We start from the raw sequence: 72,089 nt of genomic DNA, 5'->3' as shown, positions 1-72,089 counted from the left end.
TGACATATTCTAGGTAAGATTAGACCTTTTTCACAGGACATTTAAATTTCCATATCTGAGTGCACAGGCCAAGCTAATGAATGAATGAATGAGCCGTGACATTTAAATGTTTCTGAGTTTTCTGTGTCAAACCTATGCTGCCCTTAAGTAGAGTTGAAAAATAACTAAAGCTGATGCCACGTCACAATCCATTATACAGCTATCCGTATCATCATGTCATCCATATGGAATAATTGACTGGCCAGCATTACTGCTGTTTGTAATTATATATAATAATATAATTTTGATTTTACTTATTTTCATGTCTGGGAGCACTGTGAGAACCATGTTTTTTTTATTTCAGCACAATTCAGTCTGTGCTGCTAAGGGACAAGTTGGAGCAGTCGAGGGTGGGCCAACACCTTGCATCATGTCTACTGGAATACCTCACCAACCACCCACAGTACGTCAGGGCATGGAACTGTGTCTGACATGGTGGTCTGCAGCACGGAGACCCCACAAGGAACGGTCCAGGCTCCATTGCGTTTCACCTTCAACGCTAGGGACTTCAGAGACAGACACTGCAGACACAATTTTTGCCCTCATAACTGAGAAGAATGACGCAGACTACAGAGAACTTATTCAGGACTGGTGCCAGCGGAACTGCCTCCAGATCAACGCTTGAAAAACAAAGGAGCTGGTGGTGGATTTCCGCAGGTGTGGAAACAACACTGATGAACATCGAGGGAATGTATATGGAGATAGTACACTCTAATAAGTACCTGGGTATTCACCTTAACAGCAGACAAGACTGGACAGACAACTTCACTACACTGTTCATGTGTGCTGCAGAAAGGAAGAGACTTGATAAAATCATCAGGAAGGTCAGCTCCATCCTAGGGAGCCCCCCTGACCCAGTACAGATGATAGGAGGGACAAGGATGATAGCCAAGCTATACTCTCTGCTGGACAATGACTCCCACCCCCTGCATGAAATTCTGACAGCAGTGGACAGCTCCTTCAGTGGCAGGCTGCCCAGAGTGTGAAGTGTCTTTCCTTCCTGCTGCTGTGAGAATGCACAACCAGCATGTACTACACCACAATCAGAATCTCAATAAGTTATGTGCAGTAACTCCACCTTTATAACTGTATGTGCAACAACTCCACCACAATAACTATGTGTACAATAAATATGTGCAATAACTTCAACAGGTAATGTGCAATACAGTAACCTTTACATCACTTCACTTTACATCTTGTGTTTTTCCTTTGTGTATTTTTTCTTCCTTGGAAAGGAATTTAGGTGAATCTAGCTGCACATTTTAAGAATATACTTAATATCTACTGTAAGGTATTTGCATCTTTGTATGTTTATTCAACTCCTTTGCACCTTATCAATGTCCTTGTGCTGCTGTAACAATGCAAATGTCCCCATGTGGGACAAATTAAGGAAATTCTTATTCTTAAATTCTTATTTTCATTCGCTGTTTACAGTAGGGATGGGGAGCTGCTGACCTCAACTGAGGATATAGTATTATCAAGAAGGGGGACCACAGGGTGTGTTCCAGTTATAGAGGGATCACACTCCTCAACCTCCCTGGGAAAGTCTACACAAGGGCACTGGAAAGTCAGATTCAAGATGTTGTGATCTCTGACCATGCGCTCTGGAGAACAACAGAGAGGCCTACATGTACACCATAAAGCCTGAGTTAGAGTGACTGTCGGTTGGAGACCCCCACCCATGACGTACACCTAGTGTACACACCTATAAATCTGAATTCAAACTCAGAACAGGCACAGACATTGGCTGTGGTCCAGCCATCTCCACAGGGGTCCGAGGCGATGTCACTCAGGTAATAAAAGTTCACTGCAACCCTCAGTCGCTGCTTTTTCCCGTGCGTGCTGTGACAGTGAGAGCTGCTCCAGGCTCTCCAGGTGCCCAAATCGCCAAAAGGGAGCAACAATCAAACATTTGATTATCATCATTTTAGGTCCCGGGTCACAGTTCTGCAACTCGCAGGCCGAGAAACAGACTGCTGTATTTTTTCTGTAACTTTCCCTTTTTCTTCTTCCGACATGGATTGCTGGGCAATCAGCTGATCGTACGTTAACGAGCCGCGACTTTGTTAAGGATGAAACAAAGTTTGTTAATTTCTTCACCGGTGATTTTCCCCACTGCCGCCGAGGGATCAATACTCCGCATCACCTGAGACAACGGATTGCAAGCATCCCGCTGAGGATGACGCTGCGATCGTTTAAGCGGATTATTAACTTTCAAAGGAAGGATCGGAGCAATGCAAAGTAAGAGGCTTATGTCTGGGCAGAGATAGTGTAAAGTAGGGTTGTTTACACATGATTTTCGGTAACTTATGTGCAAGTGCTGCATTTGTTGATTTTGGTTACTGATCTCCACTTCCTACGTTCAGCGAGACCGCGCGTCACCAGTTAAAGGACCAATAGCTGAGCAGATAAGCTCCAGGTTACTGACTCCGTTATTGTGTGGTGATACACGAGACTCCAAGGAATTAGAGTGGATTCTTTTTATTGGGTTGTGTTTTCTGTTCTTTTCATTCCTATCTTTCTTCCTCACACTTTTCTTTCTGAACAGTGAGGCGAAAATCCGAGCACGCGATCACGAACCGTAACAAAGGGGTATGTGGTGCCTAAAGGCTTTCGCCCATTGTTCTCTTCTGTGGGCATGTAAGCCACATCACGTGGGTTATCACCACCTCGGCTCTGAATAACACGCCTGGCGTATTCTTCTGTTGTAAGGTTTTGTTGAGTCATCACTCCAGTGTTCATTTGCTGCTTTGTGTGCTGAGTCACCGTTTGTGTGGTTGTTCACCATTTTGTGTGCTGGTTCTCACTTATGTGGTCATTCGCCATTTTGGTTGTGGTTTCCCCACTTACGGGGCCGTTCACCATTTTGGTTGTAGTTTTCCCACTCACGTGGCCATTCGCCATCTTGTTTTGTAGTCTCCACACTCATTTGATAAGCCACCATCTTGTTTTGTAGTCTCCCCACTCACGTGATCAGCCGCCATCTTGTTTTGTAGTCTTCCCACTCACGTGATCAGCCGCCATCTTGTTTTGTAGTCTCCCCACTCATGTGATCGGCCGCCATCTTGTTTTGTACCGCCATCTTGGCTTCAAGGGACATGCCCCCTCGTCATCCCTCTGCCATCTCCATTGTCATACCGCTATCTCTCTCTCTCTCTCTCACATACATACACATACACACACTCCTGTATATATGCACACCTATGTATAAATATACTCTTGCTGCTGTACCTGTGTTATCCCTAGTTAATAGTTAATGTGTGTTGATAAAACTTTTATTATAGTTTTATAATAGTGTTTATTATTATAGTATTTATTATAGTATATTAGTGTTTATTACAAAGTGATACTTATCTCTGGATGATTGTTGCTGGTTAATAAATCCTGTTATAGTTTAACCTGTTGTTGTCTGTGGTTATTGTGAATGTACTTGTAATGTAACAGCTGGATTCATGACACTCACAGTGCTCGGAATCATCCTTCCTAATTTTAAGAGACTGTTATTTCCTATTTGTTAATTTGGCTATTGATCCCTGTTGACAGGGTGGTGCCACGGTTTTTATGTGTATAAAGGATACACTGATTTTTGCTTTAATGATTATCCCCCATAATCATTGACTCTTTCACCAATAACCAAATTGCTCCTACTAGTGCACAACAAAGATGAACAATATGGTTTTCGTCCGGGCAGTGGAACACTAGACCAGCTCCTCAGCCTCATGAGGGTGCTGGAGGGGTCATGGGAGTTTGTCCAACCAGTCCACATGTGTTTTGTGGACTTGGAAGAGGTTTACAAACATTTCCCTTGGGGTATTCTATGGGGGGTTGGCCTGTTTGGTCATTCAATCTCTGTATTGCCTGAGTGAGATCTTGGTTCGTGTTGCTGGCAATAAGTCAAACTCGTTCCCAGTTAGGGTTGGCCAGACTTCTATTCATAAACTTTATGGATAGAATTTGTAGCCACAGCCAAGCAGTGGAGAGTGTCAGGGTCAGTGACCTTAGGATTCTGTCTCTGCTTTTTGCAGATAATGTGATCCTATTGGTCTCGCACTGGGATGGTTTGCAGCAGCTGTGAAGTGGCTGAGATCAGCACCCGTACGTCCAAGGCCATGATTCTCAGCTGGAAAAAGGTGGATTGCCCAGTCCAGATCAGAGGAGAGTTGCCGCCCCAATTGGAGGATTTCAAGTATCTCAGGGTCTTACTCATGAGCAAGGGAAAAATGAGATTGACAGGCGGATCAGGACAGCGTCTGCTGTGATGCGGATGTACAGATATGTTATGGCTAAGAGAGAGTCTACCTACACCTGAAGGAGAAAGCTCACTCCTTTGAGGACAACAATGTTCACATCTTGGACAGAGAGGATAGATGGTTTGAAAGAGGAGTAAAAGAAGCCATCTATGTGAAATTAGAAAAACCATCTCTCAACAGAGGAGGAGGTCTGCGACACCACCTATCTCCAATTTACAATGCTGCCCTTTCATCTCTTCCCAGGAGATTCAACAACTTAGCCTCTAAGAACAACTGCCATTCACAAAGGACCCCATGTGACTCTAACGACTGTCGTTATAACACAATAGAGCAGTAACGAAGTTGAAACCAACTTCACCATCCCCAACGACTGTCTCTCAACGACCGTCGTTTGGCATAATGGGACACTAAACGAGCCTATGACACCACTGGTCATGTGAATGCCTCCACAGAGGTTAAATACCTGGATCTCCACACCAGCTAGTTGGACTAGTCCCAGCCTAGTCAAGCGAGCATGAACTGATGAAGCCGCTTGGATGAGAGGTGAAACGTCTTCAAAGACAAATAACTAAGTCCAGTTGCTTTCGATTGAATTTCCTTGAGATAACCATGACCTGGATGAATGAGAATATTCACAGGCATAAGAGAGAGCTGAGGTGAAACTTTTCACCAATCAATCTACCCACACCTATTGTCACGAGCTGGTGTCCCCCTAGACAAGCTGATGGAAGGAGCCTGGGAGAAGACAGTCTGGACTTCCCTGCTGAGACTGTTGCCCCCATGACCCTGACCCAGAGAGACCCTGACCCTGACCACATTAATGACTGAAGAATATTTATATTGTAATTACAGAGATGAAAAAAACATACTACGGGAAACCAGAATTCGTGTCCCAAAAGTACAGCATGGACGCACTGCTGGCCCGTGTTGTAAAACACTTTGAGTGGTCAGTCAAACTAGAAGAGCACCTTGTAAGTACAGTCCATTTATAGTGTATTTATCACATGGCAGTGACAGAGTAGTATTAACAGAAGCACCAGAGTGAATAAAAGTTGCAATGTAAACTCGACACTGTTACCGTAGATTCCTCTACTGTTCTCTTTAAAAATATGCCCGTATTCCTGAAGTAAGGTTTGATAGCATTGTGCCTGCATAGAGACCAAAACCTACACTTGTGCTATTTCTGCAACATGTATGGAACTCCTTCTAATCTATCTGTACCCCTCACCCCTTCATTCTCACATTTTTTTCTGTTTTTTCTCTCTTTCTCTCTTGTTGGATCCTTTTTCTTCTTTATTCCCTTTCTCCTCTTCACAAACACACACACACAGACACACATCTCAGTCCATCTTAGTCTAACTCCCTCTATCGTGATAATATGAAGAATGCATCTCATCAGGTTACTGATGTCCTTTCATATGCTGCCAGCAGGGAACAGAAAAGGGTTTTCAGAAGGTATTTTCAGGTCCTGACAGGTATACATGTAAGCATAATAGTAAAAATATTCAGCTTATCAAATTTCATTGTGGTTTTACTTATTATTATTTATTAAGATATATAATATATATTATAGATATAAACATGTTTCTGTGTTCTTTTTTAAGTGGAACATAAAACCCTACAATGACAATTAAGACATTCATTCATTCACTCTTTCAAATAACAATGAGTGAAACCATTTGCATCAGGTACTATAAACATGGCTAATGAAAGGTTAGCACTTCCACAGGAAACTAAGGAGTTCAGTGTTTTAATGGCAGCAAGAGGGGGCGATATATTAAAGGGTTAATGGCTGAGAGCAGAGTAAAATTGTTAACCTGAAATGGATAACAATATAGCTCACGTTTTGGGGAGAGTGGGACTCCATAGAAAGTGAGTGAAAAAACACATGCTCTTGGGAAATTGCTGACATAGCTTACTAAATCATAACATTTTGTCATTAACTATAAATACTCAGTGCAGTCACTCAGCATTGCTAGAGGAATGCAGCACTGAGCCCACTTCTGTGGCTCACACACTAAGCCCCAGAAGTTTCCATGGAAAAGGATTTGGAGGAGGCCAGCCGCTGGCTGCTGTGTTTGTGTGTTTCAGTGTGCAAAGGAGGGGGAACCTCAAACACACACACTGGAGACCTGTTCATCATGGTCCAACAGTAACATTTTTTGCCACTTTGCCACATTATTAAAGCACAAATTAAAAGTGCTTGTACTTAAAGTAAGAATTTCAAAATGAAATTTGATTTTTAAAAAAAGTTCTTTTCTTACTCAATTTACAAGAAATAGACGTTAATTTTTTTCTGACATGACAAAAAAAAGAAATTCAGTATTTTCATTGACTCACTTCATTTTTCTTGATAAAAAATCAGGTTGGGTAGGTTTCGTTTTTTTGTCAGTTCAGTCTCGTGTAAGACAACAAATCAGCACATGTATTCATTTCAAATTAAAAGCCCTATAGCATTTCACAACAAGGCTCTTATTCTGAAACGTCTGCAGGAATGTGTTGTGGAAAACGTATTGGCTTGCAAGGTTCCCAAAAGAGACAAAAAAGCAGGTTGGAAAGAAGCAACCAACACAAAGCAAAATACTCATCATAGAAAAAAAGGCCCCAGCAAGAGTTCTTGGTGGATGACGGAACGAGCTGGTGTGGACGAGGAGGAAAACCGGGGTTTAAATGCAGCAGCAAATTAAGAGAATGACTGAGTGCAGGTGTGCTGAGCAGCTAGGGAGCATGAGCAGAAAACTGTGGTCATATCCAGGACAACTCAAAGACAGACAAATGCACATACACACAGGGACAGAGGGAGAGAGAGAGAGAAAAAAAAAAGAGGGAAAGGACAATGGACAATGGGAGAAACTGAAGGATGGCATAGGACCATGACAAAAACCCTTAGAAGGGGAACCTCCGGGCAACCTGCCCAGCTAGTGAGGAAGGGTCTGGTGATGCTCTTTAATCAGGTGTGAATGCAGAATGAGCAAATGTGAAATCCAGGAACATTTTTCAGATCCATAACCCTCTCAATCTACCATGTACTGTAGAACAGGGTTCCAGTGGCACAAACAAGCAGATGACTGATGAAGTCTGGGTGGTCATTAATGACCTGGGTGGGTGGAGAGGAGAGATCACTGGTAAAAACAGGCAGGGAGACATGGAAAATGGGATGTACACACACCTGGTAACATTAACTTTAAAGCAACTGGATTAATGATACTCACAATCTCAAAAGGGACAATGAATCTTGTCAATAGTGTCTTTCACTTTAATGGGATTCTTATTGGATAATAAAACATTATGACCTAGCTCATAGGTGAGAGCCCAGCTCCAATGGAGTTCTGCAATGCATTTGTTCTAGTTACCCGTTCATAGTAGGGCATTATTGGTCTCATTCCAGACCTTCCAGCATCTCTTGAGAAGGTGCTGAAGAGACGGAGCAGCAATCTCCATTTCCTTGTCTAGAAACAAAGGTGGCTGGCAATTTAGGGAGCACACAAATGGAGACAGATCAATTTGCATAAGAAATGAGTGAATATTCAACCCAGACCAGATAGGAGCTCCATGTGGTGGGTTTACTGCCAGCCACACCACACAGAGCAGCCTTCAGGTCTTGGTCTTCTCAGTCTGGCCATTGGTCTGAGTGTGGAATCTAGAGGAGAGACCGGCCATGATCCCCAATACCTGGCAGAAGGACTTTTATACCTGGGGAAAAAAACAGAGAGTTCTCATCAGAAAAAACATCATCAGGTATGCCATTGAGACGGAAAATGTGCTGAACTGGAATATCCTTTGTCTCACAAGCAGAAGAGAGTTTAGGCAGGGCAATGAAGTGAACAGACTTGAGTTGGACTTGCTGCTGGTATGACAATAAAGTTCCTTGAATCCTTGAATCCTTGAATTCAGCAGGCTTGAGGTGAGTTCAGCCATTTGGTGAACTAAAAAAAAGGCTTCTACTCTTTCCAAACAAAGAGCTGGTCAGTCCCCTTCAACCAGTGCCTCAACTCCTTGGGAGCCAACTTCATAGCCAACAGCTCTCTATTGCCCATATCTTAGTTTTGAATGGTGAGTGATACGTACAGCACTTCCCCCACCCCGGTGTTGGAGACATCCGCCTTCACCACGAACTATTTGGATGATCAGAAGAACTCTACCCAACCTGCAGGACATTTACATCAAACGATGCAGGTCGAGAGCTGAGAAGATCCTCAGGCAGCCCCATCACCCCGGACACTCACTCCTCTCCCTGTTGCCATCAGGCTGTCGGTTCTGCTGCCTGAGAACCAGCACTGAGAGGATGAGGAAAAGCTTCTTCCCCCAGGCCATCCGTCTGCTCAACAGAGAGCGTTAATCAAGACAATCCTACTCCCACCTGCACTAGATGTAAATACTGTACATATAAATACTGCACATTTTCACATTTTTAATTTTTATTATTTTTATAAGCTTTCTATTTAATAATATTTAATTTTACTCATTCTATTTTACTTATCTATGTTTTGGTAGCAGGGACAAAAAGAATTTCACTGCACATTGTACCGTGTATGACTGTGTGTGACAAATAAACCTATCTTGTATCAGTTTGGTCTAGACCTGCTCTAATTGGAAAGTGTCATGAGATAACTTTTGTTGTGAATTGGCACTATATAAATAAACTGAACTGAATTGAATTGAATCTTGTAGGCTGTAGTCTCTAATGAAGTGACAGCAGAAATTGTCAAAACCTTGAAACCACTGAAGTTGTTTTCTGGTGGTGGGTGCCACCTCCTGGACCTTGCCAGGGTTTGCCTTCACCTTCCCCCCTTCAGTGATGAATGATGAATGACACAGAGTGTGCATGAAATTCACACTTCTCAGCCTTGACAAACAAAAGACATAACAAGATATTTGGAATGCCCTAGGAGGGTATTCAAGGCAGTCTTCCATTCATCGCTCAAAGTAATTTTAAGTCAATATAGGGTCTTATCTTTCTTAGTACTAAGAAGAGAAGAACATGGGCAAATAATACATGCAGCCAGTGAGCCTTTTCAGTATTTTTCCATAGCCTCTCTCAGGGCAGGATAAATTGTAGAGACGGCTGGCAGGAAATAAGGCCACAGGAAGGAAGCATGTTGTTGGTTTGACATTCAATAGAAGTGGTTTTTTAAACTGTTATAGTTTTCTTCAACAGTAGGAGTAGGTTAGTGGGTCTGTTATTGATTATTTGGTATAATATGCCTGCTGATAAAAGTTGTTAACAACAATTGTCCTTTCAGGTGGAAAAATTTTCCAATCACAAGAAATAAAAGCCTTTCAGGCTATCCAGTATATTAACGGAGAGTAGAATGTTTTGGAAAAGTTAATTGAATATAACAAATGTCCTCACATGCCCACAGATCCCATTTATAGAGCTTTCCATAAGCACGGGCCTCTGGCCAAACAGCCAACTACTCTTTGAAGACCAGTACTGTATTCTATTAATGTTTTATTCTGAGCTAAGATGTGACCTACCAAGTAGAGAGTGGAAAGTCACCTTCAATTTGACATTCAATAGAATGTCAAATAGACGATGGCGCCGTCCTAGTGGGAGCCTGATGCAGTAGCTCCAGGTATTTCTGACGGTTTTCGTATTTTTATTGCATTTGTTTTTTAGCTTTTATCTTTATTATTATATTGTTCTGGGCATCTTCGCAAAGCACTACGGCTAGATGCTTTTCCAGAGGATTGGATACTTTTTCCTAATTGTTATTGCACTCGGAACTCTCCAGATCACTGGGAGCCATGTCTGCATCACCGCCCGCATTGTTTACACCCGCGATCAGCTGATGGCCCTGACTCTCTTGGCCGGAAGGAGACCCACCATACCTGAGGAACTAAAGAGGAGACGGCGAGGCTGCAGAGCGGGGCTTAAACAGAGGATGAAGAAGAGGAAGTTTAAGCCCTACATCCCCGCAATCATCACTGGAAAAGTGAGGTCATTGGCAAATAAAGTGGACGAACTGGAAGCGCTCGTCAGGACACAGGGGGAGTACAGAGAGTCCAGTATCATGTGTTTCACGGAGACGTGGCTGCACGAGCATCACCATTCCTGGCTTCCAGACAGTTAGAGCCGACAGAGACACCTCCGCAACCAGCAAAAATAAAGGAGGGGGCCTCGCCGTGCTTGTTAATAACAGGTGGTGTCACCCCCCATCTGTTAAAGAGCGGAACTGCAGCTCGGACATCGAGCTTGTCACCGTTGGACTTCGTCCGTATTATTTGCCAAGGGAGTTTACCAGTGTTATCGCGGTCACTGTTTACATTCCTTCATCTGGAAACGCAGAAGCAGCGTGTGACGCCATCCACACTGTGACTGCGGGATTACAGACAAAACACCCCGGGGCCTTCATCATCATCACAGGTGACTTTAACCATGTCTCCCTCTCATCCACACTCCCAACCTTCTACCAGTTTGTAACATGCACCAAACCAAAATAAGACTTTGGACCTGCTGAACGCAAATGTTAAAGATGCGTACAGCTCCACTGCCCTGCCACCAATGAGCAGGTCAGACTACAACCTAGTCCTGCTTTCAACATTGTACGAGACTGTGGTTCAGCAGCACCCAGTCACAGTGAGGACAGTGAGGACAGTGAGGAAATGGTCTCCTGAGGCCATGGAAACACTGCATGGAGCGCTCAAGGCCACAGATTGGGATGCTCTGTATGAGCCACATGGTGAGGACATTGATGGCCTGACTGACTGTGTCTCTGATTACATTGGGTTCTGCATTGAAAATACCATTCCCACTAAAGAGGTCCGCTGCTACCCAAACAATAAACCATGAGTAACCAGCGACCCGAAGGCCCTTCTCAATGAGAAGAAGAGGGCCTTTAGATCAGGGGACCGTGCAGAACTCAAGCAGGTACAAAGGGAGCTCAAATGCCGCATCAGGGAGTGCAGGGACAGAGTGTCACTTCCGGGTCAGAGGTTGTTTGGCCTGACATGTATGACTTCATGCTGTTTCACCTCATTCGTTTGGTTTTGTTAGCATGCTTAAGTTATTGTTGATGTGTTGTAGGGCGACTGGTTGTGTGCGACTCTGTGCCCCCTGTACGTGCTGATATGTTTGTTTGCTATGGTAAATGTCCTCTCTCTTTGTGGTATTGATGCTATCAGGTGACTAATAATAGAGTGACCTAGATAAAGCGCTGGTGACTGCCTGGAGCTCTCTCTCCCTCCCTTCTCTTGTGCGAGAGTGTGTGTGTCAGCTAATAAGGTATGTATGTGTACTGTAGCGTGCAGTGCATTATCTTTTTGTATGGTTAGCGATACTAATAGTGTTTGTCTTGGTTAGGTGCTGCTACAACTGGCTTATTTGTGCCGCTGCTGTTTTGTCTCCACCGCGTATACCCTTTTGTCTCCGCTGCTTTTTGGCTCCCCCGGCACGGCATTACATTGTGACCGCCAGCACATTGAGCAGCTGTGCATCTATAAAACTGACACTTCACCGCTGTATCACCACATTCAGTGTGTGCCGGCTACTTGCTCGCATGCCGTGGGCCAGGGCCTGAGTTTCAACTGGATTTGGTCCCTTTTACAGTGTCTGAGTGTGTGACTGTGTGGGTTACCCTTGATTACTTTTGTGTTATTTGTATTGGTATGTTTTTGTTTGGGTTTGGTTTTCGGTAGTTTTCTTTTTTCCTCTTTTTGTTGTTGTTTAGATTTGTTTTGTTATTTTAAGTGGGCAGCTACTGGTTGATTATATTCTGTCGCATTTAAGTTTGTGCTCTGCCCATTGATTATTTTCATTGTTTTGTTTCGTTTGGGTTTATTGATTTGCATTGTTTGGTTTTGTTGTAACCCCACTACTTCGTTTAATTTCTCTCCCTTTTCAGTTGCTGGAGGCCGGTGGTGGTATTGCTGGTGATTTGTGGTGGTATTCCCCCCTCTCTGCTGTGTCCCTGGGAGTGGATTTCTTCATGGAGTGTGTTTATCATCATTTTTTCCTTGTTAAAGGTTTTTCTGGGAGTTTTTCCTTAGTCGATGTGAGAGTTGAAGGGCAGAGGATGTTGCTATGATGTTATGTAAAGCCCTTTGAGACAAACTGCTTGCAAAAATGGGTTATATAAATAAAGTTGTCTTGTCTATGTACGTATTGATACTGTTATGGTTATTCATCGCATCGCCGTCTGTAGCAATAATCAACAAAATAGTAGTGTACATTATTGGTGACAACTTCTTTAGTTTGTCCTCCCATCCCTTGATAGTAGAAGGCAGACATTCTTCTTCTTCTTCTTAAGGTGTAACAGGTAGTGTCCCCACATGCTAAATGGAGATTGATTGATTGAAGTGTTTATCGTTGCCACAGAAATCGCTATCTACTGGTTTAGTGACAAGACAGACCAGAAGTTGCGCCCATAATTCAAGCAAGGTATCATGGGGCATGTATATAAGGTGGATAAGCACACTGCAAATGACACTCAACTTGCCCATGTAAAAAAGATGACTACAAAACAAAAGAGATTAGCTCTTTACCTTTAGTTAACACTTAACACTTAACACTTCTCTACTTCTCTACTGGGTTTGATCAACCTGTCTACTGACCAGCAGTGTACCTTAGTCCTTTAAAGTAGCTGTAATCAAAGCGCTCCTCAGTTTTAGTCCACTAGAGACCTATATCTAACCTTCCATTTCTGTCCATGATCACAGAGACTGCATTTGTCAAAGTTACAAGTGACCAATAATTGTATCAGACAAGGGACTAGTCCCTTTTCTCTAGTTGTATTGTGAAACTTTAGTGCTGCATTTGATGAGCATCACATTTTATTACACAGATTGGAACATTTAATAGTGCAACTCATATGAATCATAAGGCTACTAAAACCATTTATACCATTTAGAGGTGTAGCTGCATGTTGTTCACCTCTGAAAGGCAGAAACCTTAGAGTCATTTTCACCAAGTGCTTGCTCGTATAGGAATGTTGGGTTAGAATATACTCTTGTTGTGCACTAGTAGGAGCAATTTGGTTATTGGCAAAAGAGTCAATGATTATGAGGGATAATCATTAAAGCAAAAATCAGTGTATGCCTTATACACATAAAAATCGGGGCACCACCCTGTCACCAGGGACCAATAGCCAAATTAATAAATAGGAAATAACAGTATCTTAAAATTAGGAAGGATGATTCCGAGCACTGACTGTCATGAATTCAGCTGTTATTACAGGTACATACACAATAACCACAGACAACGACAGGTTAAACTATAACAGGATTTATTAACCAGCAACAACCATCCATAGATAAGTATCACTTTGTAATAAACACTATTATAATCTAAGTTTTATCAACACACATTAACTATTAACTAAAGATAACACAGGTACAGCAGCAGGAGTATATCTATACATGGGTATACATATATACAGGAGTGTGTGTGTGTGTGTGTGTGTGTGTGTGTGTGAGAGAGAGAGAGAGAGATGGCGGTGGAGACCAGGATGGCAGAGGGATGACGCGGCGGGTCGTCGTGTGAGTGACATCAGCAAGACCAAGATGGCGATAGAGTGGCACGCTGACGTGCAGCTCAGAGCCAAGATGGCGACTGCCCACATAATGTGGCTGACGTGGCAAACAAAGGCTACAAAAACAAAGATCCTCGAGCGTCTCGCGAGGAGATTCGTGATCGTGTGCTCGGACTCATGCCCATGTAAAAATGTGTGAGAGAGATAAAGATAGAAGAGGAACTTAAAGAATTAAGAACCCAGTAAAGATCACCACCTCAATTCTTTTGAGTCTCACACTATCACCACACAATAGCAGAGTCAGTAAACCGAAGTTTATCTGCTCAGATGTTGGTCTTTTAACCGGTGATGCGCAAGCTCATGGAACTGATGGATTTGAATGATCGGTAACAAAAATTAAATGAGTGCGGCGCTTACAAGCGAAAGTCACACATTAGCAACTCTATCTTAATAATGTCGGTACACAAATTAAATGATTGCAGCACATATCAACGAGAGTCACACGTTAGCAACTCTATCTTAATGCTGGTAACAAACATTAAATGATTGCAGCACATATAAGTTAAAGAAAATCATGTGTAAATAACCCTACTTTACACTGTCTCTGCCTTAATAATGCATCTGCCTTAATAATGCCTCCGCCCAGACACAAGTCTCTTACTGTGAGTTGCTCCGGTCCTTCGGAGTTGGAAAATTAATGGTCCATTTAAACATTCGCCGCGTTGTCCTCAGCGGGGTGCTGGCTGGTTGTTTCACTCCTTTGGCGATGCGGCATATCACTGTGTGTCCCTCGGCGGCAGCGGGGAAAATCACGGAAAGAAAATCAGAAAAAAACTTACTTTGTTTCGTCCTTAAACAAAGTCGGCACGCTGCTCGTTAACATGCGATCAGCTCATTGCAGCAATCCACGTCGCAGAAGGAAAAAAGGAAAAGTTACAAAAATAAACACAGCAGTCTGTTTCTCGGCATGCAAGGTGAAGAACTGTGACCTAGGGTTTTAAAGTGATGATAATAATCAAACGTTTGACTGTTGCTACCTTTCGGCGAGCTGGACACCTCGGACAGCCTGGAATAGCTCTCACTGTCACAGCAAGCACAGGGAAAAAGCAACGACTGAGGGTCGCAGTGAACTTTTATTACCTGAGTGACGTCACCTCGGACCCTTGTGGAGATGAGATGGCTGGCACGCAGTCCGTGCCGGTCCTGAGTTCAAATTCAGGAATTTACGACTGTGCGTCATGGGTGGGGGTCTCTAACGGTTTGTCACTCTTGCTCAGGTCTCTTGGGTTACATGGGGCCTCTCTATTGTTCTCCAGAGCGCATGACCAATTTGGAAAGTGTTGTGAGAACTTCTGCTGTGATTTGGCACTGTATAAATACATTTAATTATTATTATCACTTCATCAGCAGCAATATTGCTTTTGCTATGCTTCTCTGTGTGACTTCGCTCCTCCTTCTCTTGTGATTTGACAACGTGTGATTTATTTATATAAATGAAACTTGGCGAAAGTTAGGTTAGAAGTCAGGTAGAGTACCTCTATGCACATGCCCTTTAATTCACAAGTGTTTTCCCGTGATACTTTAGTTCCACTGTGTCACTATGTCTTCCCTCTTCCAATCACAGCCTGTCACATTTCTCCTACAGCCAATTGCTAGCAAGGTGTCAAACCTTAAAAGTGTTCTCTCTCTCTCTCTCTTCACTGTCATTCCGCTGACTGTTCAGCCCTGTGAATATTTGCATTGCTGCTTCATAATCATTGGAGTTCACTATCTTGTCAATGATATGGTATTTCCCTGCTCGTCTAGATAACAATAATAATAATAATAATAATGCATTTTATTTATTGTCTTCCTAGACACTCAAGGTCACCTTACATCATTAATCATAGAAACAGACACAATATTTACAAGGTCAGAGGGAGTAGGCTAGTCTAAACAGATGGCTTTTGAGTTTGGATTTGAAATGTGGGAGTTAGTCAGTGGTTGGTAACAGTAGTGGTAACGGGCAGGAGGCCAAACAGAAGGGAGTTACAATAGTCTAAACGAGAGGTGACTAGACTGTGAACCAGAATGGCAGTGGAGTGAGGAGTGAAGGAAGGATGGAGGTGGTTGATGTTAAGGAAATGGAAGTAGGAGGACTGGGTGACACTCCTGATGTGGAAGGTGAAGGAGAGAGTGCTGTCGAGGATGATACCTAGACTCTTTACCTGAAGGGAGGTGGAGGTGGAGGAGTCATCGATGGTAATAGAAAAATTATGGACTTTGTTTAATGTGTCGGAAGAAGTTTTGTTTTATTGCTGTTTAATCTGAGGAAGTTTGAGGTGAACCAGGATTTTATTTCAAGGAGGCAATTGGTGAGGGTGCAAGGTGGGAGTGCGCCGCTGGGTGTCATCAACGTAGCAGTGAAAGTGAAGATGATATGACATGACCAAGGGGGAGAAGGTAAATGATGAACAACAGGGGGCCCAGGACAGAGCAATGGGGCACACCTGTGGTGAGAAGGACAGGATGGGAGGTGAGTGATTTTAACTGAATGTGGCCTGAAAAGTATGAATGAAACCAGTTGAGAGGTGTTTTTGTGATGCCAGTAGAGGAAATTCTGTCCAGACGGATTGTGTGTGAAATTGTGTTGAAGTCCGCACTCAGATCAAGCAGGAGAATGGATAGTGAATCGAAGTCAGCAGCAAGGAGGAGGTCATTATTTTGAGGAGTGCTGTGTCAGTGCTATGGAGGGAACGGAAAACAGACTGGAATTGTTCATATAAATTATTGCAGGATAGATGGGTATGGAGTTGAGCGGCAACTGTTTTTTCAAGAATTTTGGAGATGAATGGAAGATTTGAAATAGCATGAAAATTATTGAGGTTGTTGGGATCTGAACCACGATTCTTGAGTTTTGGAGTTACAGTGGCTTTTTTGAGAGAAGAAGGAACTATTCCAGTGGTATAAGTTGCTGGACAGTTGGTGGACATGTTCGATTTTTGAAGAAAAAAATGATACCAAAGTATCAAAAGTGATACCTGCGTTGGGTAACGTATTGCGTATTGCGTCACTTCCTGTTCTCGCACTACTCATTCACTTGCTAGCGTTTGGTGTTCGGTGGTATTGGTGTACTTCAGTCGACATATTTTGTGTTAGCTTTTACTGTGGTTGGTTCTTACAAATAAGTACACAAGCACTTTAGGAAAAGTTTATTAACCGCACGATCATCTAGATTCTTTCCTTTTCCGATCCCCGTCCTGTTTGTCGTTAAGCTTAGCTTAGTGCTAACATGGCTTCTTCCACTCACTCTCCCTCTGCCTCTCCCTCTCCCGTCTTCTGTAAGGTGTGTGAAATGTTTAGCTATTCCTCTGCCTCCTTTAGTGAGAGTGAGATGTGTAGAAAGTGTAGCTTATTCATAGCCTTGGAGGCGAGGCTAAGTGAGTTAGAGGCCCGGCTTCGTACTGTAGATCACAGTCCATTAGTCCCGACAGCTAGCCAGCAGCAGTTAGCCTGTGCGGACCGGCCTATTTTAGCTACTTTAGCTGATGTCAGCCGCCCCCCGGCAGCCCCCGAGCAGCCGGGAAGTCAGGGTGGTTGGGTGGCGGTTCGAAAGAAGCGTAGTCCAAAACAAAGGCCCGTGGTTCACCACCAACCGCTTCATGTATCTAACCGCTTTTCCCTACTCAGCGACACACCCGCTGAGAAACCGACCCTGGTTATTGGCGATTCTGTTTTGCGATATGTGAAGCCGACACCAGCGACCATAGTCAAATGCATCCCGGGTGCCAGAGCGGGCGACATAGAGGGCAATTTAAAGCTGCTGGCGAGAGATAAGAGTAAATATGGTAAGATTATAATTCACGTCGGCGCTAATGACACTCGGCTACGCCAGTCGGAGGTCACCAAAGTCAATATTGAGTCGGTGTGTAATTTGGCAAAAACCATGTCGGACTCCGTAGCATTCTCTGGTCCCCTCCCGAATCTGACCAGTGATGATATGTTTAGCCGCATGTCATCGCTCCGTCGCTGGCTGTCACGGTGGTGTCCAGAAAACAACGTGGCCTTTATAGATAACTGGGAGACTTTCTGGGGAAAACCTGGCCTCATTAGCAGAGACGGCGTTCATCCCACTTGGGGTGGTGCGGCTCTTATTTCTACCAATATGGCCAAGTTTATTAGACAACCAACACCCTGACAACCCAGGGTCGAGGCCAGGAAGCAGAGTCGCTGTCTTACACACTTCTCTGCTGCTTCTGTAGGACTGCCGCCCTCCGTTAAAAGTAGAATAAATAAAAATATAAATGCACACAGTAATACTAAGATTAATAATCCCATAGAAATAGTGTCAGTGCCTCGTCCTCCCATAGTCCAACCAGCACAAAATTTAAGAAGTGTTAATCACAATAACCTCATAAAAATACAAACTAGCAAATATTTAGAGCCAAAAAATAGGACAGTCAGATGTGGATTGTTAAATATACGATCCCTCCACTCTAAATCCCTCCTAGTCAGTGATCTAATTATTGATCATCAGTCTGATATATTCTGCCTCACTGAGACTTGGTTACGGGATGAAGAATATGTTAGTTTAAATGAATCAACTCCATCCGGTTATATTAACTATCATGTTCCTCGAGGCACAGGCCGAGGAGGAGGAGTGGCAGCAATCTACCACTCCAGTCTTCAGATTAACCCCAAACCTAAATCCATCTATAGCTCATTTGAGAGTCTCACTCTCAGCCTGTCTCACCAAAACTGGAAGTCAGAAAAGCCAGTTTTATTAGTTGTTGTGTATCGCCCACCTGCTGCTGCTTACTCAGAGTTCCTGTCTGAGTTTTCTGACATCTTATCTAGTTTAGTGCTCAGCACAGATAAAGTCATTATAGCAGGTGACTTCAACATTCATATGGATGTTGACTCTGACAGTCTTAAAACAGCCTTTAGTTCACTCTTAGATTCAATAGGTTTCCTTCAGATAGTGAATGAACCAACACACTGCCACAATCACACACTCGATCTGGTTCTCACCTATGGCCTAGAAACTAAGAACCTGTCAGTTGCCCCTCAAAACCCTCTCCTTTCAGACCATTCGCTTGTAGTTTTTGAACTAACTTTAGAAGACTTTACAGCACACAACAAAAAGGTCTATTACACCAGATGCCTCTCTGAAGATAGTGTAGACAGATTTAGGGATGCAATCCCATCACAGCTCCCCTCAGCTCCATGTACCAGTACAACAGACCGTACTGATTTAAACGTTACTCCTGCAGTAATTGATTCCTTTGTCAACAACACTGCAGCCACGTTGCACACAGTTTTAGATATGGTTGCCCCACTGAGAAAGAAGGTTAGAAATCATAGGAGGCTAGCTCCTTGGTATAATTCAAATTTACGAAAACTTAAACAAACATCAAGACGGATGGAGAGGAAGTGGTACTCCACCAAATCAGCTGAATCCCAGAGAGCCTGGAAAGATAGTCTATTGACATACAAAAAGGCCCTTCGTGAAGCCAGAACTGCCTATTATTCAACATTAATAGAGAAAAACAAGAACAACCCACGTTTTCTCTTTAACACTGTAGCCAGGCTGACCAAGAGTCACAGCTCTGTTGAACCTTGTATTCCTGCAGCTCTTAGCAGTGAAGACTTCATGAGTTTCTTCACCAATAAAATCAATAACATTAGAGAAAAAATCAATAAAGATCTTCCCAGAATAGCCAATATAGTGCCATCTCTAGTAATCTCTTTTAATCCTACTCCATCCCTGGACAGGTTCCTGCCCATAGACCTCCCCGAGCTGACCTCCAGCATTAACAAATCTAACCCAACTACATGTCTCTTAGACCCCATCCCAACTAAGCTCCTCAAGGACGTCTTTCCCTTGATTGGCGTTTCCCTCTTAGATCAGATAAACTTATCCTTAACAACAGGTTATGTACCACAGGCGTTTAAAACCGCTGTTATTAGACCTTTACTTAAAAAACCTTCACTTGACCCAGACATCTTAGCAAACTATAGGCCGATATCCAACCTCCCGTTCTTATCTAAAATACTCGAAAGAGTGGTTGCAAATCAGTTGATTGATCACCTACACAGGTACAGTCTCTTTGAGATGTTTCAGTCTGGTTTTAGAGCCCATCACAGCACAGAAACAGCACTGGTTAAAGTCACAAATGACCTCCTCATGGCATCAGACCGGGGGCTTGTCTCCATACTTGTTTTGCTAGATCTCAGTGCTGCTTTCGACACTGTAGATCACAGCATTTTATTACACAGATTAGAACATGAGACTAGGATCACAGGGACTGCACTACGCTGGTTCAAATCATATTTAACAGATAGATTTCACTTTGCTCAAGTTAATAATGTTTCCTCTTCATATATAAGGGTTAGCCTCGGTGTTCCACAAGGTTCAGTGCTTGGGCCGATCCTGTTCACCTTATACATGCTCCCTCTAGGAAATATTATTCAGAAACATGGCATAAACTTTCATTGTTATGCTGATGACACTCAGCTGTACTTATCCTTAAAGCCTGAAGAAACAGAGCCGTTAGCCAGACTCCAGGCATGTCTTAAGGACATAAAGGACTGGATGACCTCCAATTTTTTATTATTAAACTCAGACAAAACTGAGATCATTGTTCTAGGCCCCAAACACCTTAGAAATAGAATAGCTGATAATATTCTCTCTCTGGACGGCATTACTTTGGCCTCCAGTACGACTGCAAGGAACCTCGGCGTTATCTTTGATCAAGACGTGTCATTTATTCATCACATTAAACAGACCTCTAAGACCGCCTTCTTTCACCTCCGTAATATCGCCAAGATTAGGAGTGTCCTCTCTCAGAGTGATGCTGAAAAACTTGTTCATGCTTTTGTTACTTCTAGGCTGGACTACTGCAACTCACTATTGTCAGGATGTCCAAATTATTCTATTAATAACCTGCAGCTGATCCAAAATGCAGCAGCTAGAGTTTTAACAGGAATCAGTAAAAGGGATCATATCTCCCCCATCTTAGCTTCTCTTCACTGGCTTCCGGTAAAATTCAGAATAGACTTTAAAATTCTCCTACTTACATATAAGGCCCTAAATGGACTAGCCCCATCATACCTGCAGGATCTAATAGTCCCATATATTCCCAATAGATCACTCAGATCACAGAGTGCAGGTTTACTTACAGTTCCCAGAATTTATAAAAATAGAACGGGAGGACGAGCCTTTAGCTATCAGGCACCCCTGCTGTGGAACCAGTTGCCAATCTGGGTTCGACAGGCAGACACCACCTCCACTTTTAAGACTAAACTTAAAACCTTTCTGTTTAGTAAAGCATATAGTTAGCACCAAATAAAGTGTGTAGGGCTGGTAGGCATAGTTTCACTCACCTCATGATATATAGCCACAGGTAGAATAGGTCTGACTAACTGTTAATCTTTAAATCTCTATCATAGCTAAGCTGCTATAGGCCTATGCTGCCGGGGGACACAAACATGATCCACCAAGCAGTTTCCCCTCCTCCTTTTCCTCTTCTATCCTCTCCCCTCGTCAGATTAACATGCAGTTCATTATTTTATGTCACTAACTGTGTGTCCAGTGCTCCTCGTAGTATTGTGTCTCTCCCTCCCTCTCTCTCTCTCTCTCTCTCTCTCTGTATCTTTCTGCAGGTATCTCTCCATCCAGATCTTCAAGTTGAACTGTAGCCGGCTCTATGACCAACCCAATGTGTATTGTTGACATCTGCCTGTCATTCCTCTGTGTACCGACTATGGGCGGGGTGGTTCTCCCTACGGGCCGAAATCGAACTGATAGGATAGTGATTCTCAACATCATATAAAAAAAAAGAAAAAAAGAATACATGAATGTCACAGCAGTTCATTATAATTTTCATTACTATAATTTTCTTATAACCTGTGAAATGTTAAAATCATATTGAGGTGGTAGCAAAAAGTGAAACTAAACAGTTGAGATTTTGTTTTGCTTATCTTTTTAGTAATGTCATTTCTCATGTTGCAAATTGCTTTCCTGCCTGTACAACATCCATTGCACGTCTGCCCGTCCTGGGTGAGGGATCCCTCCTCTGTTGCTCACCCTGAGGTTTCTTCCATTTTTTCCTGTTAAAGGTTTTTCTGGGAGTTTTTCCTTAGTCGATGTGAGGGTCGAAGGGCAGAGGATGTTGCTGATGTTATGTTAAGCCCTTTGAGACAAACTGCTTGTAAAAATGGGCTATACAAATAAAGTTGACTTGACTTGACTATTACAGAAATCAGAGGAGTATAGGTGAGGAGGAAGTGAATCCGGGGGTTTTGTAATGTTTGTAAGGAGGGAGAAAAGGGTCTTGGAGTTTTCTTCATTTGAACTAACGACACCAGAGTAGTAGATGGATGTGGCTTTAGAAATGCAGTCTTTGTAGCAGAGAATATGGTTAGAATACATGTCCTTGTGCACAACAAGGCCGGTTTTACCCAGCCAACTATCAGGAGAATAGTTCTCCCTTGCAAGCCGGGTCCTGCTCAAGGTTTCTTCCTGTTAAAAAGGAGTTTTTCCTTGCCACTGTCTGCTTGCTCGGGGGTTCAGCTCTGGGTCTCTGTAAAGCATCTAGAGACAATTTTAATTGTATAAGGTGCTATATAAATAAATTGAAATTGAAAATTTTCCTGTAGAATCTTTCAAGTTTGACGTTCTTTTGATTTTAATAGTCGAAGAGTGGGAATGAACCAAGGTCCAGAGAGAGTAAATGTGACAGATCTGTTTCTGAGTGAAGCAAGTGTGGCCAGGTAAGTCATCTCCTCCCCGCCACTGTATGGCAATGTTCCATGGTCCTAGTGTGCTAGTATATCCTAGTGTCCTATGTAAGCTGGCAGGTGGCTGTGCTTCTGCCTCTCTTCTTCCCACTTTGAGTGGCAGTAGCTTGCAGCGGTAGCTGTGGTGGACGTGGGTGCCGTGGCGCTCTTGCATCCAGGTATGCGCTTTGTTCGTTTCTGTCTGTGCACTAAGGTACACTGAAATCACTGCTGCTGTGATTTGTTTTTGTAGGGTGTGTTATGGCAGTATGATGGTAGTTTGTTGCATTTGTGCCCTAGTGGATCTCCCTGTGCTGATGCTGCTTTCTAATCTGCAGCAGCGGTGGTGACAGGAGCGGCTCACCTTAAGTTAGCGTGGCTACACAGCATGGCTGCATGGTGTGGTGTGGCCTCCCCTCCCTCTCCTTCTCTTAATCATTGCACCAGATGGGTGCTGCTGTTCTGGTCCCGAGCTGTGTTTGTTCGAGTGGACACTTTAAAATAATTAACTCCTTCCGGGGACCCTGGGCCTGCTAGTTTTAAAATGTATCAGCAGCCACATTTTAGTGGGGCCGTGTTGTTTGGGGTTTGGGTCATGTATTTTGTGTGATTTGTAATTACATGTTCATTACATGAACCAGGATTACTTTTATCTTCTAGATTAAATGTAGTCGGGTAGTTATAGTTATTTATTTATTTTTCTTTTAACTCCTCTGTGTTTGTGTGTTGTTATTTCTTTTTATTCTTTTATTGGAGTATGTGTGTGGGTGTGAGTGGATATGTGTTTTTATGTTGCCTTGTTGTTGATGTTGATGGTCCCAGTGATCTGTGATTAATGCTCTTTTGTTTTGCTGTAAAGGAGCTGTGGCCCAGCGGTGGTGGTCCCCTTTCCCTGGTGGTGCGTTTTTTTTCATGTCCTTATTTCATTGGATTGTAATGTCACGGGTGTGTAGGTTGCTCCCTTTTTGGTTTGTTCCCCCGCAATTGGTAAGCCACGGCCCTGTCAGTTGTTATTTTCCAGGGACTCAACTTATCTCATCCTGTGAACTGGCAACTGACCTGTTGTTGGTTATTACTTTTCTTTTTATAATTAAATAAAAACTTTTTAGTGGTACAACGTGTACTTGTGTGTGATTCGTACCTGCGGGCCTGTCCGTATTTCCTGGGGTTGAGACTTGAGACTGCAATAAAACGATTTCTGTAATTGTCAATGAGACTCCTGCACCTGTCAACAGGTATTTTGGCCCATTCTTCATGAGCAAATTGCTCCAATTGTTTCAGGTTTGAAGGGTCCCTTCTCTAGATGGCATGTTTCAGCTCCTTTCACAGATGTTCAATAGGATTTAGATCAGGGCACATAGAAGGCCACTTCAGAACAGTCCAATGTTTTGTTCTTAGCCATTCTTGGGTGTTTTTAGCTGTGTGTTTGGTCATTATCCTGTGGGAAGACCCATGACCCGCGACAGAGACCAACCTTTCTGACACTAGGCAGCACATTTCGCTCCAGAATGCCTTGATATTTTTGAGATTTCATTGTAACCTGCACAGATTCAAAACACCCCCCAGAATATAACCGAGCCTTCTCCATGTTTCACAGTAGGGACAGTGTTCTTTTCTTGGTATGCTTCATTTCTGCGTCTGTGAACATAGAGCTGATGTGCCTTGCCAAAAAGCTCCAGTTTTGTCTCATCTGTCCAAAGGACATTCTCCCAGAAGCTTTGTGATTTGTTCAATATGCATTGTGGCAAATTCCAGTCTGACTTTTTTATGATGTGCTTTCAGCAGTGGTGTCCTCCTTGGTCGTCTCCCATGAAGTCCATTTTGAATCAAACAGCGATGGATGGTGCGATTTGACGCTGATGTACCTTGACCTTTGATTTTACCTTTAATGTCTTTGGAAGTTGTTCTGGGCTCTTTAGTTACCATTCAAATTATCCGTCTCTTCAATTTGTCATTAATTTTCCTCTTGCGGCCATGTCCAGGGAGGTTTTTTTTCAAGAGTGAATGAGACCACTTGAGGAGGCATACAATTTTCAAATGAGTCACGTAAAGTGAAGCGGAGTAAAACTTTGCCATTTTACAGCCATTTTACCCGCAGGTCGTCACAACTAAAAGTGTCCCGGGGGCACCACAAACTGCACACAGAGTGTCCAGGTTCTGACCTTCCCAGAATTGCAACAAATCAAATCATAGAAAAACAAACCAAAAAAGAAAAAATATCTAGATGGTGCAAATGAACAAATATCATATTGTCACATAAATCGTTATTATGGCAATTACAATTCCTTAAAGTCAACCTAGACTTGTCCGTTTCAGTTTGAATGGTTAATAACTGGTTTATCGTTAACCAATCTGATCTGTTCAGGTTACTGTCATTAGATCAGTGGAATAGCATTTCTTTTTCTGTGATGAAATGGGGCATTCCTCCAATTCCATTTAGCTTACCCTAACCCTAACAAGGCTATCAGTTTTCCAGTGTCTGGCCTCCCTCATGTTCTGAACTAAATCAGATTCTGAGGCGAATTACTACTATTATCATTACTGCCACTGTCACGTACTGGTTATTTCATCTGACTGATTCTTTATTGCGTTTTTATTTTTCAAGTTGAGAGGTCAGCTCAAATCTTCCGCCTTCCTTCCTCACAACGAGCTAGCTCTGTTTAGCTCGAGGTCACTACACATGTATTTAATCCTGCTTGGTTCTATGAGGACAGATTTAGTAATTTCTTCTGTAAAGGCTAAAAATTTTGCTTGGGTTATTTTTGCAGTGCTTCATGCTTCCTAATGCTCCTGTTCTCTTTGAACCTATTCGTGGCTTCTGCATCTATTGAAGTTGTTCATTAATTCAAGTCTCAGTATATTGATAGGTGCTTTCAGGGTTTAGTTTAATGTCTTAATTGAATACCACTTTTCCTAGTCTCATCACTATTCCTACTCCAAAGAATTTCTTAGGGAATTTGTAAATGCTTTCTTTCCATACCTGTTAACAGAAGCCCTATCACGCATTTTATATTGTATATGTAACAACTTCTCTTTGTACTGCCTGTTTTCCCCTTATATAAAGGGAGGTATAAAGGAATATAAAAATATATATTATATACTATGTGCTGCCTTCGGTACACTTTCATACACTAACAGCCCGATAAACTTTTCTTAACATCACGACTCTGAAGACTGGATTTGCCGTCCACAGGTTTAATGACGTATAAGAAATTTGTGAAACTGAAACATACAAAAACATAGCCCAAATCAGTGCTATGCTAAGCAATAATAAACTGGTAATCTCATAAGATCATTCTTGTACATTAATAAATGTATATTTTTGCAGAAGCATGAAAAATCACACATTCAGGTTAGCATCTAAGCTCATAAATTTGTGCACAACGTGCCTCACGTAGCCTGAGAGCTAGCAGTAACGTCTGCATGTTCTAGTATTAGCTTTACCTTAAATCTCCGAAAAGCTTCTTCCCCCAGGCCATCCGTCTGCTCAACAGTGAGCGTTAATCTGGACAATCTCACTCCCACCTGCACTACATGCACTAGTTGTAAATACCACTGATGTAAATAATGTACATTTTCACTTTTTTTTTAAATTTAATTTTAATTTAATTTTTTTTTTCTTTAAATTAAAAATTTTTTTATTTACCTATTTTTTGGTAGCAGGGACACAAAGAATTTCACTGCACATTGTACCGTGTATGATTGTGTATGTGACAAATAAACCTATCTTGTATCTTGTAATTACACAAAAACGAACTAAGGAAGTATGTAATTACAACACAAGAAGTAGTACAGTAGATACATACCAACAATGCTATCTTTGGGCTCAAAAGAATGCAAAATACAGCTGGAAAGAATGCAAACTGTAAGACGTTCATACAACGTGGGAACTCTTCAAGTGTAAACATTTCCTTGCCTACGGAGACTGTCATTAGGCAAATAGCGCATGAGAAAATAGGTTCTCATAGGAGAGAAACGAGAATTCTAATACATGTTCATGGAACTTCAAATGAAATGCAGTGAAGTTGTAAATATACTGTAAATAATAATAGTATTTTAAGCTTGACCTTAATTATCTTTTTGACCTTTTTTTTAATTAACCTTTTAAACTCATAACAACACACTCCCCGCCTGACGTGAATACGTCACACAACAAACAGTCCATCATTACTATTGACTTTTATCTGGAGGCAAGAGGAGCACTAGTTCATTCACTGGCCTAAGGAAAAGAGAAGTCCCTTCTGGTCTGACGATCTTCACTTCAACCTGGCGCACTTTCTCATCTTTGCTGGGGAAAGTCTGTGTCACCAGACCAAGAGGCCACTCATTTCTAGGTACTTGGCTATTCTTGAGCAGAACAACACTTCCAGGCTGAATGTTGGGGTGCGATGACTGCCGTTTCTTGCGGGCCTGAAGTGTAGGGAGGAACTGCTTCCTCCAGCGGTCCCAGAAGGTGTTGGACAGATGCTGGACCTGTCGCCACTGGGACTTGTAGAGGTCTGCAGCTCCAAACTCACCAGCGGGAGCAGAAACGATGCTCGACTTTTGCGTGAGCAGAGCAGCTGGTGTGAGAATGAAGGAGTCGTCAGGGTCCGTTGTCACAGGAACAAGGGGCCTGGCGTTTATGATCGCTGCCACTTCTGCCATGAAGGTCACCAATACTTCATGGGTGAGCTTGTCTTTCAGCTTGAGAAACATGGAGTCTAGAATTCTTCTAGCGAGTCCGATCATTCTTTCCCATGATCCACCACAATGGGATGCATGTGGAGGATTAAATGTCCATGTACAGCCCTGGTCTGCGAGGTAAGTTTTCACAGCGGCGCTGTCGATGTTTGACGGTATCTTTAATTCTTTGCTGGCACCTACGAAGTTCGTGCCACGGTCTGAGCGTAGGTGCTTGACTGGCCCACGCACAGAGAGAAAACGCCGCAGCGCATTAATGAAGCTGGACGTGTCGAGGGACTCTATGACCTCTATGTGCACGGCTCTTATGCTCATGCACGTGAAGATCACTGCCCACCTCTTGCTTCGTGCGAAGCCACCTCTGGTCTTAGGTGAGGAGACGGTCCATGGCCCAAACACATCTAACCTGACACTCGTGAATGGGGGGCCAGAGGACAGACGATCAGCAGGCAGGTCAGCCATTTTCTGGATGCTGAGTGGGGCCCTGAGCCGTCTGCAGATTACACAGTGGTGGATGATGCTGCTCACTTTCTTCTTCATACCAATAGTCCGTGAGCCAGAGGGGTTGGTCGTTACCGAAAAAGTGGCAAAGGTTACCATACCTTTTTGGAAAGCTTGGAATCTCAGCTTTTCAATGGTGTATGATGGACATGATACAGGTCTGCTAACTCAACGGCAAGCACTGCTGCGCAAAGTTCAAGTCTCGGCACCGTATGCTCAGGGCGAGGAGCGAGCTTGGCTTTTCCCATTGCAAATCCAATCTGCTTGTTCCCATCTGTGTCTGTGACTTTTAAGTAGGCCACTGCGGCGATGGCTTTAACAGACGCATCACAGAAAATGCACAATTCTCTTCTTGCAGCTGTCGATGGTGACATTTCTGTGTAGCGTCTGGGAATGGAGAGCTCAGACAGTTCGGCTAGGGAAGATTTCCAAGATGTCCAGGCGTCCTCCATGGTTGGAGGTAGCGGCGCGTCCCAGTCACCGTTCTCCATAGTGAGTTCTCGCAGAATAGCCTTGCCTTGGATCGTGACAGGCGCAACAAACCCCAGCGGGTCATAGAGGCTATTAATGGTGGACAAAACGCCCCGGGAAGGGGTATGGCTTCATCTCGTCCGAGACGCTGAACAGAAAGCAGTCTGTCTGGAGATTCCAAATGAGTCCGAGGCTACGCTGCAGCGGCACTGTGTCAGCTTCAACGTCGAGGTCTTTGAGGTCACTTGCGTGATCACTGGCTGGAAACGCCTCCATCACCTCTTTGCTGTTGGCTGCGATCTTATGTAGTCTCAGATTCGATTTGGAGAGAACATCCTGTGTGTTTTTTAGCAGGCTGATGGCGGCTTCGACAGTAGGCAGGGACTTTAGCCCATCGTCAACATAGAAGTCACGCATCACAAAGTATTTCACATCTGGGTCAACGTGCAGCTCACTGGCTTGGACAGACTTGTGAAGGCCATGAATGGCCACCGCTGGTGAGGGGCTATTGCCAAAAACAATGAACATGAACCCTCATACGATAGTCCACTATGGCCTTGGAGGGATCATTGTCTTGAAACCAAAGGAAACGTAAGAAGTTGCGGTCTTCTTCGCTCACCAGGAAACAATAGAACATCTGTTCTATGTCGGCTGTGAAGGCGATGGCTTCTCTTCTGAAGCAAATTAAAACACCGAGCAGTGTGTTGTTTAAATCAGGCCCAGTTAACAGCACATCGTTGAGTGACACACCGTTGTATTGTGCGCTGGAATCGAACACCACGCGTATTTTCTTAGGTTTCTTTGGATGATACACTCCAAATGTTGGCAAGTACCATCGTTCTTCATTATCGCTGAGAGGTAGGGCTAACTCAGCATGGCCGTTCTTTAACATCTTGTCCATGAAGCTGAGAAAGTGATCTCTCATTTCAGGCTTCTTCTCAAGGTTGCGCTTAAGAGACATGAAGCGCTTCGTCGCTTGTGGCCTGTTGTCTGGAAGCCGCGGGCGTGGACTCTTAAAGGGCAATGGCGCCACCCAGCTGCCGTTGGAGTCTTTACGTAGCCCTTCATCCATTATCTTCATGAATGTGGCATCTTGAATGGAAGGAGCCACCTGGTTGTCGTCCTTGGTCCGCCCGAACACATTACACCCCAGGTGGTCGGCTTCACAGGGAGACTGGTCTTCGCAACATGCCGAGGGAGAATTGGTTACTTGAATGTCACTGAATTTCTCTTTAACATGAAACACATTGGGGCATGGAGCAAAGAGAGTAGGACGTGTCAGTTCTGTAATGTTCGTGTGGAACGTGCGGATTGTCAGTGGTTTGTGGACATTACCTAAGCACACGTTTCCAACAATGACCCAGCCCAGGTCCAATTTCTGTGCATAGGGCTGGTTGTGAGAGCCATTCACCTGTTTGCGGACTTTGTGCACTCTGATAATGTCCCGCCCCAGGAGAAGCATAATGGGGGCATGCGGGTCAATGTCTGGGATGAGGTGTGCCACTGACCTCAGATGGGCATGGTGGAGCGCCACTTCAGGAGTCGGAATCTCCTCTCTGTTATTCGGAATGTCGTTGCACTCTATGAGGCTTGGCAACGAGGCACAGAAAGTTCCGTCCAGAGATTCCACTGCATAGCCACTGGCCCTCCTGCCTGTGGATTCCTTCACTCCAGCACATGTCCTCAGTGTATATGGAGCGCTCGGGCTTTCGTCACTGAACACTTTGAAGAACTGTGAGCGAACCAGTGACCTATTACTCTGCTCGTCCAATATTGCATACAGTTTCACCGCCTTCTCTCTGTGGCCAGCTGGAAACACTCTGACAAGGCATATTTTGGAGCAGGAGCGGTCTGCCAACTCACCGCCGCAGACCTCTGTGCATTTAGTGGTGACCTGAGACAGTGGTGAATTTTCTCCATCCTCCCCGCCGTGCTCAGGGGCGGGGTCCGCCTCTTGGGTCCACGGTGCGGGTCCAGGGTGAAGCGCTGTGTTGTGTTTTTCGCTTCGACACTCAGCACACTGGACGTTGACCGTGCAGTTCCTTGCAATGTGAGACGAAGAAGAACAACATTTGAAGCACACATTGTTTTCTTTAAGCAGTGTTTTGCGCTCTTCGATGGGCTTTTGTCTGAATGCCCGACACTTGCGCAGGGGATGAGGCTTTTTGTGTAACAGACATATCTTATCAAGGTCAACTGGTTTAGTTGGGGGCTCACCAGTGTCAGACGTAGTTACAGGAGACACCTCTGTCTTGTGGACGGCGACAGAGACCTCTTGCTGTCTGGATGGCTTCCAAGGGGCTTTCTCAGTCTTGGCACCCAGGTCTGAGTGAGTGATGAAGTTGAAGCTGGGATCACTCATCATGCGAGCCTGCTGGGTGACAAAATCAACAAAAAAGGCAAATGGGGGGTAAGGCACCTGGTTCTGCCGCTTGTAGGATGCACCAGCTGATATCCACTTCTCCTGAAGACGAGGCGGGAGTTTTTGAACAATATGATTGACGCCTCTTGACGTATCCAGGAAGGAGAGACCAGTCAGGTCACCCTCCACTTTAGCAGAGTGAAGCTCCATTAGTAAATCGCTCAGTTTCGTTAGCTTGGATCCGTCTCGACCGGTTATCTTGGGAAAGCTGTCGATGCGTTTGAACAGAGCATTTTCTATAGCTTCAGCAGAGCCGTATGTGTGATCGAGCCTGTCCCATGCAATGGCCAGTCCTGCTTGTGGTCGATGGATGTGTATTGCTCTTATCTGTTCAACTTGCTCCGCTGACTCTTTCCCAAGCCATTTAAGCAGAAGATCCAGCTCCTCACTAGGTGTGAGGTTTAAGCCACTGGTTGCGGTTTGGAAGGAACGCCTCTATGCTCTGTAGGTTTGCGGTTTGTCATTAAACTGAAGTAATCCTGTAGCCACTAGCTCATGACGGGCAAGATATTTTACAAAGTCACTCATGTGTGAGCTATCATTGTTACGGTTCGGTGGCATAGGATAGTGTGACGGATGCCCATCATAAAGTCCAGGTGTAAACTTGTGCACCGGAACGGCATGCTCATTCTTCAAGCCAGCCTATCTCCTGACCTATAGGCTGCATCCCGGGCTTTTAGCAGGGGCCACACTGTGCCGTCCACCCATGGTTTTTGATTAGGAAAAACCGTGATTGTCTTTGTGGGTAGGACAGCATCAGTACAGAAGTGAACACAGGACAACACAGCTGACGTGTATTCGTCCAGGTCAGCGTCTGCTTTGAACACTCCCCAGTCTGTGTGCTCAAAGCAGTCCTGTAGGGCTGAGGAAGCCTCCTCAGTCCACACCTGGATGGTTCTGGTGGTGGGTTTGGTCCTGCAAATCAGAGGTCTGTAGGCAGGGATCAGTTCCACGGAGATGTGGTCTGACATGCCCAAGTGAGGAGCTGCTACAGCCTTGTATGCCCCTGGGATGTTACAGTATACCTGATCCAGTATATTGCAGTCTCTGGTTACAAAGTTGATGAATTTGTGGAATTTGGGGAGAACAGCCTTTAATTTCACATGGTTAAAGTCCCCAGCCACGATCACAGCCGCCTCTGGATTAACGTCCATTTGGCTGCTAACCAGGCAGTATAGCTCCTCTAGCGCTAGCTTAGCGTTAGCCCTCGGTGGAATGTAGATCGCTATGATCATGACTGAGCTGAGTTCTCTAACCAGTTTAAACGGTCTGCACTTCACTGCTAGATATTCCAGGTCAGGGGAGCAAAAAGTTCCTATTATGTTCGTTGCTGTACAGCACGAGTTGTGAATGTATAGCGCCAAACCTCCGCCTTTGGTCTTGCCTGAAGCTGCAGTCCTGTCGGCACGGAACAGCGAGCGCCCCGCTAGCTCCACCGCTGCATCGGGGATGTTTTTATCCAGCCAGGTCTTGGTGAAGATCGCCACACAGCTGTCCGTCTTACGTGAGACGATCCTCATTCGAATCTCGTCCAGTTTGTTGATGAGGTACTTGAAACTGTCCACAATCTCAATGTCCAAGCCCTGGATGTTCACTGGTGTATGTGGTAATGACCTTCTCCGAAAGTCAATCACCATCTCCAAAGTCCACGATGACTGACCTGTACTCCGCCTCATTCCCCTCAGACACACAGCCAACAATGGTCATCAGAGAACTTCTGGAGGTGACATCTGCTGGTGTTGTAGGTGAAGTCCGAGGTGTAGAGGGTGAAGAGGAAAGGTGAGAGTACTGTTCCCTGGGGGGCCCCCGTGCTGCAGACCACCACCTCAGACACACAGTTACGCAGTCTCACAAACTGGCCTGCTGGTGAGGTAGTCGATGATCCAAGCAGCCAAATGTCCGTCCACACCTGCTCTCTCCAGCTTCTCTCTCAGCAGCACCGGCTGAATTGTGTTGAATGCGCTAGAGAAATCAAAAAACCTGATTCTCACAGCGCTCCCGGCATTCTCCAGGTGAGTCAGCGCCCGGTGCAGCAGGTAGATGACAGCATCATCCACCCCAATGTTTGGCCTGTAGGCAAACTGCAGCGTGTCCATCGCTGTACTCGCCACAGAGCGAAGGTGACTGAGGATGAGCCTCTCCATGGTCTTCATCAGGTGAGAGGTCAAGGCGACAGGCCTGTAGTGGTTTGGCTCCTTGGGGTGTGCAGTCTTAGGAACTGGAACCGCACAGGAGGTCTTCCACAGGACGGGGACCCTCTCCAGACTAAGGCTCAGGTTGAAGATTTATGAGACCACCTCACAGAGCTGGTCAGCACAGTCCCTAAGCAGTCTGGGGCTGATCCCGTCTGGTCCTGCAGCTTTCCTGCACTTCAGCCGCCTCAGTTCTCTCCTCACCTGGTCCGATGTTAAGGAGAGGGGTGAGAGAGGGGGGTGGGGAGGGGAAAGGGGTGGACAATAGGGGATGGTTGGGCTGATGGTGGAAGGGGGGGCTGGTGTGAAGTGGTGTGAAGACAGGGGGGTGATGGGAGGTGAAGTAGAGGACAGTGATGGTGTGGTGATGGTGGTAGTGTCTGCTGGCCTGGAGATGTGTGAAGAGGGTAGAGGATGGGTGGCAGAGGGGGTGGGGTTGGAATTAAACCTGTTGAAAAATAGGTTTAATTCACTTGCCCATCGCTGGTTGCCTTCAGCTGTCCCTCTGGCTCCACTCTGTCCATGTCCTGAGATGGTCTTCAGGCCCCTCCACACATCTCGTGTGTTGTTATGCTCCAGCCGCTCCTCCAGCTTCTTCTTGTAGCTGTTCTTTGCCCGCCTGATTGCGTACTTGAGTTCACACTGAGCTCTTTTCTGCTCCACTCTGTCCCCAGAAAAGAAAGCCCTCTTCTTCTGGTTCAGTAGGGCTTTCAGCTCAGGGGTCACCCAGGGCTTGTTGTTGGAGAAACATCGTACTCTCCGGGTTGGCAAGGTGTTCTCCACACAGAAGTTGATGTAGTCTGTGATGCAGTCGGTCAGGCCATTGATGTCGTCACCATGAGAGCTGTAAAGTGTCTCCCAGTCTGTAGTTTGGAAACAGTCTCTCACTGGCCTCATCAGTCCACACTTTCACAGACTTCTTCTGTGCAGGCTCTCTTCTCACCCTGGGTGTGTATTCAGGGAGCAGATGAACGAGACAGTGATCAGAGCGTCCAAGCGGGGGGAGGGGGGCGGAGGTGTATGCGTCTTTGACATTAGCATACAAAAGGTCCAGCGTCCTGTTGTCCCTGGTGTGGCACTTCACACACTGTGTGAATGTGGGGAGAGTGGAAGATAGAGAGGCTCTATTGAAGTCTCCACTGATAAGCAGGAGGGACTGTGGGTGCTGTGTCTGCATCCTGGTCACTGCACTGTGGAGCAACTCACAGGCGGCTGCTGCATCGGCTGAGGGAGGGATGTACACATTAAACACAATAACGTGCGAAAACTCCCTTAGGATGTAATAAGGCTGAATGCCAACAGCAAGTAACTCGATGTCTTTAGTGCAGACTTGTTCCTTAACAGAGATGTGCCCCGGGTTGCACCATCTCTTGTTAATAAACACCGCCAGCCCCCCGCCTTTCCGCTTACCACAGTCCTCCACTCTCCGGTCAGCACAAGTTTAAAACCATTCAGGGAAACCACAGAGTCCGGTATCAGTCCATTCAGCCAGGTCTCAGTAAAACACATAAGGCTGCACTCCCTGTACTCCTTCTGCAGCCGGATCAGTGCTGTAAGCTCGTCGGTCTTACCGGAGAGGGAACAGACATTTCCCATAATAACGGAGGGTATATATGGTCTGTACCTCCGTTTCCTCTCCTGGATCTTTCGTCCCGCTCTGCAGAATCTCCTTCTCCTCCGTATTTCCGCAGGAATCTCTGGTTTCTCCGCGTAGAGAAGAGCAGGGCCGCATAGAGCTAACAGCTGATCCCTGGTGTAAACAATAGAGCCATGGCTGAAGCTGAAGGGGTTCCCCAGTGAAGTGCCAAAAAGGTCAAAAAAGAGCAAAAAGCAAAAAACAAAACTAATAAAAGTGGTGTCCCTGTGTGCACATTTCCTACAGTAATCAACCACATTAAACAAAACACGTAAAACACGCCAAAAAACTGTAGAAAAAACTAAGAAGAAGAGAAGAGGGGGCAGAGCTGCCACAACTTGCTGCTGCTCCTCCAGCGCCAAGCTGGTGTCCAGCTTGTGCTAACTCCGGGGATTGTCTCAGGGGCCCGCTTGGGTGCTGCTGCTGCTGGTCCGTGCTGGTTTATCAGGTGGTGTCAAAACCTCTGCTTCCGCTGCATTGTCCCGGACTACCTGATCGGTAGGTAGCGTAGTGGTCTCAGTTTCCTCCTCCCGCCAGTTATAAGCTGCTCATGCATGTGTGCTTGTCTGTTTTGATTGTAGGGCGACTTTATAATCCTCCCATAAGAGCCGCTGCTGTTTTGCTTCCTTTTAAGAACTAGTACATTTATATACAGATAAAAGACTGTGGTGTTGCCGCGGTCAACCTGGCCTCTGCTTGCCATCTCTTGCTTTCCCCTCTGTCGTACGGATGGTGAGCACGCACGGGCCGACGCGACGACTGATTGCCTGGCCTGACCCGGCCGTTTAGTGGGTTTGTGAGACTTTCTTTGCCACCAGGTCGAAGCGGTGACCTGACACTGTGGTTCTTGGTTTTGCTGGTGTTGCCGTATTTTAAGTACATGTGTGTTTGTGCGTCCGTGTGTGACAGAGAACAGTGTGGGAATTTATTTTACTTTTTTTTGTGTGTGTGTAATCATTGGTTTGGTTTACTCTGATTAGTTTTGATTACTTTGTACGCTTGATCCTTTTTTCTCTTTTTTTGTGTCTTTTTGGGTTTATTGTGGGCTGTATTTCCTTTGGATTAGGTTTAATTTGCCATTATATTCAAGTACCATATATTTTGTAGGTGAAATTGTTGATTTTCATTCTGTTATTGGAGATTATTTTGTTCATTATTTCCCTAACTGGTGGTTCTCTGGGTCTGTTTTTCCATTCAGGTGCTGAGCCTACGGTGGTGGATTGGTGCCCAGGTGGTGGTGTCTCTGACTGTATTGCTCTGCACTTGGTTGATTTCTTTTGTTTGCTTTTACTTTTAATTGCTTCACATGTGGTGTTCCTGGAATCCCTGCTCTTTTGGACCCTCCAGTCCCAGTAGGTCTCAGCCCTGTTTGGCTTCTTTTGTCTCTCCCCCAGTCTGCCCCCAGTGTTTTAATACAATGTGTTTAATACTCTTCCTCATGAATGACTGCAAGCTGTATTGAGAGGTAAAGATGACTCATTTGAGATGACTCATGACACCTTTCTTAAATTATATACCTCCAGACTTAAAGAATCTATTATTAATGGGCAGACCTTTCTCTGAGTGGAGCAAGAGCAAGCATTCTGATCTATTAGGGAGAGGATAACATTTGGTTTGGTTTTGCCAGGACCTGTGGCCCATGAGCAAGATGAGCAAGTAGCCAGCTCGGTTTATTGCCTGATTCAAATAAATGGTACTTAGCATAGAAGATTTGTGTTTCCGCTTTCCTGGTTAAAAGCCAATTCAGAGCAGATCAGGCTTCATGGAGCTTTATTTTTTTTTTCCAAATACCAACAATTTTAAATCAACAGCACATGGCACAATACATAACCAACCCACTCACCCAAATAACCAGACAGCACCCACACTTCCTAATTATGCACAAAAGAAAAAAAAATAGCAAGGTCATAGCAAGTTCTGCTCAGGGTCTGACCGCAAGGTGTTGCCAAGGGTCAAGGGTAACCAATCATTGGCAGCATATGTTACATACTTTCTAGTTGATCAACTAATTTCACATCAGCTGATAGAAATAAGACAATGAGATTGCTTAAGAAAGATCTCTACAGCTCTGGATGCACTTCTTCTGCTGAAATTGGAAAGAAATTTCTTGATTATTTAAAGCCTCCATCACTTTGTGATGAGCAGAAACCAAGTATGTGTAGACCAATTAGCAAGGAAGAAGTCTCTTAAGTATTTTTTCCTCTTAAAGGAGACAAAGTTCCAAGTCTGAACTGTTTTGGTCTTTCAGCGGGGTTTATCTTCCCCCTACCTTAAGCCTTGCTAATATTCCTTACTTCAAAGAATGACAATTCTCCATATACAGTGGTGGTCAAAAGTTTACATACACTTGTAAAGAACATAATGTCATGGCTGTCTTGAGTTTCCAGTTATTTCAACAACTCTGATTTTTCTCTGATATAGTGATTGGAACAGATCCTTCTTTGTCACAAAAAACATTCATGAAGTTTGATTCTTTTATGACTTTATTATGGGTAAACTGAAAATGTGACGAAATCAGTTGGGTCAAAAATATACATACAGCAATGCTAATATTTGGTTACATGTCCTTTGGCCATTTTTACTTCAATTAGGCGCTTTTGGTAGCCATCCACAAGCTTCTGGCAAGTTTCTGGTTGAATCTTTGACCACTCCTCTTGACAGAATTGGTGCAGTTCAGTGAAATTTGTTGGCTTTCTGACATGGACTTGTTTCTTCAGCATTATCCACATGTTCTCAATGGGATTTAAGTCAGGACTTTGGGAAGGCCATTCTAAAACCTTAATTCTAGCCTGATTTAGCCATTCCATTACCACTTTTGATGTGTGTTTGGGGTCATTGTCCTGTTGGAACACCCAATTGCGCCCAAGACCGAACCTTCGGGCTGATGACTTCAGGTTTTCTTGAAGAATTTGAAGGTAATCCTCCTTCTTCATTGTCCCATTGACTCTCTGTAAAGCACCAGTTCCATTGGCAGCAAAACAGGCCCACAGCATAATACTACCACCAGCGTGCTTGATGGTAGGCATGGTGTTCTTGGGGTTAAAGGCCTCACCTTTTCTCCTCCAAACATATTGCTGGGCATTGTGGCCAAACAGCTCAATTTTTGTTTCATCTGACCACAGAACTTTCCTCCAGAAGGTCTTATCTTTGTCCATGTGATCAGCAGCAAACTTTAGTCGAGCCTTAAGGTGCCGCTTTTGGAGCAAGGGCTTCCTTCTTGCACGGCAACCTCTCAGTCCATGGCGATGCAAAACACGCTTGACTGTGGACACTGACACCTGTGTTCCAGCAGCTTCTAATTCTTGGCAGATCTGCTTTTTGGTGCTCCTGGGTTGACTCTTCACCCTCCTGACCAGTTTTCTCTCAGCAGCAGGTGACAGCTTGCATTTTCTTCCTGATCGTGGCAGTGACAAAACAGTGCCATGCACTTTATACTTACAAACAATTGTTTGCACTGTTGCTCTTGGAACCTGCAGCTGCTTTGAAATGGCTCCAAGTGACTTTCCTGACTTGTTCAAGTCAATGATTCTCTTTTTCAAATCTGTGCTGAGCTCCTTTGACTTTCCCATTGTAGCGTTTGTGGGTGTTTTTGAGCCCTTTTTAAATGGCCTCAGAGAAGTCACCAGCTGTAGTCACTCATAATCACTCACAAGAAGTTAAGAGGTCATGCTATGAAGCTCATGTCATTGACACAACTTTCTAAGTCTCCCAAATTGCTCATTCATGTTGCTGTATGTATATTTTTGACCCAGCTGATTTTGTCACATTTTCAGTTTACCCATAATAAAGTCATAAAAGAATCAAACTTCATGAATGTTTTTTGTGACAAAGAAGGATCTGTTCCAATCACTATATCAGAGAAAAATCAGAGTTGTTGAAATAACTGGAAACTCAAGACAGCCATGACATTATGTTCTTTACAAGTGTATGTAAACTTTTGACCACCACTGTATATATATGTGGCTATCAGTTGCTCTTGAAATTTCTTGCTAGGCATCTTGAGGGGTTACTATGTGAAGCTCAATGTGGGAGGCTCCGACCTTAGCTTTGTTCAAACTGATTTACTCCTGGCCTAATAATCTAAGTTACTGATGTGTTCACAACAAAGCACTTGAAACTCCAGTTCTTTCTGAAATCTTTATGTGTCTTTCTTTTTCCCCATCTCTTTTCTTGCATTCATGAAATAAAGTACGTTCCACCTCCATTCAGTAGTCCAATAACAAAGAATTACAGTACATAAGACTGAATTTAGGAGAAGTTACAGCCACTGTTAGTTCGTAAAAGTAGCAGGTAAGAAGTTCACAAGACTGGCGAATGTACATTTATCTCAAGGGTTGCCCTTTACCCACTGAGCCTATTCAATGCAATTAAACTAAACTAAATATACTGTTCCTGCTGTATTGGACTGATGCATTTTGGATTCCTACTTACACTTTCTGAGATTTTATGCATCACTATGACTGGAGAGGGTGTGTGTGAGGGAGAGACTATCATAATAAGAATGAAGCACAGGCTTTCAAAAAACATTTTATTTTCTTGAGCAAAACTTAGCCAATTTAGGGACTTCATCAGTAGCAACCATAATGATTTGCATGGTAACCTTAACCTGAACTAGCAATCATACTGAATTAGAGGTATATTAAATGTTATCTGACCTAGAAACATGGTACCTTCAATGAGATTGTAAAAAATAACACACAAATCTGGAAAGCATTCAGTCTTACAGCACGGTGATGCTGGGAATCTCCTCATTAATTATCTTGTTTATTATCATGTGCACATCATGTTTGAATATGGTATACATTATAACATATAACTTATCTCCATAGAGGAGAGAGATTGAACAGATTTTTTTATTTGTATTTTGTATGTATTAATGATGTCCACATCCTTTTTTAAAAAAATGATTTTAAGGTGTATGTAAAAAAGATCAAAGTAGTAAGAAAGTAAGGGAAATAGGAGGGAAGGGTGTTTTTTTTTTTAAAATATGCCCTTAAAAATATGATGGGAAAAGAAATGAACAGTTGAGAAAATATATATATTATATATATGTTGCTCCAGGTTTCTTTCAAAACAGCTGTAAAGTTTACAGACCACAGACCCTGACAGGATCATCAAGCAAGCCAAAAGTGTTTTTAATATTTCTTAATATAATAATATTATATAATATTGTATTTCTTCAATCATTTCTCCATGTTAGTTATAACAATTTGGGCATCATTTAAAAAACTGATTCACATTTACATCTGTATTTATGATTTCAAAAACCCAATGTACTGAGACAAATAGATGTTTAACACACTATCTTAATTGACAACCCTTTACCACAGCACTGTAAACTGACTTTCTGCTTCCCCCAAATGGATCAAAAACAAATCAAATCATATCAGCTATCAGCTTGTTCAATGTGTGTGTGTGTAAACACAAAACAAAATCACACACATCGTGTCATTTATATATTTTTACATTGTTCCTTAAATTTGTCAATGAAAAGATCCAACCCTTTGAACAATTATGAACCTTGGCCTTTTATCATGAATACCAAAAATTATTAAGAATAACTGAAAGAGATCAAAGCAAATATAAAACCCAGCAAACTGTCCTGGTTTGATTTCATTGGGTTTACAGGTCTGAGAGGAAAAACTTGGAGGGAACAATGTCAAGGTGCCATCAAAGCTGTTTTATGTCAAGCTTTGTTGTTGAGTTGTGGTGCTGCAGTCAAAGGAAGTTTGGATCTTACAACTCCATTTCATAAAAGTTGGCATTCTGTGTGAAGCATAAATAGAACAGAATGTGACAATTTGTGAGAACAGTACACAGACAATCCATTTAATGTTTTACCATATCATGTTGATCATTTTTTGTAAATATAAGGTTTTTCTAAATTTGATACATTTAAAACAAGTTGGGACAGAACAACAAAAAACAGAAAAGCTGTGGAATACTCAAAACACACCTGTCTGGAATATTTCACATCTAAACAGGTTCACTGGCATCCAGTGATATCAGGAAAGGGGGTAGGAAAGGGGCTCAAAAGGCTCAGTTGTTGACAAGCAAGGATGGGATGAGGTTCACCATTTCATGAAACACATGACTGTATAAAGGATATGGGCCAAGGAACACTGTACATTAGTTATCTTAAACAAAGTTCATGTGTAAATTTTTGCATTTTGTTTTTATTTTGATTTCATAGCATCCTAACATTTTTGGAATCAGGAGTTATAGCATGCTGATGCAAAGAAAGTAATATGAAGATGGCTCCAAGCTCGATCAAACCTGACCTGTAACAAGACATGTATGGTTTAAATAAATCCTGGAACAAGGTACTGTAGGAGGAGGACAACTCCCACCACCATGAGGCTGCAGAAGAGCATCACCAGCCAGATAGGAAAGGATCCTGGAAAAAATGCAAAACAATGGGACAAAAGATAAGATGAGAAGGACTGAGGTTACGAAACAAGACCTTATCGTGTTCACTGGATGATGATGCAGGACTTACTTCTCTTGGCAACAGCATGTACTTGACAGCGGCTATCTACGGCTACACTGAGCATGGCTGTTTCATTATTCCCTTTGATATTTTTCCCTTTCAGTGAGTCAGGCAGGAAGGCCACGTCTGTCACAACAATGCCGTGCGACTCCTGCACATAATACAGCTTCTATACACACACAAAGAGTAAAACAAAGTTGTCATCATAAAACAGGACAGCTTGGTTGATTTACAGTATTAACTTATTATTGTTGTTGTTGTTATTTTGAGATGTGAATGCTCACAGTCTTTACCTGTAGAGAAAAAGTAATGTAGATAGCCACTGACCCTGTCACAGTTCCAAGGCCAAGAAAGGTTCCAGAGTCACTGTCGAAGACAAGGTACAAGTAACCATGTGAATGCTACAACAAATTAAGCGGTCTGATTAATGTTTCCAGACAAAATTACAAAGTAATTAAGAAAACAATACAGTACACCCTCATCATCTACAAAAATAAAACCAGCTACTTGATATTTAATAGGTCTTCCTTGATCACACACTCGATCTGGTTCTCACCTATGGCCTAGAAACTAAGAACCTCTCAGTTGCCCCTCAAAACCCTCTCCTTTCAGACCATTCGCTTGTAGTTTTTGAACTAACTCTAGAAGACTTTACAGCACACAACAAAAAGGTCTACTATACCAGATGCCTCTCTGAAGATAGTGTAGACAGATTTAGGGATGCAATCCCATCACAGCTCCCCTCAGCTCCATGTACCAGTACAACAGACCGTACCGATTTAAACGTTACTCCTGCAGTAATTGATTCTTTTGTCAACAACACTGCAGCCACGTTGCACAGTTTTAGATATGGTTGCCCCACTGAGAAAGAAGGTTAGAAATCATAGGAGGCTAGCTCCTTGGTATAATTCAAATTTACGAACACTTAAACAAACATCAAGACGGATGGAGAGGAAGTGGTACTCCTCCAAATCAGCTGAATCCCAGAGAGCCTGGAAAGATAGTCTATTGACATACAAAAAGGCCCTTCGTGAAGCCAGAACTGCCTATTATTCAACATTAATAGAGAAAAACAAGAACAACCCATGTTTTCTCTTTAACACTGTAGCCAGGCTGACAAAGAGTCACAGCTCTGTTGAACCTTGTATTCCTGCAGCTCTTAGCAGTGAAGACTTCATGAGTTTCTTCACCAATAAAATCAATAACATTAGAGAAAAAATCAATAAAGATCTTCCCAGAATAGCCGATATAGTGCCATCTCTAGAAATCTCTTTTAATCCTACTCCATCTCTGGACAGGTTCCTGCCCATAGACCTCCCCGAGCTGACCTCCAGCATTAACAAATCTAACCCAACTACATGTCTCTTAGACCCCATCCCAACTAAGCTCCTCAAGGACGTCTTTCCCTTGATTGGCGTTTCCCTCTTAGATCAGATAAACTTATCCTTAACAACAGGTTATGTACCACAGGCGTTTAAAACCGCTGTTATTAGACCTTTACTTAAAAAACCTTCACTTGACCCAGACATCTTAGCAAACTATAGGCTGATATCCAACCTCCCGTTCTTATCTAAAATACTCGAAAGAGTGGTTGCAAATCAGTTGATTGATCACCTACACAGGTACAGTCTCTTTGAGATGTTTCAGTCTGGTTTTAGAGCCCATCACAGCACAGAAACAGCACTGGTTAAAGTCACAAATGACCTCCTCATGGCATCAGACCGCGGGCTTGTCTCCATACTTGTTTTGCTAGATCTCAGTGCTGCTTTCGACACAGTATATCACAGCATTTTATTACACAGATTAGAACATGAGACTAGGATCACAGGGACTGCGCTACGCTGGTTCAAATCATATTTAACAGATAGATTTCACTTTGCTCAAGTTAATAATGTTTCCTCTTCATATATAAGGGTTAGCCTCGGTGTTCCACAAGGTTCAGTGCTTGGGCCGATCCTGTTCACCTTATACATGCTCCCTCTAGGAAATATTATTCAGAAACATGGCAAAAACTTTCATTGTTATGCTGATGACACTCAGCTGTACTTATCCTTAAAGCCTGAAGAAACAGAGCCGTTAGCCAGACTCCAGGCATGTCTTAAGGACATAAAGGACGGGATGACCTCCAATTTTTTATTATTAAACTCAGACAAAACTGAGATCATTGTTCTAGGCCCCAAACATCTTAGAAATAGAATAGTTGATAATATTGTCTCTCTGGACGGCATTACTTTGGCCTCCAGTACGACTGCGAGGAACCTCGGCGTTATCTTCGATCAGGACGTGTCATTTATCCATCACATTAAACAGACCTCTAAGACCGCCTTCTTTCACCTCCGTAATATCGCTAAGATTAGGAGTGTCCTCTCTCAGAGTGATGCTGAAAAATTTGTCCATGCTTTTGTTACTTCTAGGCTGGACTACTGCAACTCACTATTGTCAGGATGTCCAAATTATTCTATTAATAACCTGCAGCTGATCCAAAATGCAGCAGCTAGAGTTTTAACAGGAATCAGTAAAAGGGATCATATCTCCCCCATCTTAGCTTCTCTTCACTGGCTTCCGGTAAAATTCAGAATAGACTTTAAAATTCTCCTACTTACATGTAAGGCCCTAAATGGACTAGCCCCATCATACCTGCAGGATCTAATAGTCCCATATATTCCCAATAGATCACTCAGATCACAGAGCGCAGGTTTACTTACAGTTCCCAGAATTTATAAAAGTAGAACGGGAGGACGAGCCTTTAGCTATCAGGCACCCCTGCTGTGGAACCAGTTGCCAATCTGGGTTCAACAGGCAGACACCACCTCCACTTTTAAGACTAAACTTAAAACCTTTCTGTTTAGTAAAGCATATAGTTAGCACCAAATAAAGTGTGTAGGGCTGGTAGGCATAGTTTCACTCACCTCATGATATATAGCCACAGGTAGAATAGGTCTGACCAACTGTTAATCTTTAAATCTCTATCATAGCTAAGCTGCTATAGGCCTATGCTGCCGGGGGACACAAACATGATCCACCAAGCAGTTTCCCCTCCTCCTTCTCCTCTTCTATCCTCTCCCCTCGTCAGATTAACATGCAGTTCATTATTTTTTGTCACTAACTGTGTGTCCAGTGCTCCTCGTAGTCTTGTGTCTCTCCCTCCCTCTCTCTCTCTGTATCTTTCTGCAGGTATCTCTCCATCCAGATCTTCAAGTTGAACTGTAGCCGGCTCTATGACCAACCCAATGTGTATTGTTGACATCTGCCTGTCATTCCTCTATGTACCGACTATCGGCGGGGTGGTTCTCCCTACGGGCCGAAATCGAACTGATAGGATAGTGATTCTCAACATCACATAAAAAAAAAAAAAAAAAAAAAAAAAAAAGAATACATGAATGTCACAGCAGTTCATTATAATTTTCATTACTATAATTTTCTTATAACTTGTGAAATGTTAAAATCATATTGAGGTGGTAGCAAAAAGTGAAACTAAACAGTTGAGATTTTGTTTTGCTTATCTTTTTAGTAATGTCATTCTCATGTTGTTAACTGCTTTCCTGCTTGTACAACATCCATTGCACGTCTGCCCGTCCTGGGTGAGGGATCCCTCCTCTGTTGCTCACCCTGAGGTTTCTTCCATTTTTTCCTGTTTAAGGTTTTTCTGGGAGTTTTTCCTTAGTCGATGTGAGGGTCGAAGGGCAGAGGATGTTGCTGATGTTATGTTAAGCCCTTTGAGACAAACTGCTTGTAAAAATGGGCTATGCAAATAAAGTTGACTTGACTTGACTCCTGTAAAAATTGTTTTGTGGTCATTGGCATCAGAATACTGGATTCTTTGGGTCCTGTACACTGAGGGTGGGGCCACCAGGTCTGATGTACTGGTCACGTCAAACACAAATATATTTTAAATATATCAAATATATTTTTTCCCAAAATAGTTTCTGTCACTTTAGGTAGTTCTTATCACACTTATGTATGTTCAAGTGTTATTTTTTTCAGATAATTTTGATGATATGATATGATATTATAAAAAGGGGGTGGAACATCATGACTGAGAGCAGGAGCACCGATATGAATGTTTCAGAGTGGCATGCTGCAAATGAATGCACAGAACAGCCACTTATATGGAGACTGAAGGATGGAGATAATATTTATGATGATTTCTGCATCCATTTATTTATTAATTTAAATGGACAAGACTAGGCTGATGGTACATGGCTGAACTGTCTATGGTGCACAAAGATGACCATCTCCTGAAGATATACAGTTAGGTCTGTATACATTTGAACACTGATACAAGTTTTGTTATTTTAGCTGTTTACCAAAACAGTGTAATTTGAGGGTATTCACATCCAAATTGGGGGAAGGGTTTAGGATTTACAGTTCTTTAATATGTAGCCGCCTTTTTTTCAAGGGACCAAAGGTAATTGGACAATTGACTTAGAAGCGATATGGGCTGCATGGGCTATTCCCTTGTTAATCCATCATCAATTAAGCAGGTAAAAGGTCTGGAGTTGATTGCAGGTGTGGAATTTACATTTGGAAGCTTTTATTGTGAACCCAGAAAACGTGATCAAAAGAGCTCCCAATGGAAGTGAATCAGACCATCCTAAGGTTGAAAAAAAGAAAAAATCCATCAGAGAGATAGCAGAAATGGAATGGCCAAATCAACAGTTTGGTACATTCTGAGAGAAAAAAAAAGAGCACACTGGTGACCTCAGTAACTCAAAAGGCTTGGACATCCACAGGAGACAAGAGTGGTGGATGATTGCAGGATGCTTCCCATAGTGACAAAAAAAGAACCCTTCACAACATTCACCCAAGTGAGGAACATTCTCCAGAAGTAGGTGTATCAGTAGCTAAGTCTACCATAAAGACAAGACCTCATGAGAGCAAATACAGAGTACAGAGGGTTCACCACAGGGTGCAAACCATTAGTCAGCCTAAAAATAGAAAGGCCAGATTAGAAGGAAAAACATCAAAAGATGCCCACCCAGTTCTGGAACAGTATTCTTTGGACAGATGAAACTAAGATCAACCTGTACCAGAATAATGGGAAGAAGAGTATGGAGAAGGCTTGAAACGGCTCATGATCCAAAGCACAGCACATCTTCTGGAAAACATGGTGGAGGCAGTGTGATGGCATGGGTATGCATGGCTTCCAATGGCACAAGGTCACTTTTGTTTATTCATGATGAAACAGCCAGATGAATTCTGAAGTGTATAGGGATATACTTTCTGCTCAGATTCAGCCAAATGCAGCAAAGTTGATTGGATGGCGCTTCACCGTACAGATGGAGAATGACCCAAGACATACTGCAAAAGCAGCCCAGGAGTTTTTTTAAGGCAAAGAAGTGGAATATTCTGCAATGGCTGGGTCAATCACCTGATCTCAACCCAATCGAGCATGCATTTCATGCAGGGTTAAGACAAAACTCACAGCAGAAAGATCCACAAACAAGTAACAACTGAACATAGCTGCAGTAAAGGCCTGGCATCACAAAGGAGGAAACCCAGCATAAGGTGATGTACATGGGTTCCAGACTTCAGACAGTCATTGCCGGCAAAAGATTCTCAACAAATTATTAAAAATTAACATTTTATTTATGGTAATGGTTAATTTGTCCAATTACTTTTGAGCCCGTAAAATGAGGAGACTTTGTATAAAAATGGTTGCAATCCCTAAATGTTTCTTAGGATATTTTTGTTCAACCCCCTGAATTAAACCTGAAAGTCTTCAGTTCCATCTCAGTTGTTTCATTACATTACATCACACTTCATTTAGCAGATGTTTTTATCCAAAGCGACTTACAGAATGAGTAACAACAAGTTTCAGTACAACAGAATTAAACTACAGCTACAAGAGTTAAAACTTAATTAAAAGTGCTTAAGTAGAAGAGCAAGAGTGGAAATCAGGAGAACATGAAAGAGTGAAGGGGTGTTAGAGGGTTAGGGTTGTTGTGGTGGCACACAGATCCTAAATCATCAAGATTGTGTCGCTGTCCAAATATTTCTGGGTCTAACTGTAATTGAGGGCTACTATAAAGCTCCATTTGTGTTTGACACAGTATCTCCATGGAAAAGTGATTTTGCAACTCCTCTTGTATTGAGCATGTAGGCTCATAGTCTCGCACCTCCAAATTTTGAGACACTGTTCTGGAATATGGATGCTTCAAAAACCAACATCTACACTAACAAAGAAACAACTCCTAGCACAGTGTTCCAACACCCACAAACGGCAAGTACTATCACAACTAGAGATCAACGGTACAGCAACAATGCTATGGCAAGGGGGGGCCAGGATGACAGGTCTGGGGGGTAGATACCATCATCCCCCAATTCTGAGACTGAGTACCAAGCCCCGATAACAGACACAGAGTCCCTGAACACAAAGATGAAAGAAAGTGAAAGTGACATATTTTGTCATTGGAGGGAACTCACTCCAACGAAATTCGTGCTCTGCATTTAACCCACCCAAGTGACGTGCACACACACACACAGCAAACCCGGGGCAGTGGGCGACCGCGTGCAGCGCCCGGGGAGCACTGGGGGTTAGGTACCTTGCTCAAGGGTACCTCAGCCATGGACACCGGTACGGGGAATCGAACCAGCGATCCACCGGTTACGGGTCCAACACCCTAACCGCTGATCCACGGCAGCTTGACCTGAGACCTTTGACCTTTATTTCAGCTGACCTGAGAATTAAAAAATGACAATGGTAACAATGGATACCTGGCAACCTTGTCTACACCTGAGGCCCTGAAGACTGCCATACAAAGACTCACAGTGCTTGTTGTAGCCAGTTTGTAGGCCCTTTGTTTGGAGGAGAAGTGTGACTCGCATATGAAAACAAAGCACCGCGGAGATCCGCAACTTGGTTCCTTATCTTTATGAACAAAAAAATATCTTCTCCATGATTGTCCTTGGCAAAAAAATGATTGGCATGAAATGACATGAAATTCCAATTGATTAAATCATACTGTGGTAACAAAACTGTTTTTCTCCTCCTTTCTTCCTGTCAACATCAGTGGTACTGAGGTGGACATTGTGGACTGCTACAAGTATCTAGGGGTCCACATAGACAATAAACTTGACTGGACAGTCAACACCAATGCCCTCTACAAGAAAGGGCAGAGTTGCATTTTTCTCCTGAGGAGACTCAGGTCTTTTAATGTCTGCAGGACATGCACATGTTTTACCACTCAGTGGTCTCCAGTGTCATCTTCTACACTGTGGTGCAGCAGGGTGAAGACAGCTGATGCCAACAGGCTCAATAAGCTCATCAGGAGAGCTGGCTCTGTCCTGGGAGTGGAACTACAGTCTCTGGCAGAGGTGTCTGAGCAGAGGATGCTGAGGAAACTGCTCAACATCCTAAACAACAAGTCTCACACCCTGCATGCCACACTGGAATCCTACTGCAGCACCTTCAGTCGTAGACTGAGACCACTGAGGTGCTCGACAGAACACCACATTAAGTCCTTCCTCCCTGTGGCTATCAAACTCTTCAACCCATCCCCTTTCTCCACACAGGACAATAGCAATTTATCCTGCACTACAATTAACACTTTAAGATTGTATCCACATCTTATTTGTTGCAGTTCTACTCCTTATCTGAAATGATCTATCTATATCTCTATTTTTATTGTACTCTGTTATTTTTTTTATATATATTATTATATTTTGTGGGGAAATTACTTTCTACTTTTGTATGCTTCTTTGTATTGCAACCCTGGCTCAACAATTTCCTGCTGGATCAAAGTTTTTATCTCTCAAAGTTTTTACACACCCGCCCACCTGTCTACAGGTGTTTAAGGCTGATTGCGGGGGAGGAGAGATCCCAGCCACACACGCTGCCTTTACTGGCTCCAACATTCCGGCCCCTAATTGTTATGGCTTCAGCAGGACAGTTACTTAAATTATTCATTATTCAATGGGAGCTGTAATAATAATTAAATCATAACGTGCCAGATTTTAACAGAAATCTTTCATACTTAATATATTTCATTTTTAAATCAAACATCAGAGTACAAGCTCATTATGCCAGTCAGTCTGCAGCCTCCATAAGCAAGCACAGTTTACTTATGGGCCTCTGAAGGACAGTAGTTTTGGTTTTCACCAAAACACTTCTGACGAATCCGCAGGCATCTGGAAAGGTCTTCAGAACACAGTCCATGAACCATGAGTTTCTTGGTGCTGTGTCGTCGATAATAATGACAAGGTCGTCAGTTCGAAGGTTCTGTCTTTCGTGATGCCACTTACTTCATTGCTGCATCATGGGAAGATACTCCTTTATCCACCTTTTCCAGAAAAGGTTAGCCAGATACTGGGCTTGTCTCCATCTTCTCCTGGAATAAAGATCTTCTTTTACAAAAAGTCCTGGTGGTAAAGTTTGTTTTGTTTTCAGTTGAAGTAGATGGTTTGGTGTAAATGGCTCCAAATCTTTAGGATCACTTGAGACAGACGTGATTGGCCGATCGTTCAGGATTGCTTCGACCTCACACAGCAGTTTTCAAAGTTTTATCATTCAGTGATTGTTGCTTTAAGACAGAGAGGTGAATCTTTTTGATCAACCTGACTAATCGTTCCCAAAATCCACCATGATGTGCTCCAAAAAGAGGGTTAAATGTCCATTTAATTCCATCTGACAGCAGTGAATCTTGATTTTTTTTTTTTATTATTTATCTCTTTTAGAGCATCCTGTAGCTCCTTTCTGGTTCCTACAAAGTTAGTTCCACAGTCTGTTCTGATGCTTAATACTGATCCCTCTTTGGCATGTAATCTGCAAATCACATTTATGCAGAGCCATTTCCAGATGTACTGCTCAACTCACAAGGAAAGTGAAAATGATTCCCCACTGTTTCACTTATGATCTGCCTCTTTTTACTTCTATAGGTCCAAAATAGTCAATACTTGCATGACTGAACGGTGTTAGATCTAGCCATAACACGATCTTCAGGCAGATCTGCCATTTTATGATGTGTGGGTTTTGATTGCATGCGTCTGCAAAAAACACAGTGTCTTATGATCTTCCTGGCTATAGAGTTTGCATGAGGTAGCCGGAATCTCTGTCTCAGTCGAGACAGCATATGACCCCTTACAGCGTGGCCTACCAGTGGTGAATGGGGCAAAGTGTAAGAGATGAAAGGCATGAAGCTTTAGGTAGGATAATTGGATTTTTCTGATCAACTGGAATGGCAGTTTTATTTATCCGCCTCCTACTCTTAAGATGCCATTGTCAATGACTGGATCCAACTTGGAATTTGAGCTTTTCAAGCTAGTGTTTTTCTGTTTTCCAAGAGGTCTATCTGAGTGTTAGGAGTGTGCCTCTTTAATGTCACCCACAGTCAATGTTTCCATGCTGTTAGCTGCTTTAAGTTGTTCTCATTTTGTTTTCTGAGGTTCCTTTTGTACATGTCCTAGGTAAGCCTTTCTCCCCTGACTCATCATATGAAGCCCTTTCCTCACCTTCGGTATCTATGCTACGGCTCTTTTTTCATGAGGAGTAGTAATTAATCAGTGTGCTCACTGGATCTTTGTTCTCCATTTTTAGACTATTAACTGTGATGGGTTTTTTTTTCACTTCAGGGTCCTCTGAAGAGATCTCTCCTGGTCTGTGTGAAGTATCTGGCCATTCACTTCTGACTTTCTCCAGGAATGGTGGTCCTTTCAGCCACTTGAGTTCAGAAAGGATTCTACATGCAGTCCACGTGATGCATTATCAGCAGGATTTTCCTTTGAGTTGATGTCACCATTGTCTGGGCTGTGACAGGTCATGAATTATTGCAAGTCTGCTTGACACAAATATGTGAAATGTTGGTGGTTTGATTGGGAATGTATTTCAATACAGATGTGTTATCTGTCCAGAAAGTTGGTTCTTCCAGTGGCATTTGTAGCTTTTTCTTTAACATCCAGGCCACTTTCACAGCCAGTGTTACTGCAATGAGCTCAAGTCAAGGTATTGTGATCTGTTTGATGGGAGCTACTCTGGCTTTTCAAAACACAAAAGTGACATGGAACTGTTCCCCTGGTGGTTTGTGAATCACAGTGCCATAGCCTGTTTCACAGAAATGATGGAGTTCATCTGTCTTAACAGGAATGCATAGGTGAGTATGTACTTGCTCTCCTTTGTCAGCTTCACACGAACAGGAACAAAACTGTGCACAGTCTTTTCCGGACCCAGTTACATCTCCAGGTGAAGATGCTGCTTATTGGGGGTTTCCTTTGTCTCATTTACTTTATTTTCCTTTGCTTTTGCATGTTCCATGTGAAGAAGGATGAATGAAGGATGCTTCATTTGACATATTTCACATATTAATCTCCTTTTGCAGTTTTTGCGTATGTGTCCTTTAATTAAACATCCAAAACAGAATCCATTATTTCTCAGAAACTCAACTTTTTTTTCCAAATTCCACTTAACGTTGAAATCTGACTCTCCTTTGTGTTCTCTGTCATGCTTCATATGCTGCTGTTCGCCACTTTTCACAAAGCTTATAGGGCAGTTTGGAAGTGATTAATCTCAAATTTGAGGCATTATCAAGCTCACCCATATAGTGTAGGACTTGTAATACCTTTCCATCCTCAGCTTTAATTACTGTCCAATTTAACGCTTTTTCCAAATAAGATTCTGAAATCTTATTTCATTCCCAAAGTATTCTTTTAAGAGGCGTTTAGCTTCAGGATAACCTCTGTTTACATTCATATGCAGACAGCTGTGGACAAGGTCACGTGGTAAACCTGATCTGTCCTGATTGTTCTCTGTCTTCCCTTTGATAAGTGCTCAAATGCATTTATGAAAGACAGGTATGTGAGATGATTATCAACAAACACTGGGAGGTCTCTCATTTTGTTGTGAAATGATTAACTGAGCAATGTCACTTTGTCCTGGAACAAGTTCATTATTTAAGTCCTGTCTATTCTGGATTCTTGGACTATGAGCAGAACTGTGAGTTAGGTGGTTTACATCTGCTGTCTGGTGCTGTACATTTTCTTCAGGTTTCCTGGGAACTGGAATTGGGGAGTTGTCTCGCAATGTTCTTTGCAATGGAGTTCTTGGTACAGCTCCTATCTTTAGAAATGAATCTTCTTTTTCTTCTTCACTTTCCTCTTCTGTGACAGAACTGTGACAGTACTCCTACTCATTTTCGTGCTTTGTTCTACTTTTTGCGTTTTGAGATTCATAACATTCATTCATGTCAACAGCTTGAGGTTCCACTTGCTCAGCCTGATCCTGTTCAGCTTCATTCTGTAGAGCTTTCATTTTTGCATTTGCTGCAGCAAGTTTTGCTTCCAACTCTGTTTGCTCTAATTTAGTTTTCAATTTGGCTTCTTGAACCAGCAGGATGTGTTTCCTTTTAAAAAGCTTCAGCCTTTAGTGCTGCATTCTCAGCCTTAGCTTTTAATTGCTTGACTGAACAAAGGAAGTCCTTGATTTGGTGGTAGATTGCCCCTCTGATACAATTGACAGTATTTCAATGTCCATTGGTCCCACCTTAAATTGTGCAAAATAATGTCTTTTCCATTCTTTAGCCTCTTTGATAAAATAATTAATATTGATCATTCTTGGCTCAAACCAATCATTATAATTCACTTCCTTTTCCTCTTCAGACAGAAAGTTTTGCACAGAAACATGGGCATATTTGAACTGTTGTCAATGTGATCAACGTTCACATCCTCCACCATTAGAGACTTTACTTCATTCTTTCTGCGCTTGCATGCTGCTGAATTAGCTCTGCGTGTCGCTATGCACAACTGAAATTGTTCCTCTGCTTGAGCTTGACCTGTGCTCCGCATTTTGTTTCTTCAATCCAAATGTCCATCCATCCATTTTCTATACTGCTTATCCGTCAGGGTCGCGGGGGAGCTGGAGCCTATCCCAGCTGACTACGGGCGAGAGGCGGGGTTCACCCTGGACTGGTCACCAGTCAATCGCAGGGCCAACACACAAAGACAAACAACCACACACTCTCACACTCACACCTAGGGGCAATTTAGAGTAGCCAATTAACCTAATGCGCATGTTTTTGGTATTGTGGGAGGAAGCCGGAGTACCCGGAGAAAACCCACGCAGGCACAGGGAGAACATGCAAACTCCACATAGAAGGGCCCAGACCGGGATTCGAACCTGGGACCCTCTTGCTATGAGGCGACAGTGCTAACCACTGCACCACCGTGCCGCCCTCAATCCAAATAACTTTAATTTGAATGTTTTCCCATTCACATTGTGACAAACCTGCTTTCTCTTGAAGACCATTTCACCATTTGCAGCTGGAATCGCTTCAGTACCAGCGTTTGAATGTCCGTTTATGCTGCGCTACTAGCTTTCATTCATAAATTCGATCAGCTGATTTTGCTACTCACACCAGTGCAGACCAAATTCCTTTTGCTGCTGCATTCGCTGTGCGCCGCTTCATTTTGTTTCGAAATCTGAAGGCTGAAGCACTGAATAACTTGTTTTCTTCTTGGGAGTCCTTTAATAGCTTCGTTACTGTTGCGGCCAGTTTTTAGGCCCTTTGTTTGGAGGAGGATTGTGACTCGCATATGAAAAAAAAGGCACTTACGGAGATCCACAACTTGGTTCCTTATCTTTTTTAACAAAAAAATATCTTCTCCGTGGTTGTCTTTGGCAAAAAAACAATGATTGGCTCAAAAATAACATGAATTTCCAATTGATTAAATCATATTGCGGCAACAAAACTGTTTCTCTCCTCCTCCTTTCTTCTACACATACACACCTGCCCACCTGTCTACAGGTGTTTAAGGCTGATTGCGGGGGAGGAGAGATCCCGGCCACACACGCTGCCTTTTACTGGCTCCAACAGCGCTGGCTGCCCATCTGAAGAGATACAAACGAGAAGCAGAAGCTAAACCGAACCATCCAAAGTGTACTCCCAGTGCCAGGGAAATAACATGAGAATACATCCACCCAGGGCTGAGCCTGAATAATAACAGAAGAACACATGGAAGAAAAAGGCACCACTGAACGACATCACCAGGATCTACAGCGATGACACTGGAATGTCATTTGGTAGGATGGTAATAAAGAGAGGGAAGATGATCAAAATGGAGGGGGCTGAATTACCAGAAAGAAACATTACAGATGTTCAGAATAGCTACAAATACCTTGGAATCCTGCAAGCAAATGCAAATCATGAAGCCACAAGGAGGGTGAGCTGTAGTGTTACACACATACCCACTGGATAGCTCATCCAGTGTCTGTGTGTATCTATACATATCTATATATAGATATATATTTTACTTTAGTTAGTTGGTTTAATTAGTTCACTATAATATATACAACTTAGAGCCAAACTGCCACAGATACCGAGAAAAGCAAATAAATAAATCAGTAGAATCAACTGTTTAAAGGATATTCAGCTATCTTCATTTCATTAGATTACATTTGTTGTTCCAAATACTTCACTTTCTCTGCAGGCATCGTACAGGCCATAAAGTATGTCCATGAATAGATTAATTACAATGAGACCATGTAGCTTTGACAAAGACGCAAACAACCTTTCTTTGACAGGTGCCTGCTGTCATGTTAACTCAGTAGAGAGTGAGGTGGCAGACATAGCACTATACTTCAAAAAAAGGTAACAGTGTAACAGCTTCAAGCAAAGAGATCACATGAAAGGTAGGTTCACTCAAATCCTACTTTCCTGGTGACCAATGTGAGTCTCTCAGCATCCATGGTTAACATGTTATAATATGAACATCTCAGTTACCTCACAGCCACACTAGAGATGACCTCAGTGCCACAGGGAGCTGTCAACATGGGCAAAAAGCTCTTGCCATCCCACTTGGTGAGGTAGCAAGGAGGAGGTTTTCTGTCTCGCTTATGGGGGATCTGTACTGTGTACAGTCTCAGGGCGTCTTTTTGGTCTTCTACCTTTCCAAACCTGAAATACATTAAAATGTAGCCATGTATGGTCACTGTTCAACATCAACAACATGGCTGGATAAGGTGAGGTGAACATCTTAAATGCTCTTTCACAGAAGAGGACTTTTCTTTTGTTTGTCTTTTTGTTAATTTTTACCTGCAAGCCATATATCGATAAGTCTTCTCAGGTATTTGAGGCTTGGTTTCAAGCCATTTAAGACCCATAGCCAACTGATTGCCAGTCCATACACTGCAGGAAAAGTCTCGGCCCACAGTCACCAGGTGCTGCATGAGAACATGCTGATAATTACAAATGGACCAGTAATAATGCAATTATTTACATTAAATATCCTCACCAAGAGAATCAATGAAGAAGTCAATGTTTCACCTTGTTTCCTAGACTCATATCCAAGTCTTCAATCTCCCCTTCATGTGCTTTGAAGTCAAACTTTTTTTTCAGGGATGGAAACTGTAGAAGAGTCAAGAAGAGTCCAATGACCAGGTTATTATACATACATACTTATATTTATCATCAATATCATCATCAAAAAACATGACAACAATCAAAATATACAGTATAACTATGTATTTGTCATTTCCTCCATCATTCTTTTTTGGTCATGGTAATATTTGGTTAACCAGTTACATGGCTGATATCTGGAAAGAACCAACAGCAGTACAGTAGCAGCGTTTTTACAGCACACTTCAACAAAACTGAACAAATCTCACTTTGGCTGTTTTTACTCCTGGTTCATTAGATCTGAATCAAGGGGAAAAACATACACTGTTGTTTTAGTTCTGGTCTGATTCGTACTTGATGTTATACAGACTGAGAGGTAACTTAATTGGACAGTTTTGGCAACTGTCACCCTGCATCATCATTACATCATTAGGATCCCTACTGGGAACTCTGGTGACTAACAGAAGTTTATGCAGCACTCTAATGCCACTGATGTGTATGTACCTTGGGGTAACAAAGAGCTCACACTCACTCATAATAAGTTTTAATAGTATTATTAGGTTGTAAATCAACTAAATGTTATGAATAATGACTAAATAGTAGAGATAAGAAGAAAAGGCACCATCACGTACTTTTTCATGGACTTAGTAAACTGAAAATGTACATGCAGCAGGATAAAAGCCCAGCAGTTAAAACAGCTTTTTATTTAAGCTGGGAAAATATATAAACATGGCTTATACAGATCTATGATCCCTTGCTCCGTAGATTTCACAATCAGCACATGGATTTATCAGTAGTTTAGCTTTTGATACTGTGTTAAAATCACATATGTGCTATCATTAACTCCTTGGAAGTTTGCTTTCACAACACACAAAAGCGTCTGGGTTCATTTGGTTGTGAGTCGAGACAACCCTTTCTTGGTTATCTCATTGTGCATGTTCTGTCCTCACATCTGAGTACAATTGCTGCATTCACATACACACCTTTAATGACTCTGAAAGTGAACAAAACCAAAATTTCCAGTATGGTCATTTTGACTGTAGTAGGTCAGAGGTCAACCAGGATGTTAGTCAGTCTACAAAGGGCAATAGGAACGGTTTATGTGATACAGTTTGTTGTACAGTCTGTTTTCAATTAACTTGTTTAAACAGTCTAAAGCTTCTTATGTGGTCGCACTGCACACAAAGCTGTAATTTGTTTTTTTAAACAAATGAGCATATAACCGTATATAAAGTTAGTTTTTATCCTAAATGACTACATAACTTCTATGATTAAATCAAAATGGGTCACCAATTTTCTGTACACTGACCGACTGATTAATCCATTTTTAGCTCTAGGTGTAACTAAGGTTAAGCTCAACAAAGATCAACTTGTAGGACAGATCACAATAAGGAGCATCCAACCAGCCATCAATCAATTACTGACATCCACTGAACATTCACAATCAAGTCAAACTAAAGCAATATTTGGCCGGAGCCTGACTACACCAACCCAAACATGGTGGTTGTAAAAATAGTGTTGAAGTGAAAAGAAAAACTTGACAGTGTTTACCTCCCAGACTCGGATGTGCCCATCTGTGCCTCCTGTCAGCAGAAGGGTAAGATCAGGACTGAATCTAACCACCTTCTGGAGTGGATCCTGAGGGTTCAGGTCCGACTGCACTTCAGCCAAACCAGTCACATAGATGTGAGCCGTTTCTTCCTTAATACTGGACTTATCTCCAGATGGTGCAGCTCCATCTTGTCCACCTTTGTCCCCTTTCCCAGCTCGTCGCCTGACATCACCGTGCTGCATGCTGTTTCCCACTGCAGAGATAAAACAGGAACAGGGTTTTAGTGAACTAAGACATACACCCAATCAAAGCTGGACATGTCAGTATGTAAAATCACTGGCTTTTCCACCAGAGACAAGCCTCTAATAAGAGTCTGTGGCTCCAAGAGTATGAATACAACGTAGCACTTTTGAAAGGCTGACCAGTTGGCAGAGGATACATGAGGACAGACTCCAACCGGCTGATACAATTCTACCAGCCATGACAGTGGAAGATACTGAGGTGCACACATGATTGGTCTCACTGTCTCCACTACCGCTCTGAGGCCTGAACACCCTAAGATCAAGTTCAAAAGCTGAGTTACCATCAGCCACCTCCTATACATGGATGACAATATGCTGTATGCCAGGAGTGAGCGAGATGTTGACTCACTAATCTACCTCAGCAGGATCTACCGAAATAACAATGGGATGTCATTTAGCCTGAACCAGGGTGGTTAAATCAAGACAAAAAGGGAGAGAGAGGAGGACTGAAAGGACTAAAAGACCAGGCAGAATAACAGACATACAGGACCAGTTACAAGTAGCTGGGTATCCCATAGGCAAATACCAAGTAGGAGAAAGAGAGGAGGTCAGCAACATCCAAATACTTTCAGAGAATCAGGCAAGTCCCGAGGAGTGAGCTCAAAGGGAAGAATAAGATCCAAGTCATTAACACATATGCCCTAGTAGTCATAAAAAGCCCAGTTGGAATAAAGAGCCAATAAAAGCCACACATATCAGAACACAGAAACTCTTGATAATGTATGGATGGTTCCACCTTAAGAGCCTAGAACAATGACAGTGAATTTTGTTATCCCAATACTGAACAACATTATCATACATCACAGATTTTGCTCAGATCATGCAGATCTAATTAAAATGTCACTATTTTGACACCTACACACACAAGGAATATGACTCTGGTGTGATTTTGCTCTCAGTACTTACACAGAAAGACACAAAACTAGAATACGAATGAAAAGTAAAGGTGCTCTGTGCGATGTTCAAAGCTTGGGAAATCATTTTATAGCCTAACCCTGCTTTAAACTTCTCTACAACCTTATCCCAGACCTGTGTGGTGTGTTCCTTGGACTTCATCATGCTGTTTACTGTCCAAAATTCTCTTAACAAACTTCTGTGGCCTTCACAGAATAGCTGTATTTATACTGAGATTAGATTACACCAGTGCTTCCTGCTTATTTTCTGTTACGCCCCCCCAGCAAGAAGAAAACAATTCGCGCCCCCCACCCACTCTCTGCCGCGACTATAAATTATAGCATTTGTCTATAAAATTGTTATAAGTACACCTCCGCATAACATTGTATCCTTGTTAACATTAAAGAAAACAAAAAAGAAAAAAGAAAGAGATATAGTTCAACTTACAACAAAAAATAACTTTATTAACATTGTTTTTTAGTCTGTAACAGAAAAGATTTTAGCAATTTGATACGCCACCTTATATGATGCTAACAGTGCTCGCTGGTTTACTGAAGTAGCATTCACAAAGCGGGATGATTGTTGGTAATATTCGGCACGTTTTGGCTGAAAAATCTCCAGCGGCTTATCAGCATGATTGGGATGTAATGTCTTCAAGTGGCGCCTTAATTTATTTGGCTTCATGCTGTCCGCTGCCAGCATTTTCAGACACAGTAAACACACCGGTCTTTCGTCTCCCACTGTAGTCACAGTGAAGCCAAGCGCTACATATGCTTCATCATATTTCCTCGTCTTAGCTTTCGGGTGAGTTACTTTTGTCTCATTATCTTCGTCTCTCTCCGCCTTTCTTCTCATCCCTGTTAAAAATTTCTTCATGTTGTCTCTTAACGGTTCGTTTACTGCACTTCATATCGCCTGCTCGGTGCAAAAAACCCCTACACCACAGAGCTAATACTCCCTGCGCACACTCTGACAATGAGAGCGCCACTGCCAACTACTGTAGTGGATGTGCAATTACACTTTATTCTAGTACGGCAAAAAAAGCATGTTCCCCAGGGTCAAATAGTAATACTATTTGAGAAGGACTGGATTACACACAGGTGGACTCTATTTAATCATTAGGTCAACATTCGATCATTCAGCAATCATCAGGCAACTTCTGACGGCAATTTGTTGCACTCAGGGAAAAGGGGCTGAATACTTTTGCACGCCACACTTGTCAGTTTTATATTTGTAAAAAAAAAAATTTGGAAATCATGTGTAATTTTCCTTCTACTTCACAATTGTGTGCCGCTTTCTGTTGGTCTTTCACATAAAACGCCAATAAAATTTATTTATGTTTGTGGTCGTGAAGTGACAAAATGCGGAAAAGTTCCAGGGGTATGAATACTTTTGTAAGCCACTGTAAATACAAATTGTTATTGAATCAGAACATTCAGTTGATTCATGGATGAGACTTGACATGAGACTGACTGGATCACATTTTTGCAGTTAATCACCGTGTTGGAGAACAGCATGGTAAGCAATAAGTGCTGAAACACTGAACAGTTGGACCTGAGAAAAAGTTTAGAGAAGGTCAAATTAAGTTCACCTGTAAAGGTTATAGTGCATTTTAGGTGCACTTTGAAATTTCACCCAAAAGTTAAATATCCCTAACTTTTTGTGAGTAGTGTATTTATTTTATTTACATGTGCAATTTTGGCAATTTTATCATTGTGCATGCAATTCATGCATGATTCAATGCAGGTAAATGAATCAGCACTGGATTCCAGTTGATTTCTATAATCAAAATCAATTGGACAAGCCTTTGATACAAGCCTCTGGTGTAATATCTTTTTGGTGGAATGATTTTTTCTTCAGCTGATGGATCTCTGAAAGCTTCCATGTGTGTTAACCAACCACTACAACAGTTATGTAGTAAACTAGTAAAGTGACAGGTAATAAGACATTTAAAAAAGATAGTATTGATGCTCATGTATGTACCTGTACATTCAAAAAATTAATCAGCCTCATATCAAATAAGTGTGACATACTGTAGCATATTTTAAGTTAGAAGTTACATTTGAGATTGTAATAGTAAGCCTCACCATCTTTAGCAGCATCTTTGCTTTCTTTTGTCTGTGTGGTATGTTCAAACCTCATCACACAGCAGGTCCCATCCTGCCCAGCAGCAATCACACCATGACCTACAGCCATGTTCATGGTGGCACGTGTGTCAGTATCATGAGAATGAAGGAGACTGGCACTGTACTGGTGTCCTCCAACCAGCTGTAGATCCAGGAAGTGCTGAAACACACAAGCATGTGTCTGCTACTGTTGCTGGTTTACAAGCTCTCATAGGCCCTGTTCAGACCTGGCATTAACATGGATCTTGGGTGGTCCAGTCACAAAAGGACAGCTCTGGGGACATTACAGGTAGGAATGCACCCAAGACACATTGTGGACTGTCTGAGATTGCTCAAGCGCATATGACCACAATCTTTTAACTGTGCGTGCACAAATCTGTTTCAAAATCTTAATCTTAAAAGTCGAGTTCTTTCTTTTGTTGTGCAACGTTCTGATGATAAAAACACAGCTTGTGGTTTTGGGGAAATGTGTTTATATGTCTATAGATTGAGGAAGTGAGTTTCAATCACTAGTAGTCACTCAAGATATATATGGAGACATACTGTAATGCCACGAATGAAGTGATGTACTTAGAGCTGTCAACTTGTGATCAGATCACCCAAGACGCATTTTTAGCTCAGGTATGAACAGTCTCATAATGTAATCTGCTATCCAGGAGGTCCATGTATGCCCCCAGACTAAACATGTTCTCGTCTCAACGGGTTGAATTACTTTTGCAATATACATATATAGTTGTGTTCTAACCTCTTTGAATGTATTCTGAACACCCAATGCAGTACAACATAGGCAAAACACATGCAAATAGAAAAAAACAATAGCAAATGTAGAAGGAAATTGCTTTGCCACTTTGACAATATATGCACACAATTTAGATAAAACAATGGATAGAGAAGACTTCCAATTACAGAAAAATGCAAGAGCAGAAAATACAACAGAATACACATAATGCAATGTACATATTCTTATGCTTTGTCCTTGTATATTTTTTTTTAAGTTACAGAGCATTGAGCTTTCTGGGATGCCATAGCGTCTGTTGAAATAACAATCACTAAAACATCTGATCATCAATACTTACCACAGCATTCTTTATGCCTGTTTTGGATGCCCCCCCTCCTCCTGCTGTGATTACTAAGCCTGTCTTGCGGTCCACTTTTATGGAGTACAAGGGAAAGGGCGCTCTGTACAGATCTGGCACCCTCTTCTTACCCATTGTTGCTGTGAAAGTCAGTCACGCTTTTCCATTAGACCACTGCAATACAACCACACCTGTGGAATAAAAGCAAGACACATCTGTTATAGACTGAAAGCAATGCATGCCCAAACAGCACCGCAATACAGATGATCTATACATGTAGCAGAGTTTCAAGGTGGACACCCTAGATTAATGTCACCTATTCAGTATCAAAATGTGAAATATGATCAATCCCTGCTTCTGTTCCTGAGTTATCGTGTTGAATGAATCAAATTTTAGCATATCAATTCTTGAGCTGTGGCTCACACTGTGAGGTCTCAGTGTTCATTATGTGAACAAGAATGGGACAGATTCAAGTACAGGGACATACAACCGGAAAAAACAATTCCTCCAGTCACGGCTATGTCTGCCTAGAGGCATAACTATGACAACCCAGAGTTGGAGTCCTGCAGGCCTCTCTGAACTTCCACCAGAGCAGTCACCCACCCAAAATTCCAAAACACCACAACTAAATAAATACAAATGTAATAACAGTGTGACAATAACACTGATTACAAGTCATTAAAAAGCTTTATTATTTTCCACCAAAACCACCAAAGCTGGAAAACAGTACAGTCCATTTTATTTCTTACAGTGTACTGCGCACCTGGTTTATAAACTGAATTATCTGAATTCTCAGTTCTTTTCAAGCTGAGCTCTTTAAACAGATAAAGTAACTATGGAACGGGATTTTATTACTCATATGGACATTGGTAACTGGAAGCGTAATGCTCTAGTTGGATATTAGAGTATTATAAGAACTTTAAGATACAAGGGTACCTTACCTTTAAGCGCTTTGTATGTGATAAGAATTTTTATTAATGATTTTAAAGGAAGCAATTGTAAAGAAACCAGCATGGAAGCTATGACTTTTTATGGTGGTTCTTGCAATACACATGCAACAGCATTTGAATTAGCTGGCGAGTCTTGAGAAACTAACTGGGGCAATCTGATAATTGAGAGCTGTAATAATTTAGCCTGGAAGTAACGAATGCATGGACCCATTTTTCTTGATGTTTTTGCCTGATTTTTGCACTGTTAGGTAACTGAAAGAAGGCAGCCCTTAAAATTTGTTTTTTATGAGAGTTTAAAGGCATATCCTGATCAAAGACCATTCTCACATTCCTTTCAGTGGTGCTGAAGGTCAAGGTAATGCTGTTCAGAGTTTCAATATCGTTAGATAATTTGTTTATAATATGCTTAGGGCCCAGAACAATAATTTCCGTTTTTTCTTAGTTTAGTAGCAGAAAATTGCAGGTCATAAAGGTTTTTATGTCTTTATGACATGCCCAAACTTTAATTAAGTGATCTGTTTCATTGATAAGTATAATACCTTTGACTTTTACCTACAGGAAACATGTAAGGAGAACAGTATTGGGCAGAGCACGGAACCTAGTGGAACTCAACTGAATGTGCAGAGTTTGCATGATCTCCCTAAGCTTTTGTGGGTTTTCCACGGGTACTCTAGTTTCCTTCAACAGTTCCAAAAACATGCACATTAGGTTACTCTACATTGCTTCTAGGTGTGAGCATGTGTGATTGTCTGTCTTTGTGTGTCAGCCCTGCAATTGACTGGTGACTAGTCCAGGGTGAACCCTGCTTTACACCCGTCAGCTGGGACAGGCTCCAGCCCCACTGCAACCCCGATGGTTAAGCGGTATGGAAAATGGTTGGATGTTTCTGAACTACAACAGTGTAGGCGTTCCATTTTAATGGGTTTTTATGTGAAAACCCTTTTCTTTCTGCATTTGTTTTATTTAAGTGGTGAAGGGATAGACACTGTCTCCATGGAATTTTGGGTGGGTAAATACTCCAGTGGAAGTGCAGAGAGGTGTACAGAATTGCAACTCTGCCTGCTAGTCTTAGTCCTGGATTGTCATGGTTCTGGATTGTCATGGCTTTGGTTCACTAAGAAACCTGGTCAGATTTCTAAATATGAGAGCTGCTCCATCCAAAGTGGGATGAATGCTGTCTCTCCAAGTCAGAACAGGTCTTCCCCAGAGACTATGCCATTTATCTCCAAACCCAAGTCGTTTGCTGGACACCACCTCGACAGCCAGAGGCTGAATGATGAATTGTAGATAAATATGTCATCACTGGTTTGATTTGGCAGGGACCCAGAAAAACTGCCGATCACTGTCTTTAAAATGGACTGATGGACGGCCAACTCCGCAGTGCAAACAGTGTAATCATAGAATAAAGTAAGAATAAACAAAACAGTATATAAAATAGATATGGTGCTATTTACAGTGTATATTGCACATTATGGATGGGATATTGCATATAGAAAGGTATTGTACACCAGTGGTTGAGGTGAAAGGACTATGGAATCAATGCATGTGAGAATTCAAGGTGGTTATTGTTTTTGGGAAGAAGCTGTTTTTGAATCTATTAGTCCTTGTCCTGATCCACCTGTAGCACCTCCCTGAAGGCAACAGGTCAAACAAGTTAAAGCCAGGGTGGGAGCTGTCCTTGCTGGTGTTTTGGGCTCTGCTGAGGCAGCGAGAGGTGTAAATGTCCATCAGAGAGGGGAGAGGGCCTCCGATGATCTTCTGTGCGGCAGTATGTGAATGTCAGCGTGGAAAATAAGCTACATTCATTTCTTGTATCAGTATGTAGAATAGCTGAACATTTGAGACATCAAGCAAGAAAGAAAGTGCAGGAGCAGGAGAGGGAGGGAGAACGAGAAGCCATGGTAAATCACTAGGCTAAGCTAACTAGCAGAACTGAGCTAAATTTGTGCATGTAATGTTAGACAACTGAAAAATTTGCCAGAAAGTTGAGTAAAAGTCGAGTACTAACAGTGCTTGACCTAAACAAATGGGTTACAAAAGGTATAGGAAATAATTCATCCCTCCGATATAAAACTAAAGAGAACTGATTTAAACTATATGCTTAAACCCAAACGTATCAACTCAAACGTATGGCTAATTCTGTGGAAACTTTTGCTTCACTGTACATGAAACTTTTGCTTCACTGCTTGCTATCACTAGCTCTTGCTTCACATTACGAGGTATAAGGTTACAATGTGGATTGTTTTGTATAGTGAATGCAGTCCAGCTTCTCAGAATTGAGGAGTCTTATGGCTTGGAGGAAGAAGCTATTGCACAATCTAGCTGTAAAAGTCGGAATGCTTCATGAGTCCGCAGTGTAAACAGCAGAGGGCTGAACACACAATTTTGTGGGGCCCCTATTCTCAGAGTGGACTTTCTGAGGTTTCTCGGTTAGAAATTTCAGGATCCAGCTGCAGAGGGAGGTGTTCAGGCCAAACAGGCTTCCTTTTCAACCAAATACTGAGGGATGATGGTGTTGAATGCTGAACTGAAATCTAAACAGCATTCGAACAAAAGTATCCTTGTTCTCCAGGTGAGTGAGAGCCAGGTGGAGCACAGTGGTAATGGCGTCATCCGTTGAGTAGTTGCAAAGGTATGCGAACTGCAGAGGGTGGGGGGCACCTGGTCCTTGATGTGCCTCATGATTAGCCTCTTGAAGCACTTCATGATGGTGGGCGTGAGTGCGATGGGTCAGTAGTCTTTAAGGCAGGACGCTGATGACTTCTTGGGAACGGGAATGATGGTGGTTTCCTTGAAGCACGCAGGAACAATAGCATAGTTCAGGGGATTTACGCGGTGTCGGCTGCAGCAAAACATAGCACCTAATCGTTGGGAAGAGGAGTGGGCTTCCTCGCTGTCACGTTGTTCTGTGCCTCAAACTGTGCATCAAAGTCGTTCGGCACATCTGGGAGGAAAGCATCACTGTCACGGGTAGGTGTGGTAGACCTGTAGTTAGTGATGGGTAGGTTAGTCTTCGCATCCTGCACATCCAAACAGCAGAGGAGTGTGTATCTTTATTAATAAAGAACTTATTTGTAAACTGGAAGCCTGCGTCAAGGATTGTGCAGGGAGATGTGTTATAATAAAAGGAAGACTGTTAAGGGAAAGCCTCTCAATTCTAAATGTCCGTGTCCTAGAACAAGACTGTGAAGACAAGTGGCCAAAATGAATTTTCTCCACAGGGTGGCTGGATACATCCTTAGAGACAGGGTGAGAAGCTTGTACACGCAAGAGGGGCTCAGAGTGCAGCCACTGCTCCTCTACATCAAGAGGAGCCAGTTGAGGTGGTCTGGGCATCTGGTCAGGATGCCTCCCAGATGTCTCCCTGGGGAGTTGTTTCGGGCATGTCCATCTGGGAGGAGGCCCCGGAGCAGACCCAGGACATGATGGAGGGACCATATCTCTTGACTACTTGACTAGCCTTGGAACAACTTAGTGTCCCCCCAGACAAGCTGGTGGAAGAAGGGACGAGAAGACGGGAAGAGGACAGTCTGGGCTTTCCTGCTGTGACTACTGCTCCCACGACCTGGCCCAAATAAGTGGTAGAAATGAGAAATAATAATCCTACAAAACAGGTGCAAGTACTAACCATCACATGTGAAGAGCTGTGTTATATGGACCCCGCAACTTATGGAGAGCTTTTTCTCAATTTTATCCCTACCTAAGCCGAATGACAAACAAAGAACAGAACCGACTGGATCTATTACATTAGAGGAAATAACACAAGCTGTCCTCCCCCACAACCTGGAAAAACTCCCGGGCCTGACGAATTAAGTTCAGAATTCTATATACAGTTCACTGAGGATAAAACCTCTGTTGAGCATGTTCAACCATACCCTTGAGGTCCAGAACACTTACAGTGGTAAACATCAGCTTAATCCTAAAGAAGGATCAACCAGGGGACAAATGCTAATCTTAACGACCTATCAACTTGTTAAACATGGACATTAAGCTTTTATCAAAAATATTATATTATGGAGAAAGAAGACGGGAAAACTGCTGGCTAAAGATAAGTGTAAGTACAGTAAAATAGTAATACATGTCGGCAGTAATGACACCCAGCTGCGCCAGTCGGAGGTCACTAACATTAATGATAAATCGGTGTGTACATTTGCAAAGACTATGTTGGACTCCGTAGTATTCTCTGGACCCCTTCCCAATCTGACCAGTGATGACATAGTTGCATGTCATCATTCAATCACTGGCTGTCAAGGTGGTGTCCAGCAAACGGTGAGCATTGTAGATAATTGGCAGACATTCTGGGGAAGACCTGGTCTCATTAGAAGAGACGGCATTCATCCCCAGCAGCTCTCATAGTTTCTTACTAAACCAAAACATGTTAACCCAGAGTTGAGACCAGGAGACAGAGTTGAAGTCCCATACGCCTCTCTGCGCTCCCATTAGCACAGTTACCCACCCAAAATACCAAACCTTTAGATCTTCAGATCTCATACATCTAAAGCTGTACTAGTAAATGAATTAATATTAGATTATGATATAGATTTATTTTGTCTAACTGAAACCTGGCTTCAGCCAGAAGAATATGTTAGCTTATGAATCCACTCCTCCCAGTCACATTAATACTCACATTCCTCAAGACACTAGCCAAGGAAATGGAGTTGCAGGCTAAAGTCAACTTCCATTCATTCGAAAGTCTTATTCTTAGTCTTTCATACCCAACCTGGAAAACACTACACCAATTTTTATTGTTGTAGTGTACCGTGCCCCTGGCCCATACTCTAAATTTCTACTGGAATTTTCAGAGCTTCTATAGAGTCTAGTCCTTAAAACTAATAAAGTGATTATTATGGGCCATTTCAATATTCATGTGGAGAATGGTAATGATAGCCTTTGCACAGCCTTAATCTCTTTATTAGATTCAATCGGCTTCTGTCAGTGTGTACATAAACTCACTCACTGTTTCAATCATTCTCTTGACCTTGTTTTGACATTTGGCATTGAAGTAGAACATTTAATAGTTTTTGAACTCTATCTGACCGTTGTTTAATAACTTTTGAGTTTGTATTACTTGACTACATACCACCAAGAAAAAAACTCCTACACTACTACACTGTCTGATAGTGCTGTGGCCAAATTTAAGGAAGCAACTCTATTGTCATTTACTTCAGTATCATGTTTTGGTACTGCAGAACATTACAATACTAAAGAAAAGTCTTATGCCAATTGTAGTCCCTCTCCAATCGACCATTTTGTGGACAGTGCTGGAAGCTCATTAAGGACAACAATCGACTTTATTGACTCGCTAAAAAAGAAACGCATAAGGCAAAAGACACTTGCACCATGGCATAATACTTAGGTTCACAAATTGCAAAATGCGCAAAAAACTTGAAAGGAAATGTCACTCCTCCAAACTTATAAAACCTTGCTCAATCTGGCAAGACAGCCTTAGAGATAGTATAGGAAGGTCCTACAGACTCCCAGAGCAGCCAATTGCTCAAATTAATTGAAGATAACAAGCATAACCCTAGGTGTATGTTCAGCACTATAGCCAGGCTGACAGAGAGCCATAGTGCTATCGAGCCTTGTATCCCTGTAACCCTCAGCAGCAATGAATTTATGACCCTTTTTAATGACAAGATTTTAAACATTAGAGACAAAATTCAACACCTACTGACATCAGATGGTACTGATCTAACATCAAACACTGGAACCTCAGAAACAGCAGATAATTACCTTGACTGCTTTTCTCCCATTGACCTTCATCAGTTAAATTCATTCATATTTTCATCTAAGCCAACAACATGCCTCTTAGACCCAATCCCAACTAAGCTGCTCAAAGAAGTTTTACCCTTACTAGGCACCTGTCTATTAGATATGATCAATTTGTCCCTAATAATAGGCTATTTTAAAGCAGCTGTAGTCAAACCTCTCCTTAAAAAGCACACACTTGACCCAGAGGTTTTAAGCAACTAATATCTAACCTTCCATTTCTCTCTAAGATCCTTGAGAGAACAGTCTATCAGCTTTCCACATAGTAATACCTTACTTGAGGATTTTCAATCTGGCTTTAGAGCTCATCATAGCATATAGACAGCATTAGTCAAAGTCACAAATGACCTTCTACTGGCATCAGATGAGGGACCTCTGTCCTTGTACTGTTAGACCTTAGTGCTGCATTTAACACCGCTGACCATTCCATCTTATTACACGGACTGGAACACCTAATTGGCATTAAAAGAATCGCATTACGCTGCTTTCAGTCTTATTTATCAGATCAGCCTCAATTTGTTCATGTTAATGATACATCATTCACAAAAAAACCCCACAAACAACACGACAACAGGCCTGTGACTGACAGACCACAATACGTATGCCTGCAGTGCTGCATTTCAGACAGAATGATCAGCAACACAGGGGTTCCACAGGGGACCGTCCACTCTCCCTTCCTCTTCACTAGCTACATCACAGACTTCAAGTACTTCACAGAGATCTGCCATCTTCAGAAATTTTCTGATGACTCCACAGTGTTTGGATGTATTACTGGAAGTGCTGAGAGTGCGTACAGGACTGTAGTCACACACAGAGCCGCCTCTATTTTCTGAGGCGACTGAGGTGACTGAGGTTTTATATTGCTTTTGCAAAAAAATAAGCTCCATTCCTCCATGTTGTATTTATTGAAAGTACAAAAAACAAGCTCTTCCCCCAGCATTATCCCATCATTATTATCTATTATCTTTTATCCCTAAACCTAAAAAAGATCCACTGCTCATAACCAACACCTGTGTCTCTGCTTGATAATGACTATAAATTCTTGCTCAGATTCTTCTATGAGACTGTGGTTGCATCAGCAACCTTCTGATGCAACCTCTGCTGGAGCATAGGTATTACTGAGGGGCATAAAAAAAGACAGGCCAGGAAGGGAATCTCTGTCCTGGGCTGCTGTCCTCTGGACTCAGTGGAGGTGGTGAGTGAGAGGAGGATGTTGGCCAAGCTGTCAGGCATCCTGAGCAACCCCTCTCATCCTCAGTGAAGCTCCTACAGACTACTGTACCATAAGTGTGGGAAGAAACACTATAGAAGGTCCTTTGTCCCAACTGCAGAGTCCACAACATAAGTGCTTCCAAAGGCTGCTGCTGTGACTCTTTTTCCATGACTCATCTTATCTTATCTTATTTTTGCCAAAAAATTAAAGGGTGTCTAGGACTATAGTTTTATTTTGTTCCTGGATTTCTGCAAAGCATTTGATATGATTGAACATACATTTTCAGGCCCTGAAGACTTTTGGCTTTGGGGTATACCACCTTGCAGATATACACACTTATACAAAACTTTATAATGCAAATTTCTCAATTAAACTGTGCACATGCACCTCCTCAAGAGCTAGTCTGAATCGTGGAATAAGACAGGGCTGTCCAATCTTGCTGTATTTGTTTATGATTTGTGTGCAATTACTTTCTGATTACATCAAGGTCAGCCCCTTAAAAGGAAATCATCAGAGAGAGATCTTCACTCATCTTTCACTCACTCATTTTTTTTTTAACAGGTGTCGGTAGACACAGACACAGTTAGATCTTTTTCTCAGGTCTAATTAGATCTGTTTGCCCTGAGAGATTGTAATTTAAATGAAATTTCTAATATTCCTGTAAAAGACTATGTCACTTACCTTGGAACAGTTATCAACAAAAAACCAAAATACGAGATGCTCTACAAATTGTAGTCCTACAATGGTAATGGTACAAAAGAAACTAAATTCATGGCTTCAATGAGATTTCTCTATCAAAGAAAGAATCTTGTTACCGCCGCTTCTCTGCATGTAGATAAACAGAGCTCTAAGGCTATTGATAACATGCTGTATAATTCTGTATGATAGAAAAGGATTCACTATATAAGGAAAACAGTCCTACTGAACTGCTATGAGCATGCTGGTTTAAACCTCTTGGATTTCTGTACATTTTCTAGATAAACTGGATTAAACAATTTTTAGAAATCTGACTTCAGTTAGGAACCTTTTATGTTTTCAAAACTTGGAGGTCTAAAGTTTGTTTTACTGTGCAGCTACAATATTGAAAAAATCCCAGAAAAATGATCTTTCACAAACAAATGCTTCTCTCATGGTCTTTAATTCAGAAGCACATTTTTTCTCCTGACAGATATTACATTTATTTTATACAAGCAAATCATTGTTCCTAAAAAAACTGGTTTGACCATGGAATTCTTTTGGTTCTACAGCTCCTATTCTATCAATGGAATATGCTTTAGTTTTAGACACAATTCCCTCCAGTGCTGTTGAGCTGCTGAGGAGCTTAGTATCACTTAATCTGTCTTTGTTATTATTGGACCCTGCTGTTATTAGAGTTGGTCAGATCTGTTTTGCTTCTAAACAAGAGGAATAATAACCGTGACATACGAGTTCTATTCCAAAGTGAAACTGTTACTCCCAAATGTAGTTTCCTATTGGAACAGCTTCACTCCAGACCCGATCTGGAATAAGATTTGGTGTTCACCTTTCAATTATTTCAACACTAATAAGATCAAGGAAGTGTCCCTCAAAATTATTCATTGCTTTTACCCCTGTATATATTCTCACCAAGAGAGAAAAAGAACATTATTGTATACATGCTTCTGAAGAGCTATTAAAGATTAAAAGATTAAAGTGACATATTTTGTCATTGGAAGTGACCTGTTTTGGACCTATCCCTTATCCTGTACCTTTTGGTGAGAGGTTCAAATATTTATTTCCTTACATACTGAGTCTGAATTTTCCCTGGCATATGAAAATGTACTGTTAAGGTTCCTTCCTAGTGATATTGCCAAAACAGACCAGTACCATATAATTAATTTGATATTGCTTCTTACTAAATTCCATGTTAATAAGGTCAAATTGGCCAACTATAAACTTTCGTTTTTGGTATTCCAAAACCAGCTGAAACACTACATTTCACCAATTAAAACTCCCAAAAATAAGAAAGTTGTCAAAACCACAAATCTGCGTAGCCGCTACAACCTTTTGATGAGTTAATTTATGTACTGTGTGAATGAAAACCCCTGGCACTGTCTATGTTTATTTCTAAGTTTATAAATAAATCGATTCGGATCTAAATCTAACCAGCATACAGTCTGCGGCGATCGCAGGTGATCGATTCTGCGCAGATTTGGTTAACCTCGAACGAGCCTACTGTTATGCTTAATAGCTGACAGAATTAGCATAGCATCGTGAGCTAAACACGAAATATGACGGCTGTTTAAAAATAGCCGTGCTCTTTTCAGCAATAATGCACTACATGTTATAATCCAACCGCTAAGTTAAGCTAATATGTCAACAACGATGCACCAGCACTACAGCTTGCTAGCCTTTGGCAGTTATTTAATTAGAAGTCCCCTACCTTTGCAATTGGCCCGGTTTCTCTTCCGTTGTTATTTTATCAGATAGCTAAGTATTAAATATGATGAGTTCATGGTGGGTAATCAATAGCAAAGATTAATGTTAAAGAGTTAAGGTTAGGAAGTAACGGGTGAAACAGCTCGACAGCCACTTCCTAAATCCACGTCAGCAGCTTACGCTGCTCTATGACGTCAGTCCAAAATGTCAGCTTTTTCATGAGAAGGGCCCAGCTGCAGCCTTGCAGACCCTACAAACCACGCCCCGTGTAAGTCATCCACACTTTCACAATTTGTTAGCTGCGAAGGGCTCTAACAACGCCTCTTTAAACACACACCCGCTTCGAATTTCAAAAATTAACCGTGCTAGATGAGAAATAAATTAAAGAGGTCACTAAAGGTAATAATTTCAGAAACTCAGGAAGCAAAGAAAGAAATACGTTTAAGCCACAACAATATATGACTGCATATGTGGTCTGTCAATAAATTAATGAAAACAAAAGGTGGCTTGGAAAAACAAAACAATATGAAAAAAATGCCATCATATAGATATTTTAACAACTATTACGCAGA

General features: G+C 42.4%; 1 protein-coding gene across 3 annotated transcripts; it reads right to left on the bottom strand.

Annotated features, from left to right (window-relative positions):
• Positions 1 to 39,269: 39,269 nt before the first annotated feature.
• On the bottom strand, positions 39,270 to 71,717 carry preb (prolactin regulatory element binding). Of its 3 annotated transcripts, XM_046398941.1 has the most exons (11): positions 71,522 to 71,717; positions 61,189 to 61,379; positions 60,074 to 60,272; positions 56,790 to 57,043; positions 55,167 to 55,247; positions 54,936 to 55,078; positions 54,624 to 54,797; positions 41,208 to 41,280; positions 40,924 to 41,083; positions 40,706 to 40,821; positions 39,270 to 40,190 (listed from the first exon to the last, which is right to left on the bottom strand). In XM_046398941.1, the coding sequence occupies exons 2-10, from the start codon at positions 61,321 to 61,323 to the stop codon at positions 40,727 to 40,729; spliced, it is 1,314 nt and encodes a 437-aa protein (XP_046254897.1). In that variant the 5' UTR covers positions 61,324 to 61,379; positions 71,522 to 71,717; the 3' UTR covers positions 39,270 to 40,190; positions 40,706 to 40,726. The 3 variants fall into 3 exon arrangements, with proteins under 3 accessions (XP_046254897.1, XP_046254896.1, XP_046254898.1); XM_046398940.1 differs by having other exon boundaries at positions 39,270 to 40,821; XM_046398942.1 differs by having other exon boundaries at positions 39,270 to 40,821; positions 54,936 to 55,063; positions 71,522 to 71,716.
• Positions 71,718 to 72,089: the final 372 nt, after the last annotated feature.

Source organism: Scatophagus argus, chromosome 9, assembly GCF_020382885.2.
Source record: "Scatophagus argus isolate fScaArg1 chromosome 9, fScaArg1.pri, whole genome shotgun sequence".
Lineage (NCBI taxonomy): Eukaryota > Metazoa > Chordata > Actinopteri > Scatophagidae > Scatophagus > Scatophagus argus.
Note: the sequence above shows the minus strand (reverse complement) of the source record. Positions and strands in the feature narration are given on the sequence as shown.

Excerpts from the sequence above, each read along its gene's own strand:
- preb (XM_046398940.1), bottom strand. The coding sequence starts at position 61,323 with ATGGGTAAGAAGAGGGTGCCAGATCTGTACAGAGCGCCCTTTCCCTTG. Across the intron at positions 57,044-60,073 it reads CAAAGATGCTGCTAAAGATG|TGGGAAACAGCATGCAGCAC; the intron begins GTGAGGCTTACT and ends TTATCTCTGCAG. Across the intron at positions 55,248-56,789 it reads GGCACATCCGAGTCTGGGAG|TTTCCATCCCTGAAAAAAAA; the intron begins GTAAACACTGTC and ends ACTCTTCTACAG.